General features: G+C 40.0%; 2 protein-coding genes and 1 pseudogene across 5 annotated transcripts; 1 reads left to right on the top strand and 2 right to left on the bottom strand.

Annotated features, from left to right (window-relative positions):
- Positions 1-5,177: 5,177 nt before the first annotated feature.
- LOC101834071 (olfactory receptor 4E1) lies at positions 5,178-8,992 on the bottom strand. 2 transcript variants are annotated; one of them, XM_021223561.2, is made up of 3 exons: positions 8,826-8,992; positions 8,568-8,641; positions 5,178-6,140 (listed from the first exon to the last, which is right to left on the bottom strand). In XM_021223561.2, the coding sequence occupies exon 3, from the start codon at positions 6,126-6,128 to the stop codon at positions 5,187-5,189; it is 942 nt and encodes a 313-aa protein (XP_021079220.1). In that variant the 5' UTR covers positions 6,129-6,140; positions 8,568-8,641; positions 8,826-8,992; the 3' UTR covers positions 5,178-5,186. The 2 variants fall into 2 exon arrangements, with proteins under 2 accessions (XP_021079220.1, XP_005087067.3); XM_005087010.4 differs by having other exon boundaries at positions 8,568-8,992.
- A 7,772-nt stretch (positions 8,993-16,764) lies between these two features.
- LOC121136365 (olfactory receptor 18-like) lies at positions 16,765-55,848 on the top strand. 3 transcript variants are annotated; one of them, XM_040736697.1, is made up of 3 exons: positions 16,765-16,809; positions 43,528-43,670; positions 54,245-55,848. In XM_040736697.1, exons 1-3 carry the CDS (start codon positions 16,765-16,767, stop codon positions 55,194-55,196), a joined length of 1,140 nt encoding a protein of 379 aa, XP_040592631.1. In that variant the 3' UTR covers positions 55,197-55,848. The 3 variants fall into 3 exon arrangements, with proteins under 3 accessions (XP_040592631.1, XP_040592630.1, XP_040592632.1); XM_040736696.1 differs by having other exon boundaries at positions 54,242-55,846; XM_040736698.1 differs by lacking the exon at positions 16,765-16,809 and adding an exon at positions 37,219-37,351 and having other exon boundaries at positions 54,242-55,845.
- Positions 55,849-70,042: 14,194 nt separating this feature from the next.
- Positions 70,043-70,861, bottom strand: LOC121136358 (annotated as a pseudogene).
- Between the last annotated feature and the right edge of the window lie 1,228 nt (positions 70,862-72,089).

Raw genomic sequence — 72,089 nt, 5'->3', positions numbered from 1 at the left:
CTTTCTTGTATCCTTGACTCTAAAGACAGACCCACATGGCCAAAGATACCAAGTTTTGCTGCCTGTTGGGGTTGGCACATGGTGCTGTCATTCAAATACATTTTAATCAGCTATCTGTTTTCAATTATTTCCTTCACTGCTTAAGCTTTTCTTTAATTTCTTTTCACAAGTTGGAAGCTTATCTGAGTGGGGTCCTGCCCTGAGGCCATCACTTCCTTTATTCCATTTAGCTTCAGGTTTAAATATTTTTTATCTCTTTGAGCTCTGGACTTAGTTTTATTATACTTCCTGATGTTTCTTTTTCTCTTCAAACTGTAGATTTTGCATTTTTCCTTGCTCAGTTTTCTCCTTTTTATTAAAATGTGCATAAGAGTGGCCACTAATAACCAAGTAACACAGTCAATACTAGACTGCCTTGAAATCTCTTCTGCCAATGTTATTAATCCAAAACTCTTTAATTTAGCCTCAGACAGATTTTTTCTGGATAAGGGCAGAAAACACCCACATTCTGCATCAAAGTTTCATAAGCATGGTATCTAGATGACTTAATATTCTTCTCCTCTCAAACCTCTTGAGCTGAACTGTCATAATATATATTGTTCGCAGCACCACTGTCTTCCATTCTCCTACTAATATGGCCCATTAAGACCCACTTAAATCATCCAACTTCTTTCCTAACCCAAAGTCCCAAAATCTACATTCCACCAAGATGCATGGTTAGGTCTTTCACAGCAATACGTCACTTCTTGGTACTTCTGTTACCAACTTCTGTCTTAGACAAACTTCTATAGCTGTGAAGAGACACCATAACCATGGCAGCTCTTATAAGGTAAAGCATCTAGTTGGAGCCTGCTTACAGTTTCAGAGGTTTAGTTCGTTATTAGAATGGCAGGAAGCATACAGCGTGCAGGCAGACATTGCGATGGTGAAGTAGTTGAGAGGTGAACATCTGGATCCACAGGCAGAAAGAGAGTTACTGGGCCTGGAAAGGGCTTTTGAAACCTCAAAGATCACCCCTAGTAACACACTTCCTGCAAGACCACACCTACTCCAACAAGGCTACACCTCCTAATCCTTCCCAAGTAGTGACGCTCCCTGATGACTAAACATTCAAACATATGCACTTATTGGGGCATTCTTATTTGAACCATCAAATGTTTAAAAGCTTTTCCATACCCAGAGTTTTAGTCTTTTCTCTTTTAATGTATAATCTAATATTCTCCTTCGCTTAATTTGTCTTCTTCCTCAAAGGTCAATTTGTACTCCAAACACATAAAAGATTGGAAACTGAGACTTACATATGAGAGAGACTATGAGACATTTGTCTTATGAGGCTTGAGTCACTCACTTTGTATAATTGTGTCCTACCCATTTATAAAGAAAATTCATTATTTCATTTTCCTTTACAGTTGAGTAATAGTACACTATTTATCACCTATCTGTCTCTTTATCTATCATTTATTTATATATCTCTCATCTATCTATCTTACCTGTCTACATCTATTTTTCTTACCAATTCAGTTGTTGAATATCTATTTTGATTCAGTTTTCTAGCTATTTTGAGTCGAGCCTTGATGAACATGGATTTGCAAGTGTCTCTTTAGTCCAATATAAAGTCCATTGGGTATTGGGTATATGTCCAAGAGTTGTGAAGAAGAGTCATATGCAAATCCCATTTTTTAGTTATTTTAGAAAAACTTATTTATCTTTACATAAGTTTGTCATTGCCTACATGAATGTATATGTGCCACAAGTGCCAGGTGCTTGTGGAGACCAGAATTGGTTGTTGGTTTTTTTTTGAACTGGAGTTACAGGTAGTTGTGAGCCACCATGTAGGGACTGGTAACTGAATCCGGGTCTTCCACAAGAGTAAGACTGGGAGAAGAAAGAAGAAGACCTCAGATGGTGATGGAGCCAGGGAAAGATACCAGGAGGATTGACTTCATCTGCTATGAAGATGAAAAGATCACCAACTTGGAATGCACATTGCCTCTAGGAAGGAAAAGGAACCTGGGCTTTCTGAAAACATGCCATCCTGCTAACACCTGGTGCTAGGCTGGGGTGGTGTGTTTTGAATGTCTGGACCACAGAACTGCAAAGCAATGTTTAAGGTATTTAAAGCACTAGGTTGTAGTAGTTGATTATAGCACCTGTAGAAATGCTAGTGGCGGTACTTAACACAAGAACACAAACAGAATTTTGGGTAACATTTCCACTTACATTTTAAAGTTTGTTTGGGAAAAGTCAATCAATAAAAGTAGTTAAGAGGGGGAGCTTAAACCTAGATGCCCCTCAACTGAAGAGTGGATAGAGAAAATGTGGTACATTTACACAATGGAGTACTATTCAGTGGAAAAAAAAATGGAATCTTGAAATTTGCAGGCAAATGGATGGCACTAGAAGAAACCATCCTGAGTGAGGTAACCCAGACACAAAAAGAGAAACATGGTATGTACTATCTCATATATGGATTTTAGACATGAATCAGGGGAGTACCAGCCTACAATCCCACTGCCAGAGAGTCTGGGAAACAGAACCTTCATCCAGAGACTGATGAAAGCAGAGACAGACACCCACAGCTAAACACTGAACTGAACTCCTGGAATCCAGTGTCAGAAAGAGAGAACTGATGGGCAAAGGAGTTAAGAGTGGGCTGGTTTAACCCACAGAAACAGTTGACCTGAACAAGGGGGAGCTCTGGGACTCCAGATTGATGGCTGTGTGGAAAGCATGGGACTGACCCAGACCTCATGAATGTGGGTGTCAGTTAGGAGGCCTAGAAATCTATGGGGCCTTGGGTAGTATTTATCCCTGGTATACAAATAGACTTGGAGTGCCCATCCCACAATGAGGGATGCTCTCTCAGAACGGACTCTTGTGAGAGGTCCTAGGCCCTGTCCTGGATGAAATAACAGACTCTGGATATCCACCATGGAGGGCCTCACCCTCCCTGAGGATCAGAGTGGAGACTGGGTGGGGGACTGGGGGGCCTGATGGGGAGGGTGGGGGAGGAGGGGAGGGAGAGGGAGTTGAGATTGACATGTGAAACAAGCTTGCTTCTAACTTAAATAAAAAATAGAAAAAAAGAGGGATCTTAGATTTGCACAATTTCAGATTCTGACTTCTTGAACTTGCTGGTCTATTTTAGACTTAATGGTGAAGTTTGAGGCTCCCATGGAGAGTTTTGCTTATTTAGAAAGGAATTTAGGATCCAATGATACTAACTGACATTCTGTTAACTTGTATAAACAATAACCAACTGTAATCTAGAGAATTAGACACCACTGTGATGCATCAGGTACACCATAGATATACATGATGCAGACTGATCAAATGCAACCAAAAAGCAAACAATGATTGAAGTGAAAGGGCAAAGACGCAGTCTGTCAACCAGGAGCTTTTCACAAAAGTAATCAAATATGAAAACCAACATTCTCTAGGTGATGAGAATGTATAGAATATTGTCCACCCCTTAATCCTCTTATAAATCTCAAGTCAAAATAAGTCTTATGTGAAATAGGATGATGAGAAAAGTCTAGATACCATTTCTAAACTCATGCTTAAGCAAATATTGGCTCAAACTCTTGGAGTACAATCTAAGTGAGGGAGGAGTGATAATATGAACAAAGCAGTCAAGACTATGATGGGGAAACCCACAGAATCAGCTGACCCGAGCTAATGAGAGATCACTGATTCCAGTCTGACAAATGGGAACCTGCATAAGACTGAACTAGACTCCCTTAATATGGATGACAATGGTGCAGCTGGGACAATATATGAGGCCACTGGAACACTAATGCACAAACTGACTTAGTGGAGCCCATTTTCTATAGAGAGATACCTTGCTCAGCCTAGACACAGGGGTGTAGGGGTGGAGAGGTGCCTTGGTCCTGCCTTAACTAGATGATGGGACACACTTAGTAGACATCCAATGTGAGGCCTTACCCTCTCTAAGGAGCAGAGGGGGGGAGTAGGGGGAGTGGAAGGAGAGAAGGGAGGGGGAACTGGGATTGGAATGTAAAAAACACAAAAAATTGTAATCCAAAAAAAGAATTTTGAAGAGTAACCTAATTATGTCTTACATTGTGTACATTTACATGCACTGATATTCAGTCCCATTGTCATCTATTATGTAGAAAAAAAATCTCTAATTTGTAACCATGGTGGTTGTCACTTCTTGGAACAAGCTATCTCTTCTGTTTCCTCTGCCTGGAGTGTTTTCTGCTTCCGTGTTTTTCATGGTTGGCTCCTTTTTATGTTTCACAGCTCAGCTAAAATGCGACTTCCTCAAAGAGGTTCCTCTGGAATGCTTGGTGGAGGACCCACCCCCACTTCGTGTTCATGGTGCTGCATCGATAACTACATTTAGTTGTTCAGATTTTTGGTTTTTCTTTGCAGTAGACTGTATACTCCATGTAGGAGTGTCTATATATTAGTTCTGTTTTCAACTATAAATCCAGCTCACATTTGGTGCTCAGGAAGTATTTTTAAAATGAGAAACAATAAAATATTCCCAATTCATTACTTGGATGGCAGATTTAGATGAACTCTTGAGAGGATTAGTAACCTCAGTGGTTCAAAGTCACCAGCCATACTCAAATGTCCTTTGTTTCATTTACCTGAATTTGGTACATCATTTAGGCAAACACCAGAATGAATAACATTTATGAGGGCAGTCCAGAAATCTGAAGTGTTGTTTACATTGCTGGTTAATTGAAAAGCAAGGGCAGCAGAATGAGATAATGAATTCAAGTTGGTATTTTCTCCAAGTTCTTGGAGCAATAGTGGGTTGATGAATTCAATTTGAAATTCAATCTTGTGACTCTTTTTTTGTAAAGTAGGAAATTGAACCCAGGGCCTTCTGTATTCCCAGTAAATATTCTGTACTAAGCTATATTCAGGCCCTCTGAGTCCTGTCTTTATGATTCTGTAGCAGGGTGACTCTCAGCATGCTATTTACTCAGCGTGAGCTTATGTTCCATTGTAGTTAGATGAGCATGTAGTCTATTGTTGTTGAGAGAGTTAAGTGCTAGGTGCATATGATAATTTCTAAAATGTGGAAGATGCTACCAATCATAGCTGTTACTATGATTGTTAGATATAGGGCTAGAAGAAAATGTTGCAAGTCATATCATCTGGTAAATACAATAGTTGCGATCACCAAGAATCCTAAGGGCTTAGTATTTTCACTTTTCTTTTATTTCTTTCCTTCTTATTAACTTGTTCAAGGCATTCTTCATGTCCTCATTTCTAAGGGTATAGATTATAGGGTTCAGCAGAGGGGTGACAGCGGTGAAAAACACAGACACAACCTTATCTTCTGGAAGGCTGGTTGATGGGCGTGAGTAGATGAAGATACAGTGTCCCAGGAACAGTGTGACTACGGTGAGGTGAGCTGCACAGGTGGACAGGGCTTTCCTCTTCCCCTCAGAGATCTGTTGCCTCAGATTCACCAGAATGACAGCATAGGACACTACAAGAACCACAAAACATACCACAGAGATCAGCCCACTGTTGGAGACAATGAGAATCTCAATGATGCGGGTATCAGTGCAAGCCAGTTTGATCACCTGAGGCACATCACAGAAGAAGTTATCAATCTCATCAGGACCACAATAGGGCAGATTGATGGTGAGTGAGGTGAGAGAGATAGAGTGGATGGCCCCCCCTGTCCATAGGGCCCCTGCTAGTAGCATACACACCTTCCAGTTCATCACGGTCATATACTGTAAGGGTTTACAAATGGCCACATATCTATCGTAGGCCATGACAGTAAGCAGGAAGATCTCTGTGCAGGCAAAGAGGTGCAGGAAGAACATCTGGACCACACAGGCATCAAAAGGGATGAGCTTTTCTTCTGACAAGGTGTCTCTCAGCATCTTTGGGACAGTGACTGTGGAGTGGCAGACATCAATGAAGGACAGATTGCTGAGGAAGAAGTACATGGGTGTGTGCAGCCGGTGGTCATATATGATAGTTATGACAATGAGGATGTTACCAATCAGTGTCAGGACATAGAAAATGAGGAACATGAAAAATATAGCCATCTGCACCTTTGGATTTACAGATAAACCTCTAAGCCGAAAAGACATCACTAAAGTTTGGTTGACAAGGACAGCTTTTTCCATTCTTTCAGTGCTCTGTAAAAATAAGAAAAAAACATGAAAGAAACCTAACACAACATTTGCATCAACCATTTGGTTACTTAATTTCATCTAGAACTTGTGGGCCAAATATTTTGTGTCTATTTTCTGTCCTTCCTCGCTTGGAGCTGGGGATACATATTAAGTGCTTTCTTAAAAACAAATCGTCTTTTAGCATCTTCACTAGATGCTAAACTCACAACATGGGAATAATGCAACAGTGAACTTTGATTGACTAGGAAGGGGATGGAGAGCCCAAACAAGGTATTTCTCCTTTACTGTAGCAATGTATCCATGTTTAGATTTACAATATTGGAGACAGAATCTCAAACAGTCGAGTCCTGCTATGCGGTGGAGGATGTCCTTGAACTCCTGATCCTTCTGCCTCCACTTCCCAAGTGCTGAGTTTGTTGGTGTGTGCCTCCACATCCAGCTAGGTTATGGATTAAGATTCTCCATACTCTAAGTAAGTACTTTGTGTAAGGTCCATAAACTTGGCCTTTGGATATAGTTTCCTTTGTTGTCTCATAGGTTGTACAAATCATTTCTTTCCTGGTGGCTTTTCCCAGGTGCTGAGAACTTAATTTCCATGATGTCAGTTTCAGAAGGCCGCAGCAGTTCACCATGCTGCTGGACAGTTAGTAATGTGACTGTGAGGTTTGTTGAACACTTTTTTAGAGAAGGCTACACAAACCCGAGAACCTGCCCTTAACCTGGAGGTCAAGGTCCAGGCTTAGCCACATCTGTGTGGACTAGACCATCTCTAATTCTTTAGATCCTAATTCCGTTGCTTGATTTATTTGTCTATAAATAAATTCAAACAAACTGTTTAATTTTGTTTTACATTAGCTTTCCTCTGATCCATGTTTTACTGCTATTTTAAAAGATTGCATGTATGTACATATCTATCCTGTATGTATGTACCCTATCTATCTATCTATCTATCTATCTATCTATCTATCTATCTATCTATCATATATTTATGTGCACCCTGTGCATGCCTAGTGTCTGTGGAAGCCACAAGTGGGCTTTAGAGTCTGTGAAACTGGAATTACAGATGATTGTTGAGTTTCCATATGGGTTCTAGGAACAGAACTTGTGTCCTCTGCAAGAGCAGCCTGTGCTCTTAACTGCTGAGACCTCCCTCCACCTCTACTACTGTTTTGTTTTAAATAATAATGGTGTGTTCTATATAATAGTCATAGGATTTTAGTTCTGGCAAAAATGGGGCATACAGAGGTAAGGCGCTAGGCTCAAGGTTGCACAGAATTGGAGTCACCGAGGGGTCTAGAGTTCGGGTCTCCTGCCCCAGGCTTCACTCACATTACCATCTGTGGTGGAGAAGTTAAGCAGAGGTGCTTTTAATGACATCTTTCTTCCCTTAGGTGTCCTGAGTAGGCTTGGGGAGCCCCATTTCTCAGGCTTGGCCCCTCATGCCATCTTTGCACACAGCTTTGCAGTGGTGTCTCACCCTGGGAACCTGTCTCTCATCCTGTGGTGTCTGCCTTATAATGTTCCTTAGAATTACACTCTGTGGACAAATGAGTCTTCCCCATACTGCTCACGGGAAACTTCCCTTCTGCTCTCAGCAATTTCAAACATTCCCTGTCACTCACCATGCCAGCCTTATGCAAGTAATGGCCACTTCTGCTGTCACTGTCAAAATAAAAATTAATAGTACTGCCAAATTGAGGCACTAACAAAACAGAGCTGTTGCAAACAAGACACTTTTATGACAGAAGTCTTTCAATTAACACCCAGAAAAGACAACTCTAACAGATCATTGTTTTGTTTACAGGATCATCTTTACAGAACTATGAATTAATTTTACAGTTTGTCATTTTTCTTAGAACATGCATTCCACAGTTACAGAAAACTATTTCAATTGTTTTATATGTTTTCCTTCTTTTAAAATGGAATCTTGGAGGACCAGGGGTTGATTTTAAATTAATCATGTGGAATTTGTTCTGAAGACTTTGCTTCCTCCTCATAGGATGGGCACACACACCTTTAACTAACCTTTCCTTCCTATCAGCATTTTCCTTCTACTTCTCTGAACTCACAGGAAAAAAATACTTTGGAAAATGTAGTGTCCAATGATGTCAAATAACTGATGTTAAAAATATGGGCTGGAGAAATGGTTCAGTAGTTAAGAGCATTTGTTACTCTTGTAAGAGGACCTAGGCTTGGGCCCCAGCATCTATAACTCCAGTTCCAGGGAATATGATACCTTCTTCTGACCTTCAAGGTCACCAGAGGCATTTACAACCTACATACATATGTGCAGACAAAACACTCACACATATAAGGTAAACTACATAATCTAAAAATATGTGGTGTACAGAAGTACACATTTCAGGAAAATGTAGTAGAAGATGAATAAGGGAAAAATAAGAATAAAATGAAAATATCTATAAAACTCACCTGAGTGCTTTCTGATGCTGTCAGTCCCTTCAGAAACACTTGGATCTTCTGTCCTGTAGTTTGAGTATGATGGCCTGCCAGCAGAAGGGAGGACTTATTTGAAGTTGGGTAGTCAGAAAAGCATGTGTGCATTGACTTTTTTCTATGAAGACTATAAGAGCCCCTGAAATTCCCTGGAGAGCCTTTTCACGGTTGTAAGTCAAGGCAGAAAGGTACTATTTCTGGATTTTTGCCAACACCACAATTTTGTATCTATACCATTGTCCTTTTATTTTCCACTGTGCAAGTAATTCTGCCGTAAGATTTCCTAGGATGGTGTCCAGTTGACTGAAGATGTGGTGTAAGAGCAGTATGTCTTGTGTTTTTGTTTTCTTTTCAGACCCAATGATGAATAGGCATTGAGAGTGAGGATCAAGCAGCTTCACGGTTCTGCCAGTTTATCAGGGCAATTTAAAAACCAAACATCACCAATTTAATCAGTACAACCATGTGGCCCCAATCATCCTGTTTGCTTTATTGCATACTTCAGGTGCAAGTTTTATCATTAGTTCCAGATGGGATATTCTACTTTTAAGCTCTGAAGCAAAATCATAAAGGGAGCAAACAGCTGTGGTTGGCAGCTGTGGCATTGTGCTGTTCTACCTGAATATCCAGGCTTTATTTCCAAAGAAACACACTAACAATGGTGTCAGCTTGCCAAGTGACTAGTTAGGAAAAGTTAATTCTGCAACTGCTGATGTAATAATCTTGGTGTCTGTCACTAAGAGAGTTTCATGAAAAATAGGACTTGAACACCTTTGGGGCAAATTGTATATGACTAAATTAGCTAGTAACATTTAGTGATCCCACTTGAAGCGCTAATTACTAGGGGGTGGTTCTGCATCTTCTTATTGAATTCACATCCAAGACAGATGTGAAAAGGGTAGTGGATGTCAGGTTTGGTCAGCCCTCTGAAAGTCTAAGTGCTTTGTCTGAGAGCCAGACTGTTGGGGTGCAGTTCTAAAAGTCCTAGATGTATGAAATATGTTACATCTCTCATCCTTAGTTTTCTTTTCCACAAAACATGAATATGGCCAGGACACTGGCTCAGTGGGGTGTAAAGGCTTGTCATGTAAGCTTGGTTACATGAATTTTATCCACAGAACACACCTAAAGGTGGAAGGAGAGAATCAATTCCACAAAATTGGAACACTCTGATCTCATATATGCCAAGTGCGTGCAACTACACATTGTATATACACACAATAGCAAAGCAAAATTAAAAAAGAACAAAATACAACTTTTTAAAGAACTTTTGAGATATTTGCCAAGTACGTGGCATTTTCTGTTACATGTAAAATATTCATTTCAGACAAAAAGTGAAGCAAAACACCACCTACTGTCCATATTTTTGGCCTCAACTATTTGTTATTTTAGATAATAGCAAATCTCTTGTATAAATTAGAATCTCTTGCCCTGGCTCTCCTTTTGCTTTCTCTTTGCTTTATTTGTATGAGGCTGGTGCTTAAATTGATGAAGAAGAATAAAATTGGAGAGATGAAGATTGTGTTGATCTTTTAAAACTTGAAATATTTTTGAAGATTTGTTTATTATGTGTGTGTGTGTGTGTGTGTGTGTGTGTGCCCCGACCCACAGGACATTCAATGTGGGGGGCTGGAGGGCACCTAGGAGAAAGATGGGGGACAGGAGATATGAAGAAATGATGCCAAGTGTCTGATCACAGTGACAGCTTTATTTCATCCCAAAGGGATTTATATAGGGGAAGAGAGGAGGGGAAGGAATGGGGGATGTGTTGCAGCTGCGATGAACCTGGTGGAGCAAAGGTCAGGGGGATGGGTAGGGCATCCTATGTCCTCTGGTAACCTAACTGCAGACTCTAACTTTATCTTTCACATTCTACCTTCTATCGTACAAGCCTATGCCCTAGTGACTAGGCAGATAAGCCGCAGGTCTATTTCCTTGGAACTTGTTTCCTGTCTTAAGAGGTGGTATTTCAGCAATGTGACCTGGAGTCATGTGTTCTCTATGAGGAGGGCGTGATAATGCTGTGGCTGAATTATGGCAAAGGCTCCCGGCATCTCCCCCTTTTTGGTTAAACAAAAAATAGACGCAGCCGGAGCATAAGTTACCCAAAAACCACAAAGATGATAAAGCCTGCCTTAGGACTGATCTGAGAGGCTTCATCCCTTACCTGTCATCTGATTATTTTGCCAGCCTTTAAAGCTCCTGTCTTAGGGGAGTGAAAGCATCCGAAGGTAGCCTGTCCTCGGTCAGCCATCAATAGGGGTGGTTATTTATTTTGTGGGTAAAGGGGCCTTCCAAGGTCCCTGGCTGGGGCTGCATGGGGCCCATGAGCAGATTATGTGCCCTGGGGGAGTTTGTCTCCTTTTTGCTAAGCGGAGACTGGGAACATCAGGCAGAGTTCGCCTTCCTCCTTGCCATTGCTATCCTCAGCTTTCTTATAAGGACTACTCTGTTTCATGGCTAGCCTCTGGTAATGGACCTGGATAGGCCTTGTGGCAAGATTATCTACTTGCTGTTTAATAAGGTCTGTCAGGCGCCTAAGGGCCCATTGGCCAAAAGAAATAAGCAAAACCAATTATTATACCAACTGTCTTGTTGCTATCTCTCTTTTGCTTTTCTCTAGACCCTCTCTGTTTTTCTTCACACTGTCTATGACTTCCCTGTTTTGTTAACAGAGAAACAGATTCCTCTTTGTTTGAGAGCACAAGGAATCGAATCCTAGTGCCTGCTCCCACAGCTCCCAGCCCCAGCAGCACATCTTGTTTATAATAATAGTTAAGGCTGGGAATCCATTTAACTAAAATGTAAAACATAGGGGTAGAATTCAGGAGGGGTGATTAGATGCAGGTGGTGAGGCCATCCTGATAGGCCCACCGTTCTTAGAGATGGCAGAGTTAGTATCCGGGAAGAGAGTGAGGTTGCAGGGGGTGTGGATGGCTTGAAGGAATTTGGAACCTGGGCGGGGGAGGGGGCTGTGCAGATTCAGGAACACTGGTTCAGAATGTTTCACTGGAACTGGTTTGGACAGCTTTCCATGGTTTCAGGTCCGGTTTTTTCTCTACTCCATGAATCTCACCAAGTTTTTGGCAGCCACAAAGCTTTGTTCTTTTTCTGTAAGAGAACACAAACATTCCCTCCACCCCAAATTGGGTATTTTCCACTGTCTAGTGTATGGATGTTTTATCTGACCAGAGCAAGAGTCACTCGAGTTCCAGCATACCAGAATCTGTCTGCTAGTAGATTGTTTACTGGCATCCACGTTTAAAAAATTTAAAATGAGGAGTGCATGATTTAATGCATCATGTGGAGATAAAGGTGATTTTATAGCCATTTTCGTAAGCAGCATGTGACTAAGGTTCATTGTGGAGTATGTCTGAATAGCTACTCTCATGCCTGTGGACCTGGTGGCTAAGGCCCGATACTCCAAGTCCCACTAACAGGGGGAAGAATTAGATGGCGCTCTTATGTCTAGGGATAAGATAATCTATGGGCTCACTTCCTGGAATAAACTCTACACCTGGGAGAAGGGTAGCTAATAAACATAACCCTGTCCAGTTTGTAGGCAACATGGAATAAGCCATTTCATTTTCACATGTAGAAACTTACAGGTGGGGATTAATGACATTACTATTACTCCCATTTTTAGTTATATAGAAGTTGCATTTTTAAGGAGCTATAAGCATGCTCTATAATCCCTTGAGCATTATGAGGGATACCTGTTGCGATCAATTTTCTATTGAGTACAAAATGGCTGAATGCCTTATCCAGGCCCAGACCTTATCTTATTTAGATGCATCCTGCCCCAAACATATAGTTATAATTTTACTCCAGATCATATGTGACCCTAAGTAACCATGGAAGCTGAAACCTATGGCCCTCTCCAAAAGTTTTTCTTTTTTGCTGGTGGGCATCTCATTTAATGGTTTTAAGTTACTGGTAGACACACTTTAAAAAAGGACATAATCATTGAATATTTCCCAACAATTTTTGAAAATCGCTTAAAAGATTGTAGGCTATCTTTATTAAGTTTTTAAATTGAGGTTTAATTTTATTAGAATACAACATATTTCCCAAATAAGATTTAATTTTTATTAGAATATAACATATGTTATATGTTTCAAATAACTTTTGAAAAATCACTCAAAATTTGCAAGCAGTCTTTTCCAATCCAACCCGCAAGCCTCTCTCTCTCTCTTTTTTTTTTTTTTTTGGTTTTTTTCGAGACAGGGTTTCTCTGTATTGTTTTGGAGGCTATCGGTCCAGCCCAGCCTCGAACTCACAGAGATCTGCCTGCCTCTGCCTCCCGAGTGCTGGGATTAAAGGCGTGCGCCACCACCGCCCGGCCACAAGCCTCTCTCTACTTGACAAGGCCTCATTTACATCTTAGTTGGCATGGTCTAATTTGCATTTACACTGACACCTTTGTGGGTGGGACCTGACCAAGTGGCAGTTCCCTGGAAAAGCCTTTTTAAAGTCATGTATTAACTTCTATTTGCTAGATTTTCTTTTGCTAACCATAAAAAATTTAGGAGGATCTCTGTATCCTCTCCTTTTAAACTATATAGAATCTTCCATACATATTCTCTTGGCTCCTGGGCCATGCAGTAGCCTTGTGCTATTTTCTATTGATTGGCTCTCAAGGCTTAAATCTTTCACCTTTCCTGTTAAGACATTAACTGACTGTCTTAACAGGAAAGATGAAAGATTTAAGCTGGCCGGATGCTCCTTTTGGCTATATCTAAAGTAATTTAGGTAGTTTTTAAAAACTATATTCGAAGTGATTTAAGTATCCTTTTAATAATATCCAAGGTGATCAGAACAGTTGCTTTAGTCAATATTCACACATTTACACTTCACATTCCATACACACTGGTGTGGCCATGCCTTACACACAAACCATGCACACATCTCTCATCTCTCCTCTTGCCCAGGTTATGATTAGTTAGTTGAAATGAAACATCCTTAATTGAAGTCTCTTGTAACACAGCAGCTATAGCCATATAGTTGAATTATGAGCACCCAAAATCTGAACAAATCCAAATTTATCTATGTTGTCTTTTTTTTTAATGAGGTCTTAAAACAGTTTCTGACTGGCTGTATTAATAGCATTTTCTATACGTTTGTCTGGGTGTCAGCCATGGGAGCAGCTCTCAAGGCTGCGAGCTTCCTAGGCTCCGACTCTGGCCTTCCTTGCCCCTGGCCTTTGGGCCTGGGCTGACCTGCTGTAGGTTACCTGCGGCGGTTTTTCTCTCTTGCACCCTGGACTTTTTAAGTTCCTGCAGGTCTGTCATCCGAACAAACCTTTAATAGACTCATTTGTGTAGCCTTCCTTTCCACAAGGTCTTAGCATGGCCTGGCATGCTGCATTAGGATTCCCATAAGCTAGTTGTCTCAAACAAAAGGTTAACATCTTTATCTCCCCTTATTTTGGATGATGTTTTTAGTTGCCTAAAGACAAAATTTTGCAATAACTCCTTAGGTCCTTGCTTGTTCTTTCCAAAACCTCCCAGCCCATGTCCTGGTGGCTGAAATCCTGTTCTGAGTTCTCCTGGCTGCTGGGCCAATCTGCCCAGACACTGCTATCTCTAAAGTCAACTGCTGACCTATATCTTTGTATGGTCCTTCCTCAGCGAGCACTTTATAACAAACGGGAAGGTTTTGGACTCTCTCTCTCTCTCTCTGTTTGCCGCTTCTCCAACACTAACCTGCACTGGAGGCACCCCACCTGATGCAGCTGCCAGCCATGACCTGAGGGGTGCCTGCCCCTAGGCTGCCTTAGACAACTCTTGGCTTTTGCTGAATTTTATGACTAGGTTTTGGCTCTCTGTCTTTCTAGTTCCCGATCTCTCTGTCCTGTATGTACTTTTTGATCTGGCCACTCCTCAGTAGGTATGAGGGCCTCTGCTAACCACTTCAGGGGCAGCTACTCCCTGCTGTTCCTCTCGTATGTGCGGCAGCACCTTCCCTTCCCCCAAACCCCAGTGCAGCTCCGATACAGTTGCCTTGGCCTCTGAGAGGGGGGAAGGATCCCCTCAAAACTCAAACTCCAAAATCCTCTGCAGTTTTGCTTCATTTTAGCTCTCCTGGCTATCAAAACACACACAAGTAAATATACAATCACCTGGCCAACAATTTTTGTCTTATACATTCCCTTAATAATCTTGAAGGCCATTGCCACCCTTTTATTTTTGTATTTTTTAAAATTTATCCTCCCCTCCAGGGACAAACATCTCCAATATAAGTTACAACCTCTTTAAATCTTTGTTTTTAACTCGTGTTCCTCATATCTTGAGGGCTTCTTTGATCCCGGAAATAAGGAGACTTTGCCGAGAAATATCCCATCCCATCACTTACTTTGGCCATAAGATTTCTGCCATTGCTCGCCACTGTATCTGTCTTGTGCTTTTCGGCCAGTCACCGAAATGAAGACTGTGCTGTCCCCTGGGGGACACTCTGGAAGGGCCCTTCTCTCCAGTGAGTGGCCTCTTACTCCTGGTTGTCTGGCTTCAGGCCGTGTGTGTGTGTGTGTGTGTGTGTGTGTGTGTGTGTGTGTGTGTGTGTGTGTTTGACTACAAGTGTTTCTGTTCACCACGTACACACTTGTTACCCACAGAGGTTAGAAGAATTATCAGATTTCCTGGAACTGGAGTTACAGATAGTTCTGAGCAAACATATGGGTGCTGGAAATGGAACCCAGGCCCTCTGCATGAACAGTCAGTGCTTTTAAGTGCCGAGCAATCTTTCCAGCCCCTTAAAGTAAATTTTAACTTTTTTCATGACACATAAAGTATACATGTTATGAGGTACTATGCCATATTTGATATGTGTATTTTTATGTAAAGTTTATATCAGATTATATATATCCACATCCTTCTCAATTATTTATCATTTCTTTGTAGTTAAAGTGTTCAGAATTTTGTCTCCTAGCAATGAAGAAATATATAGAATTATTGGTTGCAGCTCTACTATGCACACTAGTTACTGTTGGTCAATTTTTCCCCACCCCTTCAACCCTTTCTTTTTTTTTGGTTTTTCGAGACAAGGTTTCTCTGTGGCTTTGGAGGCTGTCCTGGAACTCACGCTGTAGACCAGGCTGATCTCGAACTCACAGAGATCCGCCTGCCTCTGCCTCCCGAGTGCTGGGATTAAAGGCGTGCGCCACCAACGCCCGGCTCAACCCTTTCTTTTCCCAGCCTCAGGAAAGCTCCAGTCTTCTCAACTCTTGTTAAATAAACATTGTAAGAAATATTCTAATTGTGAGTGAGATAATGAATGCACTCTTTGTTTTTCTGTGCATGTATTATTTTATTTAACACAATCATGTTCATTTCCATTCATGTTGTCTTTGGTGGCAATATTTCATTTTTCAAAAGTGGCTGACACACAACAGTATTCCATTTTATACACATACCACATTAAAAATATTTACCAGTTGATGGGCACTTAGGTTGTTTCCATTTCTCAGCTTTGATGAAAGTGCTTAAAATCATGTAAGGACAGTTGTCTCTTTGGCTTACTGATTTATTTCATTCTGTATACCCACAATATGATTGAAAAATCATATGAGTATTATATTTTTAATTTTGAGGAATTGTTTTCCACAATGGCTTAAGAAAATAGCATAGAAATTATCTTAGCATTTCTTTTTTATCATCATTGTTTTATTAATATTTATTTATTTATTATTTTATTACGTAAATTTTAAATAGCTTGATTCACATGTCAATCCCAGTTACCTCTCCCTCCCGAGGTAACTGAGGAGGTATATCCCCTTGTGACTGGATGGAATGTTCTATAGATGTCTGTTAAAACCAGTTGGGCCATAACTTCTATCAGTTCCTTTTTTTCTTTGTTAAGTTTCTGTCCTGAGGTCCTGCCTAGTGGTGAGGGCAGCATGTTGAAGTCTCCTATTATCAGTGTGTGAGATTTTATGTATGATTTGAGCCATTATAAGTTGGAGGAGAGATCTGGCACTAGTGAGATCTTCACAGATCTACAAGAATAACACCAGCTGGCATTAAGGCTACCTTAAATGCCCTCCCATAATAATGAGAATGATGACTACCTTATATGCCTTCCTATAGCTCTCATCCAGTGGCTGATGGAGGCAGAGGCAGACAACCACAGCTGTGAACCGAACTGAACTCCTGGAACCCAGTTGCAAAGAGGAGTGATGACCAAAGGAATCAAAGCAGGCTGGCGAAACCCACAAAAACAGGTGACCTAAACAAGGGGGAACACATGGTCCCCAGACTGATGACTGAGGGGCCAGCATGGGACTGATCCAGACATCCCTCCCGCTGCATCTGGGTGACAGAGAAGAGGTCTTGGCAGTCTGTGGGTCCTTGGAGAGTGGAGCAGTATTTATTCCTGGCATACAGGCAGACCCTGAGAACCAATACTATGTGGAGGGATGCTCTCTCAGCTTGGACACATGGGGAAGAATCTAGGCCCTTCACAGGATGATGTGACAGACTCTGAAAATCCCTCATGGAAGCCCTTGCCTTCCCTGGGGAGCGGAAGGGGGATGTAGTGGGAGGATTGGGGATTAAGGGAAGAGGGGAGGAAGAGGGAACTGTGAGTAACATGTGTAAAATGTTAAATAAGAAATATGAAAAAAGATATTAGGATTGCTACACCAGCTTGTTTCTTGGGTCCATTTGATTGGAAAATCTTTTCCTAAGTCTTTACTCTGAGGTAGTGCCTGTCTTTGATGTTGAGATGTGTTTCTTGTATGCAGCAGAAGGATGGGGTTTCTGTGTTTTCTTTATTGATTCAATTTCTGTTCTCAAGGGTTGGACTGCTTGGGTTTTTTCCTTCACTTGTTTGTTTTTTCTTGACTCTCTTTAGATTCTTCAAGAGATTTGTTTATTTCTTCAATTTTTTTCATTTGTTTTTTTTCTTTTATTTCTTTAAGGGATTTCTTCTTTTCCTCTTTGAGGGTCTCTATTATCTTCATAAAATAATTTTTAAGGTCTTTCTCTTCTGCTTCATGTATGTTGTGCTTTTCAGGTCTTTCTGGTGTGGAGTCTCTAGATTCTGGTGGAGTCATATTGGTCTTTCTATAGCTGAATGTGTTCCTCATCCTCCCATCCCTTCTTTGGGTGGGTGCAGGTGGGATCTCTCTGTCACCACTGGTCTCACTGAAGCTAGACATGCAGGTGTGGGAAGTTCTGGGGTTGGGTTCTGGAATGACTCAAGTATTTCCTGTGTGGGCAGGTGCTATTGATGCCAGGAGCAGGCCCAAGGAAGATGGAGGGAGCAGGTAATGGGAGGAGAAGGGTTCCCCAGATGAACCCTATCTCACCTGAACCTGGGTGCGCAGGTGTGGGCTACCTATCTATTTTTTAAATACTTTATTTAACTTTGTTTTATGTGCATTGGTGTAAGGATGTCAGATACCCTGGAACTGGAGTTGCAGACAGGTGTGAGCTGCCATGTGGGCTCTGGGAATAGAACCTGGGTTCTCTGGAAGAACAGCCAGTGCTCTTAACTACTGAGCCATCTCTCTAGGCCCCTACCTGTCTATCTTTGTGCGGATACCAAGCTGTTTCCAGGACTATAGCTCTATAATAAAGTTTGAAGTCACAGATGGTGATGCTTCTGGAAGTTCCTGTATTGTTCAGGGTTGTTTTGGCTTTCCTGGGTCTTTTGTCTTCCCATATAAAGTTGAGAACTGTTCTTTCAACTTCTGTGAAGAATTGTGCTGGGATTTCAATGGGGATGGCATTGAATCTGTACATTGCTTTTGGTAAGATTGCCATTTTTACTATGTTGATCCTACCTATCCAAGAGCATGGGAGATCGTTCCATTTTCTGGTATCTTCTTTAATTTCTTTCTTTAAAGACTCAAAGTTCTTGCGATACAGGTCTTTCACTTGTTTGGTTAGCATTACCTCAAGGTATTTCATGTTGTTTGTGACAATTGTAAAGGGTAATGTTTCTCTGATTTCTCTCTCAGCCCATTTATTGTCTGTATATAGTAGGGCTACTGATTTTCTTGAGTTGGTCTTGTATCCTGCCACTTTGGTGAAAGTGTTTGTCAATTGTAGGAGTTTCCTGGTAGAGTTTGTTTTGGTCACTTTTGTAAACTATCATATCATCTGCAAATAGCGAAAGTTTGACGTCTTCCTTTCCAATTTGTATCCCCTTGATCTGTTTTTGTTGTCTTATTGCTCTAGCTAGAACTTCAAGTACAATATTGAACAATCCTTGTCTTGTTCCTGATTTTAGAGGAATCACGTTGTATTTCTCTCCATTTAGTTTGATGCTGGCTATTGGTTTGCTGTATATTTCTTTTATTATGCTTAGGTATGTCCCTGTTATCAAAGATCTCTCTAGGACCTATATCATGAAGGGTTGTTGGATTTTGTGAAGGGCTTTTTCAGCATCTAGTGAGATTATCATGTAGTTTTTCCTTTGTTGTTTGTTTATATGTTGGATTACATTGATAGATTTTCTTATGTTGAACCATCACTGCATCCCTGGGATGAATGTTTTGGATTCAGTTTGCCACTATTTTATTGAGTTATTTTTGCATCAATGTCCATGAGTGATATTAGTCTGTAGTTCTCTTTCTTAGTTGTGTCTTTGTGTGACTTGTGTACCAAATAGCCTTGTAAAAAGGATTTGGCAATGACCCTTGTGTTTTTGTTGTGTGGAGCATTTTGAGGAGTACTGGTATTAGCTCTTCTTTGAATTTCTGATAGATTTCTGCAGTGAAACCATCTATCCTTGGGCTTTTTTGATTGGGAGACTTTTGATGACTACTTCTATTTCATTAGTGGTTATAGCTCTGTTTAAATTGTTTATCTGTTCTTCATTTAATTTTGGTAAGTGATATCTATCCAGGAAGTTGTCCATTTCCTTTAAATTTTCGAATTTTGTGGAGTACAGGTTTTCAAAGTATGACCGGATGATTCTCTTGATTCCCTCAGTATCATTGTTATGTCTCCCTTTTCATTTCTGTATTTGTTAATTTGCATGTTCTCTCTTTGCCCTTTGTTTACTTTGGATAAAGATTTGTCCATCTTGTTGATTTTCTCGAAGAACCAACTCTTCATTACAGCTATTCTTTGTATTGTTTTTTTTGTTTCTACTTAATTGATTTCAGCCCCCCAATTTGATTATTTCCTGATGTCTACTCCTCTGGGGTGAGTTTGTTTCTTTTTTTCTAGAGCTTTCAGTTGTGCTGTTAATTCTCTAGTGTGACTATTCTCCCGTTTCTTCCTGTGGGCACTTAGTGCTATGAACTTTCTTCCTAGTACTGCTTTCAAAGTGTCCTATAAGCTTGGGTATGTTATGTCTTCATTTTCATTGAATTCAAGGAAATGTTTAATTTCTTTCTTTATTTCTTACTTGACTCAGAAATGGTGCATTTGCGAATTGTTCAATATTCAAGAGTTTGTAGGGTTTTGTAATTTGTGCAATTGATTTGTAACTTTAAAGCATGGTGGTCTGAGAAGATACAGGTAGTTATTCCATTTTTTTTGTACTTGTTGAGGTTTATTTCTGAGTACGTGATCGATTTTAGAGAAGGTTCCATATGGTGCTGGGAAGATATTTTTTTTTGTGTTTGGATGGAATGTTATATAGATGTCTGTTAAACTCAATCAGGTCATAACTTCTGTTAGTTCCTTTGTTTGTTAAGTTTCTGCTTGGTGGTCCTGCAACCTAGTGAGAGTGGGGTGTTAAAGTATTCCACTATAACTGTGTGAGGTCTTATGTATGATTTGAGTTTTAGTAATGTTTCTTTTATGGTTGTGGGTGCCTTTGTATTTGGGATATAGATGTTCAGAATTGAGACTTCTTCCTGAAGGATTTTTTTCCTGTGATGAATATGAAATGATCTTCTTCATCTGTTTTGATTGACTTTAGTTTGAAGTCTAATTTATTAGATATTAGGATAGCTACACCAGCTTGTTTCTTGGATCCATTTGATTGAAATCTTATCCCAACCCTTTACTTTGAGGTTTTGTCTGTCTTTGAAGTTGAGACTTTTTATGCATGTCACTTTCAGTTCCCTCTCCCTCCCCTCCTCCTCCACCCTCCAATACTTCCAACCTCTCACCCCCACTCTGACAAGACTGTGCTGGAGAATCCCACATAAACAGCTCACCTGAACACTTGAGAGCTCACAGACCCCAGTCTGACAACTGGAGAACCAGCATAAGACTGAACCAGATACCCTGAATGTGGGTGTCAGTTGGGGGCCATGGGAAGTCTATGGGATTTCTGATAGTGGAACCAGTGTTTGTCCCCACTACACAAATGGACTTTTGGAGCCCATTCTCCATGGAGGGATACTCAGCACAGATACATGGAGGAGGGTCTAGGCCCTTCCTCAAGTGATGTGACAGACTTTGATGATCTTCCATGGAAGACCTCACCCTCCCTGGGGAGTGGAGGGGTGGTGGGATGAGGGTGTAGGTGGGGGGCATGGGAGGGAGAGGAAACCGGATTGATATATAAAATAAGATTGTCTCTAAATTAAACAAATACATAAAAATATATGAATATTAATAAAATTTAATGAAAAAAGACGAGTATCAGCTCAAAGAAAATATATTCAGCAAAATCATTGAAGAAAACTTTTCCAACCTAAAGAAGGAAATGCCTATGTAGATACAAGAAGCTTACAGAACACCAAATATACTGGAACAAAACCAAAACAAAACAATCCTTCAATCGACATTATAATCAAAACACAATATATACCCAATAAAGAAAGGATATTAAGAACTGCAAAGGAAAAAGGTCAAGTAACCTATAAAGGCAGACTCATCAGAATAACACCTGACTTCTCAATGGAGACTCTAAAAGCAAGAAGGTCCTGGATATACATTATCCAAACTCTAAGAGACTATGCATGCCAACCCAGATGACTATACCCAGCAAAACTTTTAGTCATTATAGATGGAGAAAACAAGATACTCCATGACAAAACCAGATTTAAATAATACCCATCCACAAATCCAGCCCTACATAAAGCACTTGAAGGAAAACTCCAAGGAGATTAGTGGTACCCAGGAAAACACAGGCAATAGATAATACTACACCAGAAAATCCTAAAGGGAACACACACACATACACACATACACACACACAGACACACACACAAACACACACACACCAAAAATTAACATAATCATCATTCACTGGTCATTGATATCTCTTAATATCAATGGGCTCAACTAGCCTGTAAAAAGACACAGGCTTTGGAGATCCACCATGGAGGGCCTCACCCTTCCTGGGGATCAGAGTAGAGATTGGGTGGGGGACTGGGTAGCCTGGTGGAGAAAGATGGGGAGGAGGGGAGGAAGAGGGAGCTGGGATTGACATGTGAAACAAGCTTGTTTCTAACTTAAATTAAAAAAGAAAGAAAGAAAGACACAGGCAAACAGAATGGATATGAAAACAGAAACCATCCTTCTGCTGCATATAAGAAACACACCTCAACTTCAAAGACAGACATTTCTTCACAGAAAAGGGGTGGGAAAAGACTTTCCAAGCAAATGGATTTAAGAAGCAAGCTGGTGTACCTATCCTAACAATCTAACAAAAGAGACTTCAAACTAAAGGTAATAAAGAGGTGATAATGGCAATTTCACATTCATCACAGGAAAAATCCATCAAGATGATGTCTCAATTCTGAACATGTATACCCAAAATACAAGGTCACTCACATTCATAAAAGGAACATTAGTAAAGCTTAAATCACACATCAGATACAAAACAACTGGAATAACCCCCATATTCTATCATATCACCATGGCTTAAAGTTCAACAACAATATTAATTCCAGAAAGCCAACAAACACACACATGGAAATTGAGCAATGCTCAATTGAATCACCCCTGGGTCAAGGAAGAAATAAAGAAATTAAAGACTTCAATGAAAATGAAATTGCAACATACCCAAACCTATGGGACACTATGAAAGCAGTGCTAAGAGGAAAGTTCATAGCACTAAAGCCTACATAAAGAAATTGGAGAAATCCCACACTATCAAATTAAGAAAACACCTGAAAGCTCTAAAACAAAAAGAAGCAAACTCACCCCAGAGGAGTAGATGCCAGGAAATAATCAAATTGAGGCCTGAAATCAATAAGATAGAATCAAAGAGACTAATAGAAAGAATCAATGAAACAGAGTTATTTCTTTGAGAAAATCAACAAGACAGACAAACCCTTATCCAAACTAATCAAAAGGCAAGAGAGAATCTCCAAATCAACAAAATCAGAAATAAAAAGGGGGACATAACAACAGATACTGAGGAAATACAGAGAATAATCAGATCATACTTCAAAAACCTGTACTCCACAAAATTGGAAAATTTAAAAGAATTGGACAGTTTTCTCGATAGGTCTCACACTCTAAAATTATATCAAGACCAGATAAACAATTTAAATAGACATATAATCTCTAAGGGAATAGAAGTAGTCATCAAAAGTATCCCATCCCTCAAAACAAAACAAAACAAAAGAAAACAACAAAAACTCCAGGCCAAGATGGCTTCAGTGCAGAATTCTATCAAAATTTCAAAGAAGACCTAACTCCAATACTCTTCAAATTGTTGCACACAATAGAAACAGAAGGAACATTGCCAAATACTTTTTTAATGGGGCTACAGCAACCCAATACCTGAACCACACCAAGATATAGCAAAGAAAGAAAACTAAGACCCATCTCCCTCATGAATATTGATGCAAAAATACTCAATAAAATACTGGCAAACCAAATCCAAGAGCACATAAAAAATGATTTGAATTCATTGATTAACCTGTCTGTTGATCAGATCTGTCTCTTCATCCCAGAGATTCAAGGTTTGTTCAACATATGGAAATCTGTCCATGTAATCCAGCATATAAACAAACTTAAAGAAAACCACATGATCATCTCATTAGATGTTGGAAGCCTTCAACAAAATCCAACACCCATTCATGATAAAGGTCTTGAAGAGATCAGGGATACAAGGAACACATCTAAACACATCTAACAAAATCAATATACAGCAAGCTGAGAGCCAACATCAAATTAAATAGGGAGAAACTCAAAGAGATTCCACTAAAATTAGGAACAAGACAAGGCTGTTCAGCCTTTCCATATTTCTTCAATATATTATTTGAAGTTCTAGCTAGAGCAATAAGACACCAAAAGGATATCAGGATATCAAGGGGGTATCCTGGAAAAGAAGAATTTAAACTATCACTATTTACATCATATATATATATATATCATGTATATACCATATATATATATGATAGTATATATAAGCGACCCCCAAATATCTACCCAAGAACTCCTGCAGCTGATAAACACCTTCAGTAATGTTGCAGGATACAGGGTTAACTAAAATAAATCAGTATCGCTTATATACACAAATGATAATTGGACTGAGAAAGAAATCAGAGAAACATCACCCTTTACAATAGCCACAAACAACATAGAATATCTTGGGGTACCTCTAACCAAACAAGTGAAAGACCTGTATGACAAGAACTTTAAGTCTCTAAAGAAAGAAATTGAAGAGGATATCAGAAAATGGAAAGATCTTCCATGCTCTTGGATAGGTAGGATCAGCATAATAAAAATGACAATCCTACTAAAAGCAATCTACAAATTCAATGCAATCCCCATAAAATCCCAGCACAATTTTTCATAGACCCGGAAAGAACAATACTCAATTTCATATGGAAAAACAAAAAGCCCAGAATAGCCAAAACAATCCTGTACAATAAAGGAACTTTCAAAGGCATTATCATTGATGAGTTCAAACTAGAGATATAGTCATAAAAACAGCTTGATATTGGCATAAAAACAGACAGGTTGATCAATGAATTCAAATGAAAAGCCCTGATATTAATCCTCACACAAATGAACACCTGATTTTTGACAAAGAAGTCAAAATGGTACAATGGATAAAAGAAAACCTCTTCAACAAATTGTGCTGGCTTAACTGAATGTCAACCTGCAGAAGACTGCAAATAGATCCATATCTATCATCAAGCACAAAACTCAAATCCAAATGGATCAAGGACCTCAACATAAATTTAGCTACATTACCTGATTGATGAGAAAGTTGGAAGTACCCTTGGCCTAGGAGAATTTTCTAGCATAGACACTGAAAACAACAATTAATAAATGGGACCTCCTGAAACTGAAAAGCTTCTGTATGTCAAAGGACACAGTCAATAAAACAAAATGGTAGCCTACATAATGGGAAAAGATCGACTTCTGCCCACACTCAGGGCAGAGGGCTGAGGTGAGCACCATGTGCCCATGTTAGACCTGATTTCCTCCCGCTTTCCCTCTTTCAGATCCCCTGGCTTGGAGACAGCAGCCAGGTCAAATCCCCCCAACCCTGATGGATGACCAAGGGACCAGGAGCCTGAGAGAGAGAGAGAGCTTTTCACCTCTGCCCATACTCAGGGCAGAGGCCAGAGGCCAGACAGCAGATGCCAGAGAATATTGGATTTGCTTACACCCACCAAAAGGGAACCCTGGTTGCCTACACACCAGGAGATGAAGAGACTCTTTCTACACCCACTGGAAGAAGTGATGGGGAAGAGGCAGTATAAGAACACACTCAGCAACAGAAAAACAAATATGACACCACCAGAGTCTAGAGAATCTACACCAGTAAGACCTGAACACCCCAATGCAGATGAAGCAGAAGGGAATGACCTTAAAAACACCTTCATGAAAGTGATAGAGGCTCTCAAAGAGGATGTGAGAAAATCCCATAAAGAAATGGAAGAAAAAACTAACCAAAAATGCAAGCAACAGAAGAAAAAACAAACCAAAAATTCCAACAAATGGAAGAAAGGGAGAGGATGTGGAGAAAGGGGAACACTTGTCCGTTGCTGGTGGGAGTGCCAACTTGTACAGTCACTTTGGAAATCAGTATGGAGATTCCTCAGAAAAATGGGAATAACCAACAGAATAAAAGAGATGGAAGAGAGAATCTCAGGTGTTGAAGATACACTAGGAGAAATTGATTAATTGACCAAAGAAAATCTTAAGTCCAACAAAATCCTAACACAAAATATCCAGGAAATATGGGACATCATGAAAAGACCAAAGCTAAGAATAATAGGTATACAAGAAAGTGAAGAAAACCTCCTCAAAGGGGCAGAAAATATATACAACAAAATCATAGAAGAAAATTTTCTCAACCTAAAGAAAGACATGCCAATGAAGGTACAAGAAGCTTACAGAACACCAAATACAGTGGATCACAAAAATGTCCCCTAGCCACATAATAATCAAAACACCAAACATACAGAATAAAGAATGAATATTAAGAGCAGCTAAGTAAAAAGATCAAGTAACATATAAAGGCAGACCTATCAGAATTACATCTGACTTCTCCATGGAAACTCTGAAAGCCAGAAGGTCCTGGATAGATATTCTACCAACAGTAAGAGACCACAGATGCCAGCCCAGACTTCTATAACCAGGAAAGCTTTCAATTGCTATAGATGGAGAAAACAAGATATTCCATGACAAAACCAGATTTAAACACTACGTATCCAGTAACCCAGCCATACAGAAAGTTCTGGAAGGAAAACCCCAACCAAAGGGAGTTAACTACAACCAGAAAAACATAGGCAATAGATAATCCCAACTTACCAACAGCCAAAAGAAAAAAGGGGTGAAATTTCACACATAATTCCACCACCAACAACCATTCAAAATCAAAGAAGAATGAGCAATCAATGGTCATTAATATCCCTCAACTATAATGGCCTTAATTCACCCATAAAAAGACACAGGCTAGCAGAATGGATTAGAAGACAGAACCCATCCTTCTGCTGCATACAAGAAACACACCTCACCCTCAAAGACAGACATTACCTGAGAGTTAAAGGTTGGGAAAAATTTCCAATCAAATGGACCCAAGAAACAAGCAGGGGTAGCAATCCTAATATCTAACAAATTAGACTTTAAAATTAAACCAATCAAAAGACATGAAAGAGGTCATTACATACTCATCACAGGCGAAATCCACCAAGATCAAGTGTCTATCCTGAATATCTACACCCCAAATACAAAGGCATCCACATTCATAAAAGAAACATTACTAAAACTTAAATCACATATAAAGCCCCAAACACTTATAGTGGGAGATTTCAACAGACCACTCTCACCACTAGACAGGAATACCAGACAGAATCTCAACAAAGAAACAAAGGGTCTAATAGAAGTAATGACCCAACTGGGATTAACAGACATCCATAGAACATTCCATCCACATAAAAAAGGATATACCTTCTTCTCACCACCACATGGAACCTTCTCAAAAATCAACAACATACTTGGCAATATATCAAACCTCAGCAGCTTCAAAAATATTGGAATAACTCCATGCATCTTATCAGACCACTATGCTTTAAAATATAATTCAACAATAATACAAATTGCAGAAAACCTACAAACTCTTGGAAATTGAACGATGCACAACTGCACCATTCCTGGGTCAAAGAAGAAATAACAAAAGAAATTAAAGACTTCCTAGAATTCAATGAGAATGAAGACACAACATCCCCAAACCTATGGGGGACTTTGAAAGCAATGCTATGGGGGGAAGCTCATAGCACTAAGTGCCCACATGAAGAAACTGGAGAATAGTTATACTAGAGAATTAACAGCACAGCTGAAAGCTCTAGAACACAAAGAAGTAAACTCCCCCAGGAGGAGTAGATGCCAGGAAATAATCAAATTGAGGGATGAAATCGATATAGCAGAAACTAGGAAAACAATACAACGAATCAATGCAACGAAGAGTTGGTTCTTTGAGAAAATCAACAAGATAGAGAAACCTTTGTCCAAACTTACCAAACATCAGAGAGTGAACATGCAAATTAACAAAATCAGAAATGAAAAGGGGAACATAACAATGGACTCTGAGGAAATTCAGAGAATCATCAGGTCATACTTTGAAAACCTGTACTCCACAAAATTCGAAAATTGAAAGGAAATGGATGACTTCCTGGATAGCTATCACTTGCCAAAATTAAATCAAGAACAGATAAGCAATTTAAATAGACCTATAACCCCTATGGAAATAGAAGCTGTCATCAAAAGTCTCCCAACCAAAAAAAAAAACCCAGGTCCAGATGGCCTCAGTGCAGAATTCTACCAGAAGTTCAAAGAACAGCTTATACCAGTTCTTCTCAAAGTATTCCATGCAATAGAAGCAGAAGGGTCTTTACCAAACTCTTTCTACAAGGCTTCAATAACCTTGATCCCCAAGCCACACAAAGACACAACTAAGAAAGAGAACTTCAGATCTATATCCCTCATGAACATTTATCCAAAAATACTCAATAAAATACTGGCAAATCAGATCCAAGAACACATGAAAACAATCATTCACCACGATCAAGTAGGTTTCATTCCAGGGATGCAGGGATGGTTCAGCATACGAAAACCCATCAGTGTAATCCACCATATAAGCAAGATGAAAAACCAAAATCACATGATCATCTCACTAGATGCTGAAAAAGCCTTTGACAAAATCCAACACCCCTTCATGATAAAGGTCTTGGAGAGATCTGGGATAACAGGAATATACCTAAACATAATAAAAGCTATATACAGCAAACCAACAGCCAACATCAAACTAAATGGACAGAAACTCAACACAATTCTTCTAAAATCAGGAACAAGACAAGGTTGTCCACTCTCTCCATACCTTTTCAACAGTGTACTTGAAGTTCTAGCCATTGCCATACGACAACAAAAGGGCATCTAGGGGATACAAATTGGGAAGGAAGAGGTCAAACTTTCACTATTTGCAGATGATATGATAGTTTACATAAATGACCCAAAGAACTCTACCAGGGCACTCTTACAGCTGGTTAACACCTTCAGCAAAGTGGCAGGCTACATGATCAACTCAAGAAAATCAGTAGCCCTACTATATACAGATGATAAAAGGGCTGAGAAAGAAATCACCCTTTACAATTGCCACAAACAACATAAAATACCTTGGGGTAATGCTAACTAAACAAGTGAAAGCTCTGTAACACAAGAACTTTGAATCTTCAAAGAAAGAAATTAAAGAAGCCCTCCGAAAATGGAAAGATCTCCCATGCTCTTGGGTAGATAGGAGCAATGTAGTAAAAATGGCAATCCTGCCAAAAGCAATCTACAGATTCAATGCTATCCCCATTAAAATCCCAGTACAATTCTTCCCAGGCCTTGAAAGAACAATAATCAATTTTGTATGGAAAAACAAAAGACCCAGGATAGCCAAAACAACCCTGTTAAACACGGCAACGTCCGGAGGCATCACCATCCCTGACCTCAAGCTCTATTATAGAGCTATAGACCTGAAAACAGCTTGGTATTGGCACAAAATTAGACAGGAAGACCAATGGAATCCAATTGAAAACCCTGACATTAACCCACACAAGTATGAACATCTGATCTTTGACAAAGAAGCTAAAAATATAAAATGGAAAAAAAGAAAGCATCTTCAACAAATGGTGCTGGCATAACTGGAGGCTGGCATGTAGAAGAATGCGGATCCATCCTTGTTTATCACCATGCACAAAACTTAAGTCCAAATGGAACAAAGAACTCAACATAAATCCAGCGACACTGAACCTCTTAGAAGAGAAAGTGAGAGATACTCTTCAATGAGTTGGTACAGGAGACAGCTTCCTGAACATAACACCAGTAGCACAGACAGTGAGATCAATGATTAATAAATGGGACCTCCTGAAAGTAAGAAGCTTCTGTAAGGCAAAGGACACAGTCAGCAAGACAAAAAGCAGCCCACAGAATGGGATAAAATATTCACTAACCCCACATCTGACAGAGGGTTGATCGCCAAAATATACAAAGAACTGAAGAAGCAAGTCTCAAAAACACCATAGGATCCAATTAAAAAGTGGGCTGCAGAACTAAACAGAGAATTTTCAATAGAGGAGTCTAAAATGGCTGAGAGGCACATGAGAAAGTGCTCAACATCCTTAGCCATCCAGGAAATGCAAATCAAAACAACTCTGAGATACCATCTTACTCCTGTCAGAATGGCTAAAATCAAAAACACCAATGACAATTTATGCTGGAGAGGATGTGGTAAAAGGGGAACACTCCTCCATTGCTGGTGGGAGTACCAACTTGTTCAGTCATTTTGGAAATCAGTATGGAGAGTCCTCAGAAAAATGGCAATAAACCTACCATAAGACACAGCAACTCCACTCTTAGGCATACAGCCAAAAGATGCCCATTCATACAACAAGGATGTCTGTTCCACTATGTTCATAACAGCATTATTTGTAATAGCCAGAACTTGGAAGCAACCTAGATGCCCCTCAACTGAAGAGTGGATAGAGAAAATGTGGTACATTTATACAATGGAGTACTATTCAGCAGAAAAAAAAAACAATGGAATCTTGAAATTTGCAGGCAAATGTATGACTCTAGAAGAAACCATCCTGAGTGAAGTAACCCAGTCACAAAAGAGATACATGGCATGTGCTCTCTCATATATGGAATTTAGACATAGATCTGGGGAGTGCCAGTCTACAATCCCATGGCCAGAGTGTCTGGGAAACAGAAGCTTCAATCAGTGGCTGATGGAACAGGAGGCAGACTCCCATGGCTAAGCACTGAGCTGAACTCAAGAAAGCCAGTAACAGAGAGGGAGGACTGATGACCAAGTGATTAAGACTCGGCTGGTTTAACCCCCAGAAACAGCTGACCTGACAAGGGTTAACTTTTGAATCCCAGGGTGATGCCTGGGAATCCATCATCGGACTGATCAAGACCCCTTTAATAGGGGTATCAGTGAGGAGGCCTAGGTAATCTATTGAGCCTTGGGCAGTAGACCAGTATTTATCCAGATTATACACATGGACTTTGGACTCCCATCCAACAATGTGAGATGCACTCCCACCCTGTACTCTTGGGGGTGGGTCTAGGCACTGCCCTGGATGAAATGACAGACTCTGGACACCCCCATGGAGGGCCTCACCCTTCCTGGAGAAATGAGGGCTTATTGGGGGAGGTTGGGGAGTATACACGGGAGGAAGGTAGGGAAACAGAGAGGGACCTGGAACTGACTTGTGAAGCAACCTTGTTTGTGATCTAAATTTAAATTTAAAAATAAATAATAAAAAAAGAAAAAATGGGTGGAATTCCACACACAATTCCACCACCACCAACCATTCCAAATCAAAGAAGAATGAGCAATCAATGGTCATTAATATCCCTCAATAGTAATGGTCGTAACTCACCCATAAAAAGACACAGGCTAACAGAATGGATTCGAAGACAGAACCCATCCTTCTGTTGAGTACAAAAAACACACCTCAGCCTCAAAGACAGACATTACATCAGAGTTAAAGGTTGGGAAAAGATTTTTCAATCAAATGGACCCAAGAAAAAGCAGGGGTAGCAATTCTAATACCTAACAAATTAGACTTAAAATCAATCAAAAGAGATGAAGGAGGTCATTATATACTCATCACAGGAGAAATCCACCGAGATGAAGTTGCAATTCTGAACATCTATGCCCCAAAGGCATCCACTTTCGTAAAAAAAAATTACCAAAACTCAAATCACATATAAAGCCCCACACACTTATAGTGGGAGAAGTCAACACCCTACTCTCACCACCAGACAGGAATACCAGACAGAAACTTAAGAAAGAAGCAACAGGTCTAATAGAAGTGATGACCCAATTGGGATTAACAGACACTTATAGATCATTCCATCCAAATAAAAAAAGAATATACCTTCTTCTCACCACCAAATGGAACCTTCTCAAAAATCGACCACATATTTGGCAACATATCAAACCTCAACAGGTTCAAAAAAGTTGGAATAAGACAGGAAAGGCATCAGCCCTTCCAGGCCCCAACCTCCAATGACCTCAGCTTCAGGTGAGCTTGAGTCTCCATGGATCCACTCCCTATCCCAGCCCAACACCCATCCCCTCAATCTTCCAGGGGCCTGCTCCTGGCATCCAGAAGACCCACCCACACAGGAAAGGCATCAGCCCTTCCAGGCTCCAATCTCTGGCGCCCCCAAGCTTCAGCTTCAGGAAGGAAGGAGACCAGTGGAGACGGAAAGACCCCACCAGCACCCACTGGAAGAAGAGATGGGAAGAAGACAGAATAAGAGCTCACTCAGCAATAAAAACACCAACATGACCCCACCAGAATCTAGGGATCCAACGCCAGCAAGACCCCGAAAAGCACTACATAGACTAAGCAGAGGGGCCAGACCTTAAAAATTATTTCATGAAGATGATGGAGACCCTCAAAGAAGAAACGAGGAAATCCCTTAAAGAAATAGAAGAAAAAACAAACAAAAAATCCATGCAATGGGGGAAAAATTCAAGAAATAAACAAATCTCTCAAAGAATCTAAAGAGCACCAAGAGAAAACAACCAAAAAAATGAAGGAAACAACTCAAACAGTTGAAGGATTGAAAGGTGAAATAGAAACGACAAAGAAAACACAGAATGAAGGGATGCTGGAAACAGAAAAGCTGGGTAAACGATCAGGAACTACAGATGCAAGAATTACCAATAGAATATAAGAGATAGAAGAGAGAATCTCAGGTGTTGAAGACTCATTAGAGGATATAGAGTCGTCAACCAAAGAAAATCTCAAAACCAACAAATCCTTAACACAAAATATCCAGGAAATATGGGACACCGTGTAGAAGCCAAACCTGAGAATAATAGGTATAGAAGAAGGCCAAGAAATACAACTCAAAGGTACAGAAAACATATTCAACAAAATCATAGAAGAAAACTTCCCTAACCTAAAGAAAGATATGCCTATGAAAATACAAGAATCTTACAGAACACCAAATAGCCTGGACCAGAAAAATAAGTCACCTTGCCATATAATAATCAAAACATCAAACCTATAGAGTAAAGAGAAAATATTAAGAGCAGCTAAAGAAAAAGGCCAAGTAACATACAAAGGCAGACCTATCCGAATTACACCTGACTTCTCAATGGAAACGATGAAAGCCAGCAGATCCTGGACAGATGTCCTACAAAAGCTAAGGGAACAAGGATGCCAGCCCAGACTACTATATCCAGCAAAGCTTTTAATTACCATAGATGGAGAAAACAAAATATTCCCTGACAAAGCCAGATTTAAACAATACGTATCCATGAATCCAGCTCTACAGAAAATGCTAGAAGGAAAACCTAGATCCAAGGAAGATAACTACATTCACAAAGACACAGGCAATATATAATTCCACTTTACAAAACACCAAAAGAAAAAGGGAAGAGAAACTACACAAAATAACTTCACTACCGATAAATCAAGCACAAACAAGAATCATCAATCAATGGTCATTAATATCCCTCAATGTCAACGGCCTCAACTTGCCTATAAAAAGACACAGACTAGCAGAATGGATACGAAGACAGAACCCTTCCTTCTGCTGCATACAAGAAAAACATCTCAACATCAAAGACAGACGTTATCTCAGAGTAAAGGGTTGGAAAAAGATCTTCCAATCAAACAGTCCCAAGAAACAAGCAGATGTAGCAATACTAATATCTAACAAATTAGACTTCAAATTAAAATAAAAAAGAGATGAAGAAGGACACTTCATATTCATCAAAGGGAAAGTACATCAAGATGAAGTCTCAATTTTAAACATCTACGCCCCCAATACAAAGGCACCTACATTCGTGAAAGAAACATTACTAAAGCTCAAAATGCACATAAAAACTCACACACTAATAGTAGGAGACTTCAACACTCCGCTCTCACCGCTAGACAGGACCTCCAGACAGAAACTTAACAAAGAAACAAAAGAACTAATAGAAGTTATGACCCAACTGGGTTTAACAGACATCTATAGAATATTCCACCCAAATACAAAGGGATATACCTTCTTCTCTGTACCACATGGAACCTTCTCTAAAATTGACCACATAATAGGTAACATAGCAAATCTCCACAGATACAAAAAAATTGGAATAACCCCCTGTATCTTATCAGACCACCATGCATTAACATTAGAATTCAACAATAACACAAATCGCGGAAAGCCTACAAACTCAAGGAGATTGAACAATGTACAATTGCACCATCCCTGGGTAAACGAAGAAATAAAAAAAGAAATTAAAGACATCCTTGATTTCAATGAGAATGAAGACACAACATACACAAACTTATGGGACACTTTGAAAGCAGTGCTGAGAGGAAAGTTTATAGCACTAAGTGCCCACATGAAAAAACTGGAGAACAGTCATACTAGAGAATTAATAGCACAGCTGAATGTTCTAGAACAAAAAGAAGCAAACTCCCCCAGGAGGAGCAGACGCCAGGAACAATCAAATTGAGTGCGGAAATCAATCAAGTAGAAACTGGGAAAACACTGAGTAGAATCAATGAAACAAAGAGTTGGTTCTTTGAGAAAATCAACAAAATAGACAAACCTCTGTCCAAACTAACCAAAAGACAGAGAGAGAGCATGCTATTTAACAAAATCAGATATGAAAAAGGGGACATAACAACGGACTCTGAGGAAATCCAGAGAATCATCAGGGCATACTTTGAAAATCTGTACTCCACAAAATTTGAAAATTTAAAGTAAAAGAACAATTTCCTGGATAGATATCATTTGCCAAAACTAAATCTGGAGCAGATAAACAATCGAAACAGACCTATAACCACTAATGAAATAGAAGCAGTCATCAAAAGTCTCCCAAACAAAAAAAGCACAGGCCCAGATGGCTTCAGTGCAGAATTATACCAGAAATTCAAAGAAGAGCCAATTCCAATACTCCTCAAAGTATTCCACACAATTGAAGCAGGAGGCTCACTGCCAAACTCTTTCTATGAGGCTACAATTACCTTGATACCCAAGCCACACAAAGACACAACTAAGAAAGAGAACTGTAGAACAATTTCCCTCATGAACATCGATGCAAAAATACTCAATAAAATACTCGCAAACCGGATTCAAGAACACATCAGAAAAATCATCCACCATGATCAAGTAGGCTTCATCCCAGGAATGCAGGGATGGTTCAACATTAGAAAATCTATCAATGTAATCCACAATATTAACAAACTGTGAAAGAAAAACCACATGATCATCTCACTAGATGCTGAAAAAGCCTTTGACAAAATCCAGCACCCCTTAATGATAAAGGTCCTAGAGAGATCAGTGATAACAGGAACGTACCTGAATATAATAAATGCAATATACATTAAACCAACAGTTAACATCAAACTAAATGGAGAGAAACTCAAAGCAATTCCTCTAAAATTAGGAACAAGACAATGCTGTCCACTCTCTCCATATCTCTTCAATATTGTACTTGAAATTCTAGCTACAGCAATAAGACAACAAAAGGAGATAAAGGGGATACAAATAGGAAAAGAAGAAGTCAAACTTTCATTACTTGCAGATGATATGATAGTTTACATAAGTGACCCAAAAAACTCCGCAAGGTTACTCCTAGAACTGATAAACACCTTCAGCAATGTGGTAGGATACAAGGTAAACTCAAAAAAATCAGTGGCCCTATGATATACAGATGATGAAGTGACTGAGAAAGAAATCAGAGAATCGTCACCCTTTACAATAGCCAAAAACAGCATCACATGTCTGGGGATAATGTTAACCAAGGAAGTGAAAGACCTGTATATCACGAACCTTGTGCCTTTAAAGACAGAAATCAAAGAAGATACCAGAAAATGGAAAGATCTCCCATGCTCTTGGATTGGTAGGATCAACATAATAAAAATGGCAATCTTGCCAAAAGCAGTCTACAGATTCAATGCAATCCCTATCAAAATTCCATCACAATTCTTCAAGGACCTGGAAAGAACATTAATCAACTTTATATGGAAAAACAAAAGGCCCAGGATAGTCAAAACAACCCTATACAATAGAGGAACTTCAGGAGGCATCACCATACCTGACTTCAAGCTCTATTATAGAGCTATAGTCCTGAAAACAGCTTGGTATTGGCACAAAAAAGGCAGGTAGACCAATGGAAGGGAATTGAAAGCCCTAATTTTAACCCGCACACCTATGAACACTTGATTTTTGACAAAGAAGCTAAAACTGTACAATGGAAAAAAGAAAGCATCTTCAACAAATGGTGCTGGCATAACTGGGTCCTGGTATGCAGGAGACTGCAGATAGATTTATGTTTATCGCCTTGTACAAAACTTAAGTCCAAATGGATCAAAGATCTCAACATAAATCCAGCCACACTGAAACTTTTAGAAGAGAAAGTGGGACATACTCTTCAACAAGTTGGCACAGGAGACCACTTCCTAAACATAACACCAGTGGCACAGACACTGAGATCGACAATTAACAAATGGGACCTCATGAAACTAAAAAGCTTCTGTATGGCAAAGGACACAGTCAATAAGACAAAAAGGCAGTGCACAGAATGGGAAAAGATATTCACTAACCGTACATCTGACAGAGGGCTAACCTCCATAATTTACAAAGAACTCAAGAAACAAGTCTCCAAAACACCATAGGATCCAATTAAAAGGTGGGGTACAGAGCTAAATAGAGAATTCTCAATAGAGGAGGCTAAAGTGGCCAAGAGACACTTAAGAAAGTGCTCAACATCCTTAGCCATCAGGGAAATGCAAATCAAAACAACTCTGAGATACCATCTTACTCCTGTCAGAATGGCTAAAATCAAAAACACCAATGACAATTTATGCTGGAGAGGATGTGGAGAGAGGGGACCACTCCTCCACTGCTGGTGGGAGTGCCAACTCGTACAGCCTCTTTGGAAATCAGTATGGCGATCCCTCAGGAAAATGGGAATTAATCTACCACAAGACCCAGCAATTCCACTCTTAGGCATATATCCAAATGAGGCAAATTCATACAAGAAGGACATCTGCTCCACTATGTTCATAGCGGCATATTTTGTAATAGCCAGAACCTGGAAGCAACCTAGATGCCCCTCATCTGAAGAATGGATAGAGAAAATGTGGTACATTTACACAATAGAGTATTACTCAGCAGAAAAAAACCAATGGAATCTTGAAATTCGCAGGTAAATGGATATCACTGGAAGAAACCATCTTGAGTGAGGTAACCCAGGCACAAAAAGACAAACATGATATGTATTCACTCATATATGGATTTTAGACATGGATCAGGATACTGTCAGTCTGCACTTCCACTGGTAGAGAGTCTGGGAAACTGGAAAGGACCTAAAAGATATGCCTATATGCATAGTACCCAAGAGAAGAGTATTGAGACAAGATCCTCTGAATGAATGGGGAACACGGCGAGGGGTGGGGGTGGGGAGTGGGAGCTTGGAAGAAGAGAGGGGGAGAAGAGGAAGAGAGAGTAGGTCATGGGGGAACAGGAAGGTTGAGGGGGTGGGTGTAGAATAGGGGTAAGAGGGAATCATAGGTAAGAAGACAGATCAGGCACCAGAGTGACCTCTAGTGATCTAAAGGGATAACACCAATTGGCCAGATAAGCAATAGTGGAGAGACCACCTCGAATGCCCATTCCTGATAATGATCTTGATGTCTATAACCTTCCAGGAGCCTTCATCCAGTGATAAATGGAAGCAGAGGCAAACACACCAATTAAGCACTGAACTGAACCCAAGGAACCCAGTGACAGAGAGAGGAGTGATGAGCAAATTGGCAAAGAATGGGCTTGCAAAACCAGCAGAGACAGCTGATCTGAATAGGGGAGCGCTAGTGGACCCCAGACCGTCAGCGGGGAGGTCAGCATGGGACTGATCTGGACCCCCCAAATGTGAGTGTCAGCGAGAAGGCCTGGGCAGCCTATGGGGCCCTAAGCTGTGGATCAGTGTCTATCCCTGGAATACAAACCGTCATCGTGTGCTCATAGCATTAAGAGGGATGCTTTCTCATCCTGGACTCTTAGGGGAGTGCCTGGACCCTACCCGGAGTGAAATGTCAGACTCTAAGTATCCTATATGTGGAAGGAATTGGCAATAGGTTGGGAGGCTGGGCGGGAAGGGGAGTGCGGGAGGAGGGGAGGGAGAGGGAACTGGGATTGACATGTAAAACAAGCTATGTAAAATTAAAATAAAAATTGATAAAAGAAAAAAAAGAAAACACAGAACAAGGGGATGCTAGAAATAGAAAAGCTGGGTAATCGGTTAGGAACTACTGATGCAAGTATCACCAATAGAATACAAGAGATAGGATAGAGAATCTCAGGTGTTGAAGACTCATTAGAGGATATACAGTTGTCAACCAAAGAAAATCTCAAAACCAACAACTGGCAATTCCACTCTTAGGCATATACCCAAAAGGTGTATATTCATACAACAAGGTTGTCTTTTCCACTACATTCATATCAGGATTATTTGTAATAGCATGAACCTGGAAGCAACTGAAGAGTGGATAGAGAATGTAATCCTTTTTAAATTATGTAGCTCCATGGTGTTTGATAACTTCCTGGAGTTGTAGAAATCTTCAAAACAATAGTGTTTGGAATATTTTCTCATTCAACAAAGAAATCCCTACCCAAAGATGCCTCTTCCCACTCTATTCTTCCTCATCTCTGGAAGACATTAACCAACTTTGTTTCTTTAAATAGTTGTCTGCTGAGATCCATTATTTCATATAAATGGAATTATAAAATGTATTTGTTTCTGCCTAGCTCCATTCACTTAGTAAATTTTGAAGGATCATTCAAAAAAAAAAGAGAAATCTGGTCCTAGGGAAGTCTCCAGAGATCGACAAGGATGACACAACTAACAATCTGAGCAATAGTCGAGAGACTACCTTAAATTCCCTTCCTCAATAATGGGATTGATGACTACCTTATATGCCATCATAGAGTCTACATCCAGTGGCTGATGGAAGCAGAGACAGACACCCTTATCTAAACACTGAAACGAATTCCCGGAACCCAGTTGCAGAGAGGGAGGAGTGATGAGCAAAAAGGTGAAGACTGGGCTTGTGAAATGCACAGAAACAGTTGACCTGAACAAGGGGAAGCTCATGGACCCCAGACTTAAAGCTGGGAAACCAGCATAGGACTGACCCAGATTCCCTGAATGTGGGTGTCAGGTAGGAGGCCTTGGCGGTCTATGGGATCTCCGTTAGTGGATCAGTATTTATCCCTAGCTTATGAATGGACTTCCAGAGCCCATTCCACATAGAGGGATACTCTCTCGGCCTAGACACATGGGGGGGGGTCTAGGCCCTGCTCCAAATGATGTGAGAGACTTTGAAATTCCCCCATGGAAGGCCTCACCCTCTCTAGGGAGCTTTAGGCTTAGGATGGGGATGGGGAAGGTGGGGGGCAGGTGAGGAGGGGATGGAGAGGGAACTGGGATTGACATGTAAAACAAGCTTTTTTCTAATTTAAATAAAAAACACAAGAATAAAACACAGAACCAGAAAAGAAGAAAACTTTGCAAAGTGGGATTTTGCTGGAGGAAGTCAGTCAATGGTTGCTGCTCTCAGCTTCTTCCTGACCACTTCCTGTCTGCCTCCTGCGGCCACTCTGATAGAAATCAATCTGCTCTAGCATCACCTGGTATGATGCACTGAAATTTCTGAAGCTGAGCAAGATAAATCTGTCCTCATTAAAAAAAGAAAACTGGTTTTTAAGCTAAGTATTTTACATATAGGGTTCCCCATTTGTTCAAATAGACGTCTAAATTTTCCAGGTCTAATTCTTCTTTGCTAAGCATTCATAAATTGTACCACTGTAAATAAAGCCCTTGAGACTATTAGTATACGTACAAAAGGAGTTTGGAGTCCAAAATGCTTGAAAACAACCGATTTAAAAGGTATCTTCTAAAAACATTTTCATTTTTGGCTGTAAGAAATCAGGGGGAAATTCTGATGTCTGAAAATCCTGAAGTTAGATTGGAGTGGTTGACCAGATGGCATTTACTACTTACAGGTCCTAATGATGAGTGGCCTTGAGAGATGTGAAGACTCCAAGTGCAGAGGAGGAGATTGTGGAAGTCCTTCCGACCATGGGATTTTCTTTTCCCTGGGGAAAGTCTTTGGGTCGATTGTCATAGTTACTGCTTGTTAAACTAGCAAAATATTCATTAAGGACTATGAGTTTTACAGTTCAATATTCTTTTATACAGACCCTAATGATGTTTTAAAATCTTTGTCTCCAATAGCATCAAAGTAGCTTTTTTATTTTTATTTGTAAATTTAAATTTAAATTAAAAACAAGGTTGCTTCACATGTCAATTCCAGGTCCCTCTCCTTCTCCCATGCCCTCCCACCATCCCCTCCAATATCCCCTCATTTCCCCAGGGAGGGTAAGGCCCTCCATGGGGGTATCCATAGTCTGTCATTTCATCCAGGGCAGGACCTAGACCCTCCCCCGAGAGTCCAGGGGACCTCCTCATTGGTACCCACATTCAGGGGGTCTTGATCCCATGATGGATTCCCAGCCATCAGTCTGGGATTCAACAACTAACCCTTGTCAGGTCAGCTGTTTCTGGGGGTTAAACCAGCCCAGTCTTAACCCATTTGCTAATCAGTCCTCCCTCTCTGTCACTGGATTCCTTGAGTTCAGCCCAGTGTTTAGCTGTGGGAGTCTGCCTCTGCTTCCATCAGCCATTGAATGAAGGTTCTGTTTCCCAGACTCTCTGGCCATGGGATTGTAGGCTGGCACTCCCCAGATCTATGTCTAAAATCCATATATGAGAGAGTACATGCCATGTTTGTATTTTTCTGACTGGGCTACCTCACTCAGGATGGTTCCTTTTAGTGCCATCCATTTGCCTGCAAATTTCAGGATTCCATTGTTTTTTTTTCTGCTGAATAGTACTCCATTGTGTAAATGAACCACATTTTCTCTATCCACTCTTCAGTTGAGGGACATCAAGGTTGCTTCCAAGTTCTGGCTATTACAAACAATGCTGCTATGAACATAGTGGAACAGACATTCTTGTTGTGTGAATGGGCATCTTTTGGTTATATGCCTAACAGTGGAGTAGCTGGGTCTTGTGGTAGGTTTATTCCCATTTTTCTGAGGAATCTCCATTCTGATTTCCAAAGTGATTGTACAAGTTGGCACTCCCACCAGCAGTGGAGGAGTGTCCCCTTTCACCACAACCTCTCCAGCATAAATTGTCATTGGTGTTTTTGATTTTAGCCATTCTGACAGGAGTAAGATGGTATCTCAGAGTTGTTTTGATTTGCACTTCCCGGATGGCTAAGGATGTTGAGCACTTTCTTAAGTGCCTCTCAGCCATTTTAGACTCCTCTATTGAAAATTCTCTATTTAGTTCTGTATCCCACTTTTTAATTGGATCCTTTGGTGTTTTGGAGACTTGCTTCTTGAATTCTTTGTAAATTTTGGATATCAGCCCTCTGTTAGATGTGGGGTTAGTGAATATCTTTTCTCATTCTGTGGGCTGCCTTTTTGTCTTGCTGACTGTGTCCTTTGCCTTACAGAAGCTTCTCACTTTCAGGAGGTCCCATAGAACATACCTACGTGCTAGTTTTTGTAGCAATGCTATGCACACTGCCAGAGGAGAAATGTAATCACCAATGTGGTGGTTTGAATGGGAATGGCCCCCATAGGCTTATATTTTGTACGCTTAATAGCAAAGAATGAAACTGTTTGGTAAGGATTAGGAGGTGTAACCTTGTTATGCACTTCTTCCTCTTTCCCTTCCTCCCTCCCTCCCACTTCCCTCCCTTCATTTTCCTCTCACTTCCTCCCTTTCTCCCTTCTTTTTTCCCTTCTTGTCTCTTTTGCTTAATAACCAAAACCCAACTGTGTTTTTTATGATAGTTTGGGTTTCATTTCTTAAATGTCCCCTCTTGCCGGGTGGTGCTGGCACACATCTTTAATCCTAGCACTTGGGAGGCAGAGGCAGGCAGATCTCTGTGAGTTGGAGGCCAGCCTGTTCTACAGGCTACACAGAGAAACCCTGTACCCAAAAAGTTCCATACTTACCAGTGACTGACCTCCATGCTGATGCTTATATGTCATGGCTTCTTTCTATTTACAGTGTCCTCCTACACCGGGAAGCTACTGAGATTTATAGAGGACCTCTCCTGGATTTTTTTCATTTTATTTTTATTTTCATTTTTTTTGTTTTTTTTGAGACAGGGTTTCTCTGCATTGCTTTGGAGGTTGTACTGGAACTAGCTCTGTAGACCACGTTGGCCTTGAACTCACAGAGATCCGCTTGGCTTTGCCTCCAGAGTGCTGGGATTAAAGGCATGAGCCACCAAACCTGGCAATTTTTTCATTTAAAACACAAATAAAATTGTCCTTGATCTTGAGAGAGAGAGAGAGAAAGAGAGAGAGAGAGAGAGAAAGGGAGAGAGAGAGAGAGAGGGAGGGAGAGAGAGAAGGAGGGAGAGAGAAAGAGAGAGAGAGAGGTGTTGCAGATATGATTATGCAGTTAAGAGCACTGACTGCTCTTTCAGAGGACCTGGATTCATTTCTATTCACCTATATGATGGCTAGATCCATTACCTTCTTCTGGTCTCTGTGTGCACCATGTGCATGTGACACACAGACAAACATTTAGGCAAAGAATCCATACATATAAAATAAAGCAGAAGAAATTGGGGGAGGGGAAAGTCTATGGGAAAGCACCTCAATATTGAAATAAAAAAATTTAAACTGGGAATTGCAAGTAATTAGCTTTACATCAGTATTTTCTTTGTTTCCATAATGAGTATATTTGATGAGGATTCCTGAGTATTGAGTCAAGAAAGGAAAGGATAGAGTAAAATGTTGTGGAAAGGAGATGAGTTCAGGATTCATTCTGGAGTCTTGTTAGACACAGCTTTTTCCACAGAAGTCCAGGGCAGTGAGACTCTCAAATTTTAGAATGTGTTGGAATCACTTGAAACACTTAACGAGACACAAACCCATAGCAAGTTCTCTGTTGAGAACTCATCTATGGTAGGGTGCTCATGAGATCAAGGCTGGACTGGGCAACAGAGTGAGACATTGTGTCAAGCTAGAAAGAAAGAAGGTTGGAGTTATGGTTCTGTTCTTCAGGTGGTAAACCTCTGCTCCAATGAGCATGTCTTCCCAGAAAACTGAACACTCTGCAGGCAGGATCATGCACTCTTGCATGAGCAGCTCATTGCCAGCATGAGAACCACTGTTGATCACATTGTGATGTTGGACCCATGGGATGACTTCAGGTTTTCCAGCCAAGTCAGTGCTGTGAGGATATAGGGAAACCCCCTTTTTCACAGTACCAGATTTTCATACAGGGACACTTACATGATGGCCTTTACACCAAATTTAGATTTATTGTCAGTGCTGTCCATGTCAATGATCTGTTTTTCCATCTTCTCTTGTTCCACAATATTCAGTTTCTTTCTAAGCAGAGCAGGTGCAATAGTCTCATTGATGTGTTCAAGAGCCTAGGAGACCCCTTCCCCAGTAGCAGGTGCGATCATTGTCATGGAGTTCTAGTGTCTTATGCGTGTCAGTGGAGTCACCACTGACACAGCAGCATGGAAGAGACCTTTAGAGAAGCAGAGATCAGCCTCAGGAGTGGGATTCCCCAAGATCAGAGATCTCTTTCTCAGGAATCTTTAGAATAGACATGGGAAATTTCTGGCCTTTGAATTGCAACACAAGAAAGAAACAGATTTCTGCATACACAGAAGAACGCATTCCATAGATTAACAATAAAAATAAAATAGAATTACTAATGGGAGTCCAAACAGAAAGAAATAAAATGGGAAATGAAAAATTTAGTATGTCTATAATAACCTCAATGCTAACCTCTTGAAAACATTCAACATCTTTTGGACTTCCTCCATTATCCCCAGGAATTCCCTAGAGATTGCAATATTGGGGACCAGCATGAGTTTTCACCAGTGCTGTGCATTGAGTTTCTAAGGTTACTTAGTTGTAATTAGTCAGCAGGTCCCATTAGGTTGTCAACTTGATCTTTGTAATCCAGGACTGTATAACACTGTTTTCTCTTCCTACAGTGTTCTTGCATCAGGAAGCTCTCACTATTATATTCACTTCAGGATTCAAGAATGAGCTTGAGTCATCACCAGTCAAGAAGCAGGGGAGGTTTATCATATCTACCACCCTTCATCATGACCACACAGACCCAAAATTTGCTCACGTAAGTTCTGAGGGAATTGAGTTTGAAGACAAGACTACAAGAATGATCATTTCTTTGTAATCATATGAGCTATGATAATTTGCATAGCATGATTATATAATAACTTCAATACAAATTTGAGCACTTTAATGTTCTTAGTTGCAATGGTAGTCCACAATTCTCATTGAGTTATCCCCAGTGTCTCTTCCTCATACTCCTATGACCAACGGGAGCAAAAAAATATCTACAACTATATTATTTCATAGTCAATGTAAGTACTATGGCCATGCTATGCTGGTGAGGGTGATTCAGTAATTATACTTTTGAAGAAAGATATGATGTGTGTGTGACTATTAAGGTCTTCCTTGGGTAGAATATCTGAGCTCTAAGTTTTGTGGATCTTCTTTCATCTGAGTAGATCTTCCAAATTCCACAATTATAATCTTTCTTATAATTTTCATTTATAGAATGTATAGAATCTTCTGTGCCAACTGTGGGTTATATAGCCAAGGTGCATTCAGAACTGTCTCAAAATATTGAAACAAGAGTTCAAATCAGGCTTTTCTAGTTTCCTTGATCCATATTTGTTTTAATCTTCTGAAGTGCCTGATTTATAGATCTACAAAGACTGAGTTCTATTTTTCAGATATTTTTGTTGTTGTCAGTATCTTCCATCACTCTGAGGCTCAGCCAGTAAGTTTCAATGAGAAAATGAGATCAGGTCCCTATATTATCTGCAGTTTGAAAGCATGAGAGCTTAAATAGATATGTGCTATTAAGACGTTTGTGTCTCACCTTAAAACTATATGATTATTAATCCATGAAAGTATACATATGTCAATGAAATAGCAATGAATGGATACAGAAGCTATGAATGTGAAGTAATGTGTGGTGAGGTATATAGGCGATTAGAAGAGGTGAAATAGACAGAAGAAATGTTACTAAGAATGACACAGTTGTTTTGAATTATTTTTTCTCTGCTTTATTTATGTGAACTAGGACATGTTATTATTAATTCTAAGACACAATAACTATCATATGACCAAGTTTCCTAATTACTTTTTGTAGTTTACTCCTTATATATGTTTTTAAAATATATTGATATCATCTATTTCCCCTTACTTTCAGTTTTTGGACTCATAGGGTCTAAACAGTCATTGTCACACATGTGAAAGGAACAATACATATTTTAAAGATTAAATCACCCATTTGTCCTCTCAATACACTGACTTCCATTCTTTGGTTGCCTGCACCTTTTCATTTTATTCAGGAATATGACCTAGAAATTGATCCAGATAATTTTTTTGGTGTTTGATTTCATGTTATTGACTGCTTGGGTCATCTGTGGAATTTAAGAGCCACATTTTCAGAATATTCAATAGCAATTGTACATATTCAGCCCTGAATGTAAAAGAATGTAGAGGCATAAGCTAAATGGAAGGTCAATTTTGTGCATTGTGTGAAGACACACCTTAGAGTTTCACATAATTCTATTGTCCAGAGCCTTTAGAAATACTATCCAATAAACTCATTTTCTATAGTTATAGTATTTAAAATTTGAACAAATAAACACAATGCACATTTTTTCATTTTGCAAATGGAGAAGGGTTGTTATCCTTGGTTTATATGAGCATGTGGCAATGGAAAAAACATAAATGTTCTCTCAATTCATTGATTCCCAGCCACTGTCTTCACCATTGAATACAAATAGAAATGTATTCTACATGTGAATGCATCTCATATTATAGTATATTGGAAGAAGTATAACTTGGTAGATTTCACCATTTTTGAAGGCTCATTTTAGGAGGATTTCTTTAATGGGAAAAGTGTGAAAATCATTATACAGATTGGATGATACTTACATGTGATAATATCATAAATATAATAGTTTATAGTGTAAAACAGAAAAATGGTCAGAGTATCCATGTGACTTTTTTATTGGAACAATCAGATGTTGAATGTTAAAAAACACAGGCATCTATTGCTGCAAGTCTGGCTCTTAACATATTTTTATAAGGTAACTAAAGCTACTGGTATGAGTAGCAGAAGTCAGACGAGCTTTTGGATGATCTAAGTAATTTTGTGACAGAATTAACAATATGTTCAGGTAAAACTATTCTACTACTTAAAGACTAATGAGGGAAATTATTTTGCTAATAGTGCATGCCTGTTTTGGCTCATGGACAAGAGGAAGGCAGACAGGGTAGAAACTATGTTTGCTTTTATAGCTTCATAGCTCCGAGTTGGGTTGTGAGTAATTAACCTTGTTTTAAGGAGATGAAACTTTCAAATTTTTTAGTTTGAACAAATGGGGAGATTTTCAATGTATACTATTGTCATAGTGCTGTGGAGACAGACCAGGACTGCTTTGAACAGGCAGCTGTCAATCAAGTTTAGCATGTCTTCCTGGAGAATTGTGATCTTTCTGACAAGACAAGTGGGTGTACTCCTTTAGCTAATTCTACTTTATGTGGTTTAATATTTCCTAACCAACTTATAGGTCCTTTTAAATGTCAATTTATTATTCTCACTTTTCAGGTTTTCCTACATAAATATGGAACTTAAAAACTAATGTCTGTCCATGAGGCAATGATTCAGCTAATCCCTGTACAGTTGATATGGGAAGTTCACAGAGAGACCTAGAATCTCACTTCAGTGTGAAGAAATCCATTTTAGGGACAGCATGTGATGTGTTGTATACTACTGAATGAGTATCAAGTATGCATTCAGTTAATTTAAAATGGTTTTTTGTATGTACTTCAATAGATATTTATATAGAAATATCACTGGAAAATTTGTGGCCTGAATTCCTATCAGTCACTGAGACAGATGAATTAGACAATAAAATCATACAGAACCACTAAGTAGTCAAAGTTCATTATCGTAATTCAAACTTATGTGAAGTATCACATCTGACATATATAATATAAAATGCTTATGATTTATCATGGGGAGTTTTTGTTAGAAGTATTATTACTTAGATGATATTAATTAAATTATTTCTAAATGTCAGAAAGTATTATAAGGCAGTGGTTTCTACCCCAGGTTGAATTAAGTATAATATTTTGTTTACCATGGACATATTCTTTTTTTTACACTTTTAATTATATATTTAAATTAGAAGCAAGCTTGCTTCCCATGTCAGTCCCAGCTCCCACTCCTGCTCCATTACCCCCCCTCATCTAATCCCCACTCCAGTCCCCAGGGAGGGTGAGGCCCTCCATGGGGGATCTCTAGAGTCTGTCATTTCATTCCGGGAAGGGCCCTGGCCTTCCCCAAAGTGCCCATGGACATATTCTATTTAAATAGTTTAATGAAGTTCGAGACCTTTTTCTTGTTTTTCCACTTTATGAATTTTATTTTAGAAACAATCTTATTTTATGTATCAATCCTCCCATTCCCTTGCCCTCCTATCCTCCCAACCCCCTACCGAGATCCAACTCACCCCACCCACATCCTAAAGATAGTGAGGTCCTCTATGGGTGGCTATCAAAATCTGCCACATTATTTGTTGGAAGTCCTAGGCCCTCTTTCGTGTATCTGGCCTGCAATAGTATCCCTCCACAAGAAATGGGCTTTTTCTTTGACTTAAAAAATAATCTCCAATTGCCTGTGTTTCTGTTTCATTAACATCGATATTTTAAATCTTTTACATTTTAAGCAATTCAGTGTGCTCTGACTAAAAGTGAATCTGAAATTTCCTCTGTGGCTAAAGTAAGAACATGGACATCCATACTCCAGGCCTGTCTCTCATGTAAATCTCTTTACTGTCTTAGGAGGAGGGGACTGAAACTAGGGTCCTGGGTCAAGCTGGCCGCACTTCACAAAGTCAATGGCATTTCACAGAGACATGAAAGTCATGTTTTTTTTTTATTAATATTTTTTTTATTTTCCATTTTAAATTTAGATAAGAAACAAGGTTGCTTCACAAGTCCCTCTCCCTTTCCCTCCCCTCCTCCCGTGCCCTCCCCCATCCCCCCCCGTTATCCCCTCATTCCCCCAGGGAGGGTGAGGCCCTCCATGGGGGTGTCCATAGTCTGTCATTTCATATAGGGCAGGGCCTAGACCCTTCCCCAAGAGTTCAGGGTGAGAGTGCACCTCACATTGTTCTATGGGAGTCCAGAGACCGTGTGTATACTTGGGATGGGTGCTGATCTGCTGTCCAAGGCTCAATAGATTACCTAGGCCTCCTCACTGACACCCAGATTCAGGGGGTCTTGATCAGTCCCATGCTGGATTCCCAGGCTGATGCCTGGGATTCAAGAGTTAACCTTTGTCTGGTCAGCTGTTTCTGGGGGTTCAACCAGCCCAGTCTTAATCCCTTTGATCATCAGTCCTCCCTCTCTGATACTGGCTTTCTTGAGTTCAGCTCAGTACTTAACCAGCCAGTAAATGAAGTTTCTGTTTCCCAGACTCTCTGGCCATAGGATTGTAGGCTGGCACTCCCCAGATCTATGTCTAAAATCCATATATGAGAGTGTACATGCCATGTTTCTCTTTTTGTGACTGGGTTACCTCACTCAGGATGGTTTCTTCTAGTGTCATCCATTTGCCTGCGAATCTCATGATTCCATTATTTTTTTCTGCTGAATAGTACTCCATTGTGTAGATGTACCACATTTTCTCTATCCATTCTTCGGGTGAGGGACATCTAGGTTGCTTCCAAGTTCTGGCTATTACAAATAAAGCTGCTATGAACATAGTGGAACAGACATCTTTGTTATATGAATGGGCATCTTTTGGATATATGCCTAAGAGTGCAGTTGCTGGGTCTTGTGGTAGGTTTATTCCCATTTTTCTGAGGAATCTCCATACTGCTTTCCAAAGTGGCTGAACCAGTTGGCACTCCCACCAGCAATGGAGGAGTGTCCCCTTTCACCACATCCTCTCCAGCATAAATTGTCATTGGTGTTTTTGATTTTAGCCATTCTGACAGGAGTGAGATGGTATCTGAGAGTTGCTTTGATTTGCATTTCCCGGATGGCTAAGGATGTTGAGCACTTTCTCAAGTGCCTCTCAGCCATTTTAGACTCCTCTATTGAAAACTCTCTATTTAGTTCTGCAGCCCACTTCTTAATTGGGTCCTTTGCTGTTTTGGAGACTTGCTTCTTGAGTTCTTTGTAAATTTTGGAGATCAACCCTCTGTCAGATGTGGGATTAGTGAATATTTTTTCCCATTCTGTGGGGTGCCTTTTTGTCTTGCTGACTGTGTCCTTTGCCTTACAGAAGCTTCTCAGTTTCAGTAGGTCCCATTTATTAATTGTTGATCTCACTGTCTGTGCTACTGGTGTTATGTTCAGGAAGCTGTCTCCTGTACCAATTCGTTCAAGGGTACCACCCACTTTCTCTTCTAAGAGGTTCAGTGTGGCTGGATTTATGTTGAGGTCTTTGATCCATTTGGACTTAAGTTTTGTGCATGGCGATAAACATGGATCGATCCGCATTTTTCTACATGCCAGTCTCCAATTATGCCAGCACCATTTGTTGAAGATGCTTTCTTTATTCCATTGTATATTTTTAGCTTCTTTGTCAAAGATCAGATGTTTGTATGTGTGTGGGTTAATACCCGGGTTTTCAATTCGATTCCATTGGTCTGCCTGTCTATTTTTGTGCCAATACCAAGCTGTTTTCAGGACTATAGCTCTATAATAGAGCTTGAGGTCAGGGATAGTGATGCCTCCGGACGTTGCCTTGTTGAACAGGGTTGTTTTGGCTATCCTGGGTCTTTTGTTTTTCCATACAAAATTGATTATTGTTCTTTCAAGGTCTGTGAAGAATTGTGCTGGGATTTTAATGGGGATAGCATTGAATCTGTAGATTGCTTTTGGCAGGATTGCCATTTTTACTACATTGATCCTACCTATCCAAGAGCATGGGAGATCTTTCCATTTTCTGAGGGCTTCTTTAATTTCTTTCTTTAAAGATTCAAAGTTCTTACGATACAGGTCTTTCACTTGTTTGGTTAGCGTTACCCCAAGGTATTTTATGTTGTTTGTGGCAATTGTAAAGGGTGATGTTTCTCTGATTTCTCTTTCAGCCCTTTTATCATCTGTATATAGTAGGGCTACTGACTTTCTTGAGTTGATCTTGTAACCTGCCACTTTGCTGAAGGTGTTAATCAGCTGTAAGAGTTCCCTGGTAGAGTTCTTTGGGTCATTGATGTAAACTATCATATCGTCTACAAACAGTGAAAGTTTGACTTCTTCCTTCCAAATTTGTATCCCCTTGATCCCCCTTTGTTGTCGTATGGCTATAGCTAGAACTTCAAGTACCATGTTGAAAAGGTATGGAGAGAGTGGACAGCCTTGTTTTGTTCCTGATTTTAGAGGAATTGCGTTGAGTTTCTGTCCATTTAGTTTGATGTTGGCTGTTGGTTTACTGTATATGGCTTTTATTATGTTTAAGTATGTCCCTGTTATCCCAGATCTCTCCAAGACCTTTATCATGAAGGGGTGTTGGATTTTGTCAAAGGCTTTTTCAGCATCTAGTGAGATGATCATGTGATTTTGGTTTTTTTGTTAATTTGCGTGTTCACTCTCTGCTGTTTGGTAAGTTTGGACAAAGGTTTGTCTATCTTGTTGATTTTCTCAAAGAACCAACTCTTCGTTGCATTGATTCTTTGTATTGTTTTCCTGGTTTCTACTTTGTTGATTTCAGCCCTCAATTTGATTATTTCCTGGCGTCTACTCCTCCTGGGGGAGTTTGCTTCTTTGTGTGCTAGAGCTTTTAGCTGTGATGTTAATTCTCTGGTATAACTGTTTTCCTGTTTCTTCATGTGAGCACTTAGTGCTATGAACTTCCCCCGTAGCACTGCTTTCAAAGTGTCCCATAGGTTTGGGTATGTTGTGTCTTCATTCTCATTGAATTCGAGGAAGTCTTTAATTTCTTTTTTATTTCCTCTTTGACCCAGGGATGGTGCAGTTGAGCATTATTCAATTTCCATGAGTTTGTAGGTTTTCTGCAATTTGTGTTGTTGTTGAATTCTAATTTTAAGGCATGGTGGTCTGATAAGATGCATGGAGTTATTCCAATATTTTTGTAGCTGCTGAGGTTTGATATGTTGCCAAGTATGTGGTCGATTTTTGAGAAGGTTCCATGTGGTGGTGAGAAGAAGGTATATTCTTTTTTATGTGGATGAAATGTTCTATAGATATCTGTTAATCCCAGTTGGGTCATTACTTCTATTAGACCCTTTGCTTCTTTGTTGAGTTTCTGTCTGGTATTCTTGTCTAGTGGTGAGAGTGGTGTGTTGAAATCTCCCACTATAACTGTGTGGGGCTTTAGATGAGATTTAAGTTCTAATAATGTTTCTTTAACGAATGTGGATGCCTTTGTATTGGGGGCATAGATGTTCAGGATAGACACTTCATCTTGGTGGGTTTCACCTGTGATGAGTATGTAATGACCTCCTTCATCTCTTTTGATTGATTTTATTTTAAAGTCTAGTTTGTTAGATATTAGGATTGCTACCCCTGCTTGTTTCTTGGGTCCATTTGATTGAAAAATTTTTCCCAACCTTTAACTCTCAAGTAATGTCTGTCTTTGAGGGTGAGGTGTGTTTCTTGTATGCAGCAGAAGGAAGGGTTCTGTCTTCGAATCCATTCTGCTAGTCTGTGTCTTTTTATGGGTGAGTTAAGGCCGTTAATATTGAGGGATATTAATGACCATTGATTGCTCATCCTTCTTCGATTTGCGATGGTTGTTGTTGGTGGAATTATGGGTGGAATTTCACACCTTTGTTCTTTTGGCTGTTGGTAGAGAGGATTCTCTAATGCTTATGTTTTTCTGGTTGTAGTTAGCTTCCTTGGGTTGGAGTTTTCCTTCCAAAATTTTCTGTAGGGCTGGGTTAGTGGACACATATTGCTTGAATCTAGTTTTGTCATGGAATATCTTGTTTTCTCCATCTATAGTGATTGAGAGCTTTGCCGGGTATAGTAGTCTGGGCTGGCATCCATGGTCTCTTAGTGTAGGTAGAATATCTATCCAGGACCTTCTGGCTTTCAGAGTTTCCATGGAGAAATCAGCTGTAATTCTGATAGGTCTGCCTTTATATGTTACTTGACCTTTTTCCTTAGCTGCTCTTAATATTCTTTCTTTATTCTGTATGTTTGGGGTCTTGATTATTATGTGGCGAGGGATTTTTTTTGTGGTCCACTCTATTTGGTGTTCTGTAGGCTTCTTGTACCTTCATTGGCATGTCTTTCTTAAGGTTGGGAAAGTTTTCTTCTATGATTTTGTTGAATATGCCTTCTGCCCCTTTGAGGTGGATTTCTTCTCCTTCTTCTATACCTATTATTCTTAGGTTTGGTCTTTTCATGGTGTCCCATAATTCCTGGATGTTTTGTGTTAAGGATTTGTTGGATTTAAGGTTTTCTTTGGTTGATAAATCCATTTCTCCTAATGTATCTTCAACACTTGAGATTCTCTCTTCCATCTCTTCTATTCTGTTGGTAATGCTTGTATTGGTAGTGCCTGACTGTTTGTCCAGCTTTTCTATTTTCTGCCTTTCTTCAGATTGTGTTTTTTTTAGTGTCTCTATTTCAGTTTTCAACCCTTGCAGCGTTTGCATTGCTTCTTGCAATTTTCTGTTTATCTGTTCGTCCGTTTGTTGCCTTTTATGAATTTTTTGATTTGTTCTTTCTTCCATTTCTTGCATTTTTTGGTTTGCTTTTTGTTCCATTTCTTGGATTTTGTGCTTTGTTTCTTCTTCCATTTCCTGCCTTTTTTGGTTTGTTTCTTCCTCCATTTTTTTCATTTTTTGCTTTGTTTTTTTCTACCATTTCTTGCATTTTTTGCTTTGATTCTTCTTCCATTTCCTGCCTTATTTGGTATGTTTCTTCTTCTAATTCTTGCATTTTTTGCTTTGCTTTTTCTTCCATTTCTTGCATTTTTTGCTTCATTTCTTCTTCCATTTCGTGCTTTTTTTGGTTTGTTTTTTCTTCCAATTCTTGCATTTTTTGGTGTGTTTTTTCTTCCATTTCTTGCATTTTTTGGTTTGTTTTTTCTTCCATTTCTTTGAGGGATTTTCCAATATCCTATTTTAGGGCCTCTATCATTTTCATGAAAGTGCTTTTAAGGTCGTTCTCTTCTGCTTCCTTCGCGTTGGAATACTGGGGTCTTGCTGGTGTGGAGTCTCTAGAATCTGGCGGTGTCATATTTGTTTTTCTGTTGCTGACTGTGTTTTTGTATTGTCTCTTTCCCATCTCTTCTTCTAGTGGGTGCAGAAAGAGCCCCTTCCTGGTCTGGGGACCAGAGTTCCCTTTTGGTGGGTGCTAGTAAGTCCAGTAATCTGGTGGTTCTTCTATGCCTTGTCCAAATGCTGGTCCGTGGGTAGAGAAGAAGAACAGGAATCTGGGGCGCTTAGCCTCCTACCTGGTCCCCTGGACCCTATGCTGGGTCCTGTTGTACCTGATCCGGAACTGCTACTCCCCTGGTCTCCCTGACTCCTGTAGTTTCCTGGTCTCTTTGGTGGGAGAGAAGATCTGGAGTCTGGGGTGCTTGGCTCCCGCTGGGATTGGGAGCTCTGTGCAGTTCCCAGGCGATCTGCAGGCTCTGGAACACAGGCCGGGAAGCTGGCCTGTTTACCTGATGGTGCCAGAGGGACAGCTACTTCCCTGTGAGCCCAGCCTTCTCTAGTTTCCTGGACTCGTTGGTGGGAGAGAAGATCTGGAGTCTGGGGTGCTTGGCTCCCGCCGGGATTGGGAGCTCTGTGCAGTTCCCAGGCGATCTGCAGGCTCTGGAACACAGGCCGGGAAGCTGGCCTGTTTACCTGATGATGCCAGAGGGACAGCTACTTCGAAAGTCATGTTTTTATACCAGATATTTTCCTGATATTATGTGGAGTTGATCTCCCCAAATATGCTTTGCAGCATAAAATTTCAACTGTATTTATTGACATTTCACTATTTTTCACATCACTGAATATCTCAGCAGCAATGGACAGAAATGTACTGTAAGAATGTGGATGTAACTAAGACATATTTACAAAATTTGAAATATACTAAGATAAATAAGGATACATATACAAATGTTTTTAAAATTTTAAGTAACTTATTAACAAAGAATTAAATCACCCTCAATTGAGAATACTATTTTAAGTTAAAGAATAAAAGAAAACCATAGAAGATGCTGGAGTCTGAAAATTTTTTTCTGGTTTGGAGTCATAAATTGTTATTTAGAGACTAGGGCTTCACACTGTCAGGTATATTGCAAGTGAAATAATTTTGCCCCATGTTACTGCAATAAGAAAAAGCATATTTAAATGCTTCAAGTTTTCATTTTATTTCATCAGGAGTTTATGTAAAGTTAAACTTCTACAAAATACCTATTTTGTCTTAAAGGTATTTTCTTTATTTTATTATGACTACAGGCTAATTGTTTGTAGTAACTCTGACCTCATCTTCTAGATTACTGTATTAAACATGGGTCTCATAAGAGGTAACGCATAAGGACAAAATATGGAGTAATTATTAATGATGTCATAATAAACTTGAGAAAATAATATATTTATTTGTACTTAGTTGACTCAAATTGCAAAAAGGGTGTACATGCATACTAGTCTCATTGTTAACAATATTTTTGGTTTCCTCCAGAAGATGTTCAAGAAATAAAAACATGCAAAACACAACATCTGTTTCAGAATTCCACTTCATTCAACTCTCAGAGGATCCAGACCTACAGCCTGTTCTCTTTGGCCTATTCTTGTCCATGTACATCTTGGCCCTGTTTGGAAACCTGCTCATCATCCTGACAGTAAGCTCTGACGCCCATCTCCACACACCTATGTACTTCTTCCTCTCCAACCTGTCCATGGTTGATGTTGGTTTCATCTCCACCACTGTTCCACGGCTGATTGCGGACATCCAGACTCACTGCCCAGTCATCTCCTACATGGGCTGCCTGATACAGATGTCACTGTTTGTAATTTTTGCATGTATGGATGACATGCTTCTGGCTGTGATGGCATATGACAGGTTTGTGGCCATCTGCCACCCTCTGTATTACCAGGTCATTATGAATCCCAGTCGCTGTGGTGTCTTACTTCTAGGGTCATTTATCGTTAGTCTTCTGGAATTACTGTTGCACTATTTGGCAGTATTAAAAATTTCCAACTTTGGGAAAGATAATGTAATTTCTAACTTCTTCTGTGGTTCTTCTGAAGTCCTCAAACTTGCCTGTTCTGATAGTGTCATCTGTAACATAGTCAGATATTGTATAAGCACCATCTTTGGGTTACTTCCTATTCCAGGAATCATTTTCTCTTACTTTAAAATAGTTTCCTCCATCATGAGATCATCATCATCAAGTGGGAAGCACAAAACCTTCTCCACCTGTGGGTCTCATTTGTCCGTTGTATGCCTGTTTTATGGAACAGCACTAGGAGTGTCCTTCAGCTCTTCTCTATCACATTCTCTAAGAAGTAATGCAGTGGCCTCAGTGATGTACACTGTGGTCACTCCTATGTTGAATCCCTTCATCTACAGCCTGAGGAATAAGGACATTAAAACTGCCTTAAGGAAGATTCTTAGCAGAATGTCAAATCATTGACATTCTTTATAAATTCACATTTTATATCTATTCATTAAATGTATATGTACATCCCAGCTAAGGTGTCAACACATTGTAATTAACTGATACTTCACAATATTGCATGTGGTTATTGACGCTGCAATATGGTGATGGGCAGTTTTAGAAATGAACAAAAATTTGAAATTGCAGAGATGAAACTTTTCTAGGGATGATAGATGCAGATTTCTGAACAACTCCTTACAATACAAGTGTAATCAACACATTAAAACTATCAAAGGAGCCACATTAAAGGGGCCATTCTGCTGAATTGTGTTTTATAAATGACAGAGTCCCAGACTTGTCAACCAGTGTGCCTGAACAGGGCCTGCACAAGAAAGACATGATTAAACATGCCTATGTGAAAGGGGAAAGATTAGCAGGCCTCATTCTTAGAGAAAGAATTATTTTTAAGTCCCTAAATTATTTATTGATTTGATAAATTGTAATATGTTACTATTTTGTTGTGTAATTTCTTCAGATGAATCAATGTTTTAAATTTATTTTTTAAAATTTCATTTTACATTGCAACCAAAATTCTCATTCCCACCTCTCCTCCTCCCCTTTCCTTTCTCAAGCCCACCCCATATCAATTTCCAACAGGTAAAGTCTCCCATGTGGAGTCTTCACAGTTGGGCACATTACGTTGTTGCAGTACCAACCCCTCCCCACTGTGTTGAGACATAGCATGAAATATACTCATAGACAATGGACTCCCATTCATGTACCTGGTCCTACTGCCAGGGGTCCCTCAGACAGACCAAACTACACAACTGTCTCCAACACAAGAAGGGTCTAGTTTGGTCCCACAGATACTCCATTGCTGTCTGTCTAGAGTTCACACGTTTTCATGAGCTTAGTTCAACTTTCTCTGTAGATTTTTCCATCATGATCTTGAACTCCCTTGCTCATGTATTCCTGAAAGAGATACCATGATAGAGAAAGAGCCAGTATGGGGTTAAGGAGAAACCTGATTCTAGGTAAATAAATCCCCAGGAATCCACAAGGATGGCCCAGTTAAGACTTCCAGCAATAGTGGTGAGGATGCCTGAGCTGACCTTCCCTATAATCAGATTGGTGAATACCCCAAATATCATTATAGAATCTTCATTCAGTTATTGATGGAACCAGAAGCAGAACCTACTACTAGGCTGAACTCTGGGAATCTAGTCACTTAAGGAATTTTGATAGCAGGAGAAATATCAGCAGTTAGAGAAATAGGCAAAGAATTTGAAAGAGAGCAAGGGTGGGTACATGGGAACTAGGGAAGGAGGGAGGTGAGAGCTGCTGGATTTTCATTATAATCTCATTTAAAAAATATTTAAACAAAATCAATTATTTTTTAACAATACCCATAGCAGGGTGGCACTTATCACCTCCAGATAATATGTGGGGTACATGCTATTGGGTTTACTTATGATATACTTATGAATATTACTTGATTTTTTTTCCAACTTAAGTCATTATGTGAGCTGTCAAAATAACTAGCCTGGTATTTAAGTGAGAGAATTAAAGTTCATGGATAAGGATTGACATGAATTAAAATCCACTAATGAAGCATGAGATGACTGGAGTTCACAATGCTCTTGTCCTTCTCAGTTTTTGAAGTTCTCCCCAGTTTCAATGGTTGTTGTGTTTACAGTGTCCACAAAACTGCGACACACCACTGTAGAATGTGGATCAAAAGAAGAAGAATATAAGATTCATTCCATGTGACTTTTTTAAAAGGGGAATTGATAGAGTTGTACTTATGAACATACACTTTACCAATTCAATATCATTTTTAATAATTTTATATTTTATGTTTCTAGGAGATACATCATTCCATAATGGCAGATTTGTGTTTAATGGTTTCATTTACTATGTAAATATTAATTAATATTTTAAATAAAAGCACATTTTACATATCTCCTGCCAGTTTTGAATTGTATACTAAAAGAAAACTTTAATAGCATACTCACAATTTAATATAATATTGGTCAAAAACACAGACATGGACTTTCAAAAAGCATGACTTTCCAATAATAGGGAAACTACTTGGGAAAATGGAACACAATGACTTTGTCATCTGAACTATTAATTTTAATTCTATATTTAGACAATCATGTCCCTTGATATCATATGGGGCTTTAGTTACTCTAAACAGAGGGAAATTATATTATATCCTAGCAAAAGGTCATTGGAAACATAAATGTTTCCTACTTTTCTTTGACTAAAACAGTGTTTTGTAAATGGGGAAGAATTTATTTTGAGTGTTTTTTCAATAAAGTGACTGTATTTCACCATGATCCTGATGTCTTTTTATATAATATGATTTTCCTTCAAATAATGTGACACTGAATGCCAATAATTAGCTTTGCCTAGAAACATAAGAAATTAAACAGCAAAGAGACTCTCTGCTCCTACCTCCAGCAGAACAGCCAGGCAGATAGATCTCTGATAGCCTTCCTCAGGACCACATCCATTTGTCTCAGCTTCAAGCTTCAAAACCATTTCCTGTAAATTCACCAGCTACACAGTTGATGAAATTAGGTGGATATCTTCACTCTTACTCTTGCCCTTCATTTACAATCTACCATCCCATTTTCCAGTCCTGTACCAGACTAAATGTTATGGCTTCTATTTCCAGGGGTCCTAGGTAGATCCTGTTGGCATACCCTGGCTTTGTTACTACCTACTTGTGGACATCTGCAAACTCCCCCTTCTAACCTATAAGTTATCCTAATTGTCAGTCCCTAATACCTAATATCACATTGTACCCAGAACCCTCAGTGGCCACGCATAGATCTCAGAAGCATTTCCTGCCAGGCAACCCACAGCTACCACAGTCAACGAAGAATCAGTGAAGGAAAATAAAACCAAGGAACAAATCACTCTCCAACAGAGACAAGACCAGGTATTAACATCTATAATGACAATAATCTAAGACAACATGCCTATATACTAGTCTAAATTCATATTCAATGACAGCCAGTAAATATGTAGTCTCTATTACATAGCAAAGCAATACTATAGACCCTGAGTAATGCTATGGAGTTGAAGCACAGGACAAGCACTTCAAAATAGCATTCATATTCTCTTTTTTAAAATCATGATTTATTTTATTTTTTTACTTTAATTTTAAATAGCTTTCTTCACATGGGATTTGTGTTATTGTTGAATTCTAATTTTAATGCATGGAGATCTGATAAGATACAGGAGGTTATCCCAATTTTTTTGTATCTGTGGAGGTTTGCTATGTTTCCTATTAGAGAAGGTTCCATGTGGTGCTGAGAAGAAGGTATATCCCTTTGTGTTTGGGTGGAATGTTCTATAGATGTCTGTTAAACCCAGTTGGGTCATGACTTCTATTAGTTCTTTTGTTTCTTTGTTAAGTTTCTGTCTGGAGTTCCTGTCTAGGGGTGAGAGTGGAGTGTTGAAGTCTCCTACTACTAGTGTGTGAGACTTTATGTATGATTTGAGCTTTAGTAATGTTTCTTTCATGAATGTGGGTGCCTTTGTATTTGGGGCATAGGTGTTCAAAATTGAGACTTCATCTTAATGGACTTTTCCTTTGATGAATATGAAGTGTCCTTCTTCATCTCTTTTGATTGATTTTAATTTGAAGTATAGTTTGTTAGATATTAGGATTGCTACACCCACTTGTTTCATGGGTCCGTGTGGTTGGAAAATCTTTTCCTAACCCTTTACTCTGAGGTAACGTCTGTCTTTGACGTTGAGATGTGTTTCTTGTATGTAGCAGAAAGATGGGTTCTGTCTTTGAATCCATTCTGATAGTCTGTGTCTTTTTATAGGCAAGTTGAGACTGTTGACACAGAGGGATATTAATGACCATTGACTGATGATTCTTGTTTGTGCTTGATTTATTGGTAGTGGAGTTATTGTGTGCATGTTCTCTTCTCTTTTTCTTTTTGTGTTTGTTATATTGGAATTATCTATCGTCTGTGTCTTCGTCAGTGTAGTTATCTTCATTGTGTCTAGGTTTTCCTTCCAGCACTTTCTGTAGAGCTGGATTCATGGATACGTATTGTTTAAATCTGACTTTGTCATGGAATATTTTGTTTTCTCCATCTATGGTAATTAAAAGCTTTGCTAGATATAGTAGTGTGGGCTGGCATCCTTGTTCCCTTAGCGTTTGTAGGACATCTGTCCAGGAACTTCTGGCTTTCATAGTTTCCATTGAGAGGTCAGGTGTAATTCGGATAGGCCTGCCTTTATATGTTACTTGGCCTTTTTCTTTAGCTGCTCTTAATATTTTTCTTTATTCTGTAGGTTTGATGTTTTGATTGTTATGTGGTGAGGTGACTTCTATTTCTGGTCCAGCCTATTTGGTGTTCTGTAAGATTCTTGTATTTTCATAGGCATATCCTTTTTTTAAGTTAGGGAAGTTTTCTTCTATGATTTTGTTGAATATGTTTTCTGTACCTTTGAGCTGTATTTCTTTTATTTATTTATTTATTTATTTATTTATTTATTTATTATTTTTAAAAATTTTTTATCATTTTTTATTTTAATTTTAAATAGCTTGTTTTACATGTCAATCCCAGTTCCCTCTCCCTCCCCTCTTCCCACACCCCTTCCCCCTCCCTCCCACCCTATTGCCAAATCCTTCCACATAGGGGATATCTAGAGTCTGTCATTTTACTCTTGGTAGGGTCAAGGCACTCCCCTAAGAGTCCAGGCTGAGAGAGCATCTCTCTTTGTGCTATAGGCACATGAAGACAGTTTGTATACCAGGGATAGACACTGATCCACAGCTCAGGGCCCCATAGGTTGCCCAGGCCTTCTCACTGACACTCACATTTGGGGGGTCCAGATCAGTCCCATGCTGGCCTCCCCACTGTGGGTCTGGGGTCCAAGAGCACTCCCCTGTTCAGATCATTGAGCTGTATTTCTTTGCCTTCTTCTATACCTATTATTCTCAGGTTTGGCTTCTTCACGGTGATTGCCTTGGGACTGCCACAGAGCCTCCCCTCCCAGAGGAAGCCTAAGCATTCCAGTTTCCTGGTATTATCTACCCACACTACCAGTGCCTGGGGACTGCCACAGGGCCTTGCCTCCCAGCTGGAGATTACTCGTCTTCTTTCCCACCAAATGAACCAGATAAACCATGCCCTGTATCCTGGCCTGCCTTCCAGTGCCAGGGGACTCCCTGGGAAATGCCACAGAGCCTCCCCTCCTAGTGGGAGCCTAAGAGCCCCAGTTTTCTGTTCTTATTTAACCAGGGGACCAGTGCCTAGGGACTGCCACAGAGCCTCCCCCTTCCCAGCAGGAGCCACTGCACCCCAGATTTCGGGTCTTCTTTCTACCAACAGGACCCTGTATCTGGTCCTGCCTTCCAGTTCCTGAGGACAGCCTGGGGACTGCCATACAGCCTCCCATCCTGGATGGAGCCTAGGCACCCCAGATTCCTGGTCTTCTTTTCCACCAATGGGACCAGGTAAACTGGGCCCTGTATCTGGGCCTGCCATCCAGTGCCTGGGGACTGCATGGGGATTGCAACAGAGCTTCCCCTCAGGGCTGGAGCCTATGCACGCCAGTTTCCTGGTCTTCATCTCCACCCACAGGACCAGGCAATAAAGGGTCTTTTCTGGGCCTCTGTTTCAGTGCCTGTAGACTGCCACTGAGTCTCCACTCCAGGTGTGTGCCTATGTACTCCAGATTCTTGGTCTTCTTCTCCACTCACAGGACCAGGACTAAGACCAGGGAGACGAGAACTACCACAGTATTGGACTTGCTTGCACCCACCGAAAGGGAACTCAGGTCTGCTAACCACCAGGTCATGAAGAGGCTCTTTCTGCACCCACAAGAAGAAGGGATGGGAAGGAGACAATACAAAAACACTCTCAGTAACAGAAAAATAAATATGACACCACCAGATTCTAGAGACTCCACACCAGCAAGACTCCAACATTCCAATGCAAATGAAGCAGAAGAGAATGACTTTAAAAACAACTTTATGAAAATGATAGAGGCCCTAAAAGAGGATGTAGGAAAATCCCTCAAAGAAATGGAAGAAAAAGCAAACCTAAAAATACAAGAAATGGAAGAAAAAACAAACCCAAAAATACAAGAAATGGAAGAAAAATCAAACCAAGCTTTCAATCAGTATCAGTGGAGAAAACAATATATTCCATGACAACACTAGATTCAAACAATACATATCCATTTACAGCACTACAGAAAGTTCTGGAAGGAAAACTCCAACCCAAGGAAGTTAACTACAACTGCAAAACATAGGCATTAGATAATCCCACCTTACCAACAGCCAAAACAAAAAAAATGGTGGAATTCCACACATAATTCCACCATCACCAACCATTCAAAATCAAAGAAGAATGAGAAAACAATGATCATTAGTATCCCTCAATATTCATGGTCTTAATTCACTCATAAAAAGACACAGGCTAACAGATTGGATTTGAAGAAAGAACCCATCCTTCTGTTGAGTACAAGAAACACACCTCAGCCTCAAAGACAGACATTACATCAGAGTTAAAGGTTGGGAAAAGAATTTCTAATCAAATGAATCCAAGAAACAAGTGGGGGTAGCAATCCTAATATCTAACAAATTAGACTTTAAAATAAAATCAATCAAAAGAGATGAAGGAGCTCATTTCATACTCATCACAGGAGAAATCCACCAAGATGAAGTTTCAATTCTGAACATCTATGCCCCAAATACAAAGGCATCCACGTTCATAGAAGAAACATTACTAACACTCAAATCACATATAAATCCCCACACACTTATAGTGGGAGATTTCAACACCCCACTCTCACCACTAGACAGCAATACCAGACAGAAACTTAACAAAGAAGCAAAGGAACTAATAGTAGTTATGACCTATTGGGTCCAGGCAAATGGATGGCACTAGATGAAACCATCCTGAGTGAGGAAACCCAGTCACAAAAAGACAAACATGCTATGTACTCATTTGTTTATGGATTTTAGATATGGATCAGGTGAGTGCCAGCCTACAATTCCACAGCCACAGACTCTGGGAATAAGGACGGACCCTAAGGAAGATATACATGGTACTCCAGAAAAGTTTGAATGAGACAAAATCTTGTGAACAGATTTGGAAGAAGGGGGGAGGGGAGAGGGTGTCAAAAAAGAGAGGGAGAGAAGAGGAGGGGAGAGGAGGACATGGGGGAGCAGGAAGAGTGAGTCAGTGGAAGAATAGAGGAAAGCAGAATGAGAGATACCGTAATAGAGAGAGTCATTTTAGTTTTGAGGGGAGATCTGGCACTAGTGAGATTTCCAAAGGATGACACCAACTGGCAACCTAAGCAATAGTGAAGAGAATACTTTAAATGACCTTCCCTGATAATGAGTTTGACGACTATCTTATATGCCATTCTGGAACCTCCATCCAGTGACAGACAGAAGCAGAGGCAGACACCCACAGCTAAACCCTTAACTGAATTCCTAGAATGCAGTGACAGAGAGGGAGGAGTGATGAATGAAGGAGTCAAGACTGGACTGGTGAAACCAGAGAAACACCTAAACTGAAAAAGGGGAAGATGCCAACATCTCCAGACTGATGACCGAGAGGCCAGCCTGGGTCTGATCCAGACCCCCTGAATGTGGCTGTCAGTGAGGAGGCCTAGGAAATATATGGGGTTTGGGGTAGTAGATCAGTATATATCCCTGACACACAAATGGACTTTGTGTGCCCATCCCACAATGAGGGATGCTCTCTCAACCTGGACACTTGGTGGAGGGCCTAGGCCCTGCCTTGAATGAAATGATGGATTCTGGAGATTCTCCCATGGAGGGCCTCACCCTCCCTGGGGAATGGAGTAGAAATTGGGTGGGGGCTGGGAGGTTGGTGGCTGGAGTGGGCAAGGAGGGGAGGGTGAGGGAGCTGGGACTGACATGTGAAACAAGATTGTTTTTAATTTAAATATTAAATAAAAAAAGAAAAAGGAAAGGATGCCTCCATTCTAATTACAGATTATTGGTATCCTGTTTTTCTGTTAGGTAAATTATCTATCCTGAAATGCCTAGATACTTGCTTAAACTATGAATATATATATAACTTATTTCTCTTAGTCTATTTCAAATTTTTGTAAACATGTCTTAGTTCAATCCACATTATCATAGGAACATTTCTGCTCATGACTACTGGAATTCAGTAATGTGAAAAATAATGAAATATCAATAAATACAGTTGAAATTTTATGATGCAAAGAAATTTGGGGAGGTCTTTTCCACAAAATCTAAGTAAAATAAATATCTGTTGTGAAAACATGGTCTTTGCCTTCCAGGCCCCAAACTCTGGGGAGCCCAGTTTCAGGTTGGGACTCCAGGGGGGGCACTCCCTATTCCCTGCCCAACACCCATCCCCTCGATCTTCTGGGGCTGCTCCTAGCATCCAGAAGACCTGCCCACACAGGAAAGACATCAGCATTTCCAGGCCCCAAACTCCGGCAACCCTAGCTTCAGCTTAAGCTTCAGTGTCAGCATCCCCTGCCTCAGCTTCAGGAAGGAAGGAGACCTGTGGAGACAGAAAGACCCCACCAGCACCCACTGGAAGAAGAGATAGGAAGAAGACAGAATAAGAGATCACTCAGCAATAGAAACACCAACATGACCCCACCAGAATCTAGGGAACCAACGCCAGCAAGACCTGAAAAGCACTACGTAGATGAAGCAGAGGAGACAGACCTTAAAAATTATTTTATGAAGATGATAGAGACCCTCACAGAAGAAACGAGGAAATCCCTTAAAGAAATAGAAGAAAAAACAAAAAATCCATGCAATGGGGGAAAAATTCAAGAAATAAACAAATCTCTCAAAGAAACTAAAGAGCACCAAGAAAAAACAACCAAACAAATGAAGGAAACAACTCAAACAGTTGAAGGATTGAAAGCTGAAATAGAAACAATAAAGAAAACAGAATGTGTGGATGCTGGAAATAGAAAAGCTGGGTAAACGATCAGGAACTACATATGCAAGTATCACCAATAGAATACAAGAGATAGAAGAGAGAATCTCAGGTGCTGAGGACTCATTAGAGGATATATAGTAGTCAACCAAAGAAAATCTCAAAGCCAACAAATCCTTAACACAAATATCCAGGAAATATGGGACACCGTGAAGAAGCCAAACCTGAGAATAATAGGTATAGAAGAAGGCGAAGAAATACAACTCAAAGGTACAGAAAACATATTCAACAAAATCATAGAAGAAAACTTCCCTAACCTAAAGACAGATATGCCTATGAAAATACAAGAATCTTACAGAACACCAAATAGCCTGGACCAGAAAAATAAGTCACCTCGCCATATAATAATCAAAACATCAAACCTACAGAATAAAGAGAAAATATTAGGAGCAGCTAAAGAAAAAGGCCAAGTAACATATAAAGACAGACCTATCCGAATTACACCTGACCTCTCAATGGAAACCATGAAAGCCAGAAGACCCTGGATAGATGTCCTACAAATGCTAAGGGAACAAGGATGTCAGCCCACACTACTATATCCAGGAAAGCTTTTAATTACCATAGATGGAGAAATATTCCCTGACAAAGCCAGATTTAAACAATACGTGTCCATGAATCCAGCTCTACAGAAAGTGCTAGAAGAAAAACCTAGATCCAAGGAAGATAACTACATTCACAAAGACACAGGTAATATATAATCCCACTTTACAAAACACCAAAAGAAAAAGGGAGGAGAAACTACACAAAATAACTTCACTACCAATAAATCAAGCACAAACAAGAATCATCAATCAATGGTCATTAATATCCCCCAATGTCAATGGTCTCAACTTGCCTATAAAAAGACACAGACTAGCAGAATGGATACAAAGACAGAACCCTTCCTTCTGCTGCGTACAGGAAACACATCTCAACATCAAAGACAGTCGTTATCTCAGAGTAAAGGGTTGGGAAAAGATCTTCCAATCAAACAGTCCCTAGAAACAAGTGGGTGTAGCAATCCTAATATCTAACAAACTCGACTTCAAATTAAAATCAATCAAAAGAGATGAAGAAGGACACTGCATATTCATCAAAGTAAAAGTACATCAAGATGAGTCTCAATTTTAAACATCTACGCCCCAAATACAAAGGCAACTATATTTGTGAAAGAAACAGTACTAAAGATCAAAATGCACATAAAATCTCACACACTAATAGTAGGAGACTTCAACACTCCACTCTCACCGCTAGACAGGACCTCCAGACAGAAACTTAACAAAGAAACAAAAGAACTAATAGAAGTTATGACCCAACTGGGTTTAACAGACATCTATAGAACATTCCACCCAAACACAAAGGGATATACCTTTTTCTCAGCGCCACATGGAACCTTCTCTAAAATTGACCACATAATAGGAGACATAGCAAATCTCCACAGATACAAAAAAAATTGGAATAACCCCCTGTATCCTCTCAAACCACCATGCATTAAAATTAGAACTCAACACTAACACAATTTGCAGAAACCCTAAAAACTAATGGAAATTGAACAATGCACAATTACACCATCCCTGGGTAAAGGAAGAAATAAAAAAAGAAATTAAAGACTTCCTGGAGTTCAATCAGAATGAAGACACAACATACACCAACCTATGGGACACTTTGAAAGCAGTGCTGAGAGGAAAGTTCATAGCACTAAGTGCCCCCATGAAGAAACTGGAGAACAGTCACACTAGGGAATTAATAGCACAGCTGAATGTTCTAGAACAAAAAGAAGCAAACTCACCCAGGAGGAGCAGACACCAGGAAATAATCAAATTGAGGGCTGAAATCAATCAAGTAGAAACCAGGAGAACATTGAGAAGAATCAATGAAACCAAGAGTTGGTTCTTTGAGAAAATCAACAAAATAGACAAACCTCTGTCCAAACTAATCAAAAGACAGAGAGATATCATGCTAATTAACAAAATCAGATATGAAAAAGGGGACATAACAACGGACTCTGAGGAAATCCAGAGAATCATCAGGGCATACTTTGAAAATCTGTACTCCACAAAATTTGAAAATTTAAAGGAAATGGACTATTTCCTGGATAGATATCACTTGCCAAAACTAAATCAAGAGCAGATAAACAATCAAACAGACCTATAACCACTAATGAAATAGAAGCAGTCATCAAAAGTCTCCCAAACAAAAAAAGCCCAGGCCCAGATGGCTTCAGTGCAGAATTCTACCAGAAATTCAAAGAAGAGTTAACTCCAGTACTCCTCAAAGTATTCCACACAATAGAAGCAGGAGACTCACTGCCAAACTCTTTTTACAAGGCTACAATTACCTTGATACCCAAGCCACACAAAGACACAACTAAGAAAGAGAACTATAGACCAATTTCCTTCATGAACATCGATGCAAAAATACTCAATAAAATACTAGCAAACCGGATTCAAGAACACATCAGAAAAATCATCCACCATGATCAAGTAGGCTCCATCCCAGGAATGCAGGGATGGTTCAACATTAGAAAATCTATCAATATAATCCACCATATTAACAAACTGCGAAAGAAAAACCACATGATCATCTCACTAGATGCTGAAAAAGCCTTTGACAAAATCCAGCACCCCTTCATGATAAAGGTCCTAGAGAGATCAGGGATAACAGGAACGTACCTGAATATAATAAAAGCAATATACAGTAAACCAACAGCTAACATCAAACTAAATGGAGAGAAACTCAAAGCAATTCCTCTAAAATCAGGAACAAGACAAGGCTGTCCACTCTCTCCATATCTCTTCCATATTGTACTTGAAGTTCTAGCTACAGCAATAAGACAACAAAAGGAGATAAAGGGGATACAAATAGGAAAAGAAGAAGTCAAACTTTCATTATTTGCAGATGATATGATAGTTTACATAAGTGACCTGAAAAACTCTGCAAGTGAACTAACTACAAGAGCTGATAAACACCTTTAGCAAAGTGGCAGGATACAAGGTAAACTAAAAAAAAATCAGTGGCCCTATTATATACAGACGATGAAGTGACTGAGAAAGAAATCAGAGAAACCTCACCCTTTACAATAGCCATAAACAGCATCAAATATCTGGGGATAATGTTAACCAAGGAAGTGAAAGACCTGTATATCACGAACTTTGTGTCTTTAAAGACAGAAATCAAAGAAGATACCGGAAAATGGAAAGATCTCCCATGCTCTTGGATTGGTAGGATCAACATAATAAAAATGGCAATCCTGATGAAAGCAGTCTACAGATTCAATGCAATCCCTATCAAAATTCCATCACAATTCTTCAAGGACCTGGAAAGAACAATAATCAACTTTATATTGAAAAACAAAAGGCCCAGGATAGCCAAAACAACCCTATATAATAAAGGAATTTCAGGAGGCATCACCATACCCGACTACAAGCTTTATTATAGAGCTATAGTCCTGAAAACAGCTTGGTATTGGCACAAAAATAGGCAGGTAGACCAATGGAATTGAACTGAAAACCCTGATTTTAATCCACACACCTATGAACACTTGATTTTTGACAAAGAAGCTAAAACTATACAATGGAAAAAAGAAAGCATCTTCAACAAATGGTGCTGGCATAACTGGGTACTGGTATGCAGAAGAGTACAGATAGATCCATGTTTATTGCCTTGTACCAAACTTCAGTCCAAATGGCTCAAATATCTCAACATAAATCTAGCCACACTGAAACTTTTAGAAGAGAAAGTGGGAGATACTCTTCAATGAGTTGGTACAGGAGACCACTTTCTGAACGTAACACCAGTGGCACAAACAGTGAGATTGACAATTAACAAATGGGACCTCCTGAGACTAAAAAGCTTCTGTAAGGCAAAGGACACCGTCAACAAGATAAAAAGTCAGTCCACAGAGTGAGAAAAGGTATTCATTAACCCCACATCTGACAGAGGGCTAATCTCCAAAATTTACAAAGAAGTCAAGAAGCAAGTCTCCAAAACACCAAAGGATCCAATTAAAAGATGGGGTACAGATCTAAATAGAGAATTCTCAATAGAAGAGGCTAAAATGGCCAAGAGACACTTAAGAAAGTGCTCAACATCCTTAGCCATCAGGGAAATGCAAATCAAAACAACTCTGAGATACCATCTTACCTCTGTCAGAATGGCTAAAATCAAAAACACGGAAGACAATTTATGCTGGAGAGGATGTGGAGAGAGGGGAACATTCCTCCACTACTAGTAGTTGTGCCAACTCATACAGCCACTTTGGAAATCAGTATGGAGATTCCTCAGGAAAATGGGAATCAATCTACCACAATACCCAGCAATTCAACTCTTTGGCATATATCCAAAATAGGCAAATTCATACAAGGGCATCTGCTCCACTACGTTCATAGCAGCATTGTTTGTAATAGCCAGAACCTGGAAGCAGCCTAGATGCCCCTCAACTGAAGAGTGGATACAGAAAATGTGGTACATCTACACAATGGAGTATTACTCAGCAGAAAAAAAAACAATGGAATCTTGAAATTCACAGGTAAATGGATAGCACTGGAAGAAACCATCCTGAGTGAGGTAACCCAGTCTCAAAAAGACAAACATGGTATGTACTCACTCATATATGGATTTTAGAAATGGACCAGGATGGTGCCAGTCTGCATTTCCACTGATTGTCTGGGAAACAGGAAAGAACCTAAAATATATGCATGGTACCTAAGAGAAGAGGAATGAGGCTAGATCCTCTGAACAGATTGGGAACATGGCAATGGGTCGGGGGGAGTGGGAGCTGGGACGAAGAGAGGGAGAGAAGAGGAAGAGAGAGTAGGTCATGGGGGAACAGGAAGGTTGAGTGGGGGGGGTAGAATAGGGGGAAGAGGGAATCATAGGTTAGAAGACAAATCAGGCACCAGTGTGACCTCTAGTGATCTAAAGGGATGATACCAACTGGCAAGCTAAGCAATAGTGGAGAGACCACCTCGAATGCCCATTCCTGATAAGGAACTTGATGTCTATAGCCATCCGGGAGCCTTCATCCAGTGACTGATGGAAGCAGAGGCAAACACCCACTGTTAAACACTGAACTGAACCCAAGGAACCCAGTGACAGAGAGAGAGGAGCAATGAGCAAATTGACAAAGAATGGGCTGGCAAAACCAGCAGAGACAGCTGATCTGAATAAGGGAGAGCTCTTGGACCCCAGACTGACAGCTGGGAGGCCAGCATGGGACTGATCCGGACCCCTGAATGTGAGAGTCAGTGAGGAGGCCTGGGCTACCTATGGGGTCCTGAGCAGTGGATCAGTGTTTATCCCTGGAATAGAAACAGACATCGTTTGTCCATAGCACAAACAGGGATGCTTTCTCAGCCTGGACTCTTAGGGGAGTGCCTGGATCCTACCCTGAGTGAAATGACAGACTCTAGATATCCCCTATGTGGAAGAAATTGGCAGTAGGGTGGGAGGCTGGGGGGGATGGGGGTGCGGGAGGAAGGGAGGGAGAGGAAACTGGGATTGACATGTAAAACAAGCTATTTAAAATTAGAGAGCTGTCATTTTTTTCTATATACATTATTTTGGCTGTTCTAGGGCAGAAGTGTCACTCAGACATATTTCATAAGCAATCTAAACATGATACAGATATGTACAAAGGCGCCAGCCACATTTGTCCCTGTGTGTACACCTCACCAGTGCACGACACCTAACCACGAATGTGAGCCAGTGTAAGGCAATTCTTCTGAGAAGCAAAAACACCATCCATCAGAGTCCACGACCGTGGCCAGATGTCTGTTCTCCTGATATCCTCCGTGATAAAATGATCTGTCTCACTGACAAAAGGCAGCGATGAATTAGCGATAGCTAATTTTGGACGTGGAAACCATCCAGGGACCTAAGCAGGAAGCTACTCAGGGACACTACTGGCCTTCACGCTGCTACAAATCTAGAGTAAGAGAACGAGAGCACGCCACGAAGACTTATTGCTGAGGATCAAACCGGTACATAATTCATCCACGCAGGAGGCTCCACAAACCTTCACCACTCCGCACTGCTGTCAGCCACTCACTTTGAGTGGCTCTCCCTGAGGAGACTCGTCTTCTTTTACTGGGCATTCTGGATGTCTGCTTTTAGATGGAGAGGCCCATACTCCATCGGCTGTTTTACCACTTGAGTGGGTCTGTTCAACTTCACACAGATACACGTCAATGGGTCCTTTGGTACTTCTGATATGAACTGCGATAGAATCTTCTCTGGGAGCTGGAACATCCAGTCTGGTTTCCTCTGGAGCCTTCACGGCAATAACAATCTGTTCGTGGAAGGCTTGGATGCTGTGGATATCCTGATAGGTTAAGTACGCTAGTCTTTCGTTTTCTTTATCGTCCGTTAGTTCCAACAGCTGCTGGGCGCAGTCTTTAATCAACTCGTCCAAGGCGTCTTTCATCGCCGACAGGTCCGAGAGCTCAGCCTGCAGCTTCTTCTGCTGGGGGGCCGCTCCGAAGTTGTTCAGGTCAGATCCTATCCACCGAATGTGGTTCTTGGACTTCTTTTCCACCAGCTCGATGCCATCCAAAACGTTGGTGATGTCATACACGCGGCGTTTCCGGACTCCCAGTTTTGTGGCAACCTTGTTTAGATCAAGAATGCCCCCAGGGGCAGATCTGACAAGATCCATAAACTTTCGAGACGGGGCCTCTTCACTTTCAAAGCCTTTCTCATGGACACATACTGCACATTTTCTTCTAGATTGATCCTTATTTTTGATGGCCGGGTGACCGCGGAGGAGCTCAGGTTCCCGGGCCGGCCATCTTCCCGCATGCGCAGTACTCCGGCCCAAGCTATTTAAAATTAAAATAAAATAATTTACACCAAAAAAAAAAAAAAAGAAAAAGAAAACATGGTCTTCCATGTCTACCAAATACCACTGGTTTTCTGAAGTGCAGTCAGGTTCATCCAGGGCCCTAGTTTCAGTCCCCAACTCCTCAGACTGTAAAGCAATTTACATATGAATGTCGGTGCATAGATTTGCATGTTCTTACTTCAGCTACAGAGGAAATTTCACTTTCAGTTGTAGGTAAAAGCACAGTGAATTTCTCAAAATGTAAAAGTTTTAAAATGCAGAAAACTTTAGTGACGCAAGAATATGGGCAATACTCTAATGGATCCTAAAACCCCCTTTGTGTTTTACACTATAAAATACTGACATTATAAAAAATTATGATATTATCACATTTAAATACCATCCACTTTGCATGATGTTTTTCCCACTTTACCCATGGAAGACATCCTCCTAATGTGTGACAATGAAAATAGTGTAATCTACCTAGTTACTCTTCTTCCAAGATGATGCAATATGGGATGCACTCACATGTTGAATGTATTTCTATTCATCTACAAGGGTGAAGACAATGGCTTTGGTTGGGAAACAATTGAGAGAACATTTAAGAGTTTCATCATATCCACATATGCATGCAAAACACAGTATAACAACCCAAATCCTATTGCATCATATGTATAAATCCCAATTAAAATTCCTAAGAATACAGAAAATATGAGTTTATTGGGGAGTATTTGCAAAGGGCACTGGACCATAGAAATATGTGAAACTCTAAAATGTGTCTTCACATAATTCACAATATTAACTTTCCATTGCATTTCATCCCTGTACAGTATTTTATCTTTAGGTTAGGACACATACAACATTTTTGATAACCTAATAGTACAGCTATTTAATACCATTAGATGACCCAAAAGCCCATGATACAAAATTAAACAACAAAAAAAGACTTTGCATTAATTTCTGTGTCATATTCCTGAATGGAATAAAAGTGTATACAAAACTGAATACATGGAAGACAGTAGTTTGAGAGGAGGAAGGGTCTACTTAATGTTGAAAACATATATTATTAAATTCATTTCTGTGGCAATGACTCTTTAGGCCCTATGAAATCAAAAACCGAAA

The sequence above is a fragment of the Mesocricetus auratus genome, unplaced genomic scaffold (genome assembly GCF_017639785.1).
Source record: "Mesocricetus auratus isolate SY011 unplaced genomic scaffold, BCM_Maur_2.0 Super-Scaffold_100066, whole genome shotgun sequence".
Lineage (NCBI taxonomy): Eukaryota > Metazoa > Chordata > Mammalia > Rodentia > Cricetidae > Mesocricetus > Mesocricetus auratus.
The sequence above is the reverse complement of the archived record's forward strand: the minus strand, read 5'-3'. Positions and strand labels throughout refer to the sequence as shown.

Coding starts and splice junctions, on each gene's coding strand:
- LOC101834071 (XM_005087010.4), bottom strand. CDS start 8,699: ATGCACACATGCTTTTCTGACTACCCAACTTCAAATAAGTCCTCCCTT. Junction 6,141..8,567: donor CAGCATCAGAAAGCACTCAG/GTGAGTTTTATA, acceptor TTATTTTTACAG/AGCACTGAAAGAATGGAAAA.
- LOC121136365 (XM_040736696.1), top strand. CDS start 16,765: ATGACCAAAGGAATCAAAGCAGGCTGGCGAAACCCACAAAAACAG. Junction 16,810..43,527: donor GGCGAAACCCACAAAAACAG/GTGACCTAAACA, acceptor CTCTTCCTACAG/TGTTCTTGCATCAGGAAGCT. Junction 43,671..54,241: donor CAGACCCAAAATTTGCTCAC/GTAAGTTCTGAG, acceptor GGTTTCCTCCAG/AAGATGTTCAAGAAATAAAA.